Below are 72,089 nucleotides of genomic sequence, written 5' to 3' on the forward strand. Positions count from 1 at the left end.
GACATATTCTCAAGAAGACTCCATATGAACTATGGAGAGGTAAAAGACCCAACATCAGTTATTTTCATCCTTTTGGCTACAAATGCTCCATTCACAACAATGGAAAAGGCAATCTTGGTAAGTTTGATCCTAAAAGCGATGAAACCCTCTGGTAGAGAATATGGAGTTTTTAATAAGCGTACCTTTCTATTGAAGAATCTATACATGTTGTTTTTATGGATACTAACCCTCGCTTAAGGAAAGAAAAACTTCCTGAAGATGAGAAAATTTCCATAGTTCCAAAGTCTATCAATACAGGTGAAAACTCTCATGATGAGGTGTCTGATCAGCAAGATAAGTCGACTAATAGTCCTACAGACAATCAGGAACCTTCTACAATTGATCAGTTAAATCCTGTTAAAAAGGAGCCAGTATCAGTTGTTCCAAATGAATGGAAAAATGAGTTGGATATCCACATAAGTACATATTGGAGATCCTCAGGAAGGAATGAAAACTAGAAGATCATTAAAGTATACATCAAATATTGCTCTCATATCCCAGTTCGAACCAAAAAATGTGGATGAGGCCATTGGGGGACAAAAGTTGGATAACTGCAATGAAAGAAGAGCTTGATTAATTTAAAAAAAAAAGGTATGGGAACTCATTCCTAAACTACCAAATGCATCCATTGTTGGAATAAAATGGGTGTACAGAAATAAGTTAAATGAATCAAGACAAGTAGTACGAAATAAAGCTAAACTAGTCGTTTAAGATTATTCACAACAAGAAGGAATTGATTACAAAGAGACCTTCGTCCCGGTTGCCAGTTTAGAATCTATTCGCATTCTATTAGCCTATGCTGCTCACAAATGTTTCAAACTATTTCATATGGATGTGAAAAGTGCTTTCTTAAATGGGTTCATCTCTGAGGAAGTATTTGTTAAACAACCTCCAGGATTTGTAAATGAATCATTTCCAAATCATGTGCACAAACTGTCCAAAGCACTGTACGATCTAAAGCAAGCTCCTAGAGCTTGGTATGAAAGACTGAGCTCATTCCTAGTCAAACATGAGTTTGACAGAGGTAATATTGACACTACTCTTTTTCTCAAATGATCGTCTGAAGGTAATTTAATTGTACAAATCTGCATAGATGATATTATTTTTGGCAGCACTAATCCTGTTTTATGTAAGGACTTTTCAAATATTATGAAAGGAAAATTTAAAATGAGTATGATGGGAGAATTAACCTTCTTCCTTGGGATTCAAATCAAGCAAGTACAGAAAAGTATTTTTATTAGTCAAACAAAGAACACAAGGGAGCTCATAAAAGAAATGGCATGCCTAATGCAAAGACCATAGAGACGTTTATGAGTCCGTCAACTACCTTGGATGAAGATAAAGATGGTAAAAGTGTTGATGAAATAATGTATCCAGGAATGATTGGTTCTCTACTTTATCTTATAGCTAGTCGACCAGATATTATATTCAGTGTTTGCAAATGTGCAAGATGTCAGTCAGCTCCTAAAGAGTCCCACTTGACTGCTGTTAAATGTATTATCAGATATTTGATAGGGACGGTCGACTATGGATTATGGTATGAAGGTTTAGATATCTTTGATCTCAAAGATTTTTCAGATGCAGATTTTGCAGGAGATAAAATTGACAGGAAAAGTACGAGTGAAACGTGCCAAATACTTGAAAAATCTCTTATATCTTGGCACAACAAGAAACAAAGTTGTATAGCCCTATCTACTACTGAAGTAGAATATTTGGTTGTAGGCAACTGCTGCACACAAGTCCTATGGATTATGCATCTACTATTAGATTATGATTTGCGCCTTAACTGCGTTCCTATTATGTGTGATAACACGTTGCTATTTGTCTATCAAAAAATTTGTGCATCATTCTAGGGCTAAGCATATTGAGATTAAGCATCATTTTATACGTGATCATGTTGCTTAAGGTGATATTGTATTAGAATTTGTCAATACTGAAAATCCGTTAGCGGATATTTTTACAAAATCATTACTTAAAAAAAGATTATATTTTCATCGTAACAAAATTGGTATTTGTACAATTCCCGTATAACTGTGCAAAGTGTTTTCTATAAATTGTCTAAGTTTATAATTGTTTCCCCATAAATATTCTTTGTAATTTTTGCTCAAAAATAGTTTTAGTACTTGATTAGTCTGTACATGCTTTAATTGTGAACTGACAGCGGGCTTGCAGAAGGAAACTTTTCAGTTGCTCTTCACATGTCTCTCGGAGAATCGAGGTGTCCATTCAAACCCTTTTTAACCCCATCTCCCTCGATCATATCTCTCATTCTCTCAAAGAAACTCGGTCTCTATCTCTTTGTTTTCTTTTACTCATGGACAAAACCAAACCCTCTCCTTCCTCCTCCATGCCCAGAAGAAGCCATCGCTTTAAGAAAAACTATCAAACTATTGATCTTGTTGATGTAGAATCCTCAGAAAGCACAGACCATCTATTGACCGAGGATGATTCCAGTGATTCTCAAGAAGATATTATCATCTCCCAAAAGAAGGCAGGAAAATGTCCAATGGAGTCCATCCCCAAACAATCTTCTCAAAAAAAAAAGGAAAAGCTAAAAGTATAGAGTTTGGCCCTGAAGACAAGATGAATTTCTATGGCCCCGAAGAGAAGGCTAGGTTTGTTGCTTTCAAAGGAAAGTCAATTACTTTTGGTCGCACTGTAAGTTTGAAATCTATGCAAAAATCTCAATGTGATGTTATTTCTGTGTTTGAAACTCAGAAGCTTGTCTCTCTATTTGCTTTGGTGACACTGTCTATGAAGAGCCTGTGTATATGTTTTATGCAAATCTGTTTGTGAATGATAAAGATGATCTAGAATCCATGGTTTTAGGAACTTGCATTATTCTTGACGGTATCAGTTTGAGAAAATATTTGCAACAACGTTTGTTGGGTATAGTATGTTTGTGCAACATTTTGGCCTAATAACTTTGAAATGTCATTTAAGGAAGCCAAAAGTATGTTGTCTGAAAATCCCCCTCATATTGGTCCAAAAAGTTTGAAATTTGAACACCGTGTACTAGCCCACATTATTGCTACCCTGTACTGGTTCACTTATTACTCTGTCTCTCAGAGATGTATTTGTTTTGTACTATTTGGTAATGGGAAGGGCATAAATTGATTTTCCTGGGTACGTTAGTACAAGCTTGAAAGCATTAGGGATGTTTCATCTTCTGTGAACAGTTTGCCCTATGGTTTACTGATCTCTCACATCTTGAAAGTTATGAAAGTGGATCTGTCTTTCTATGCTCCTAAAATCATCTCAAGCACATATGACAAGACTGCCTTTGCCATGACGGGATATACCCTGATTGAGGAAACTTAGCTTAAGAAAGACAAAAGCACCTGAATTCATCCCTCATCAAAGAACTGGAGGGATTAAATCTGAAGCCATCAAATCCTCTTCCTTAGATCAGTTGCTGCTCATGCAGCAAAATATTACAGGTATCAAGGAATTGCTAACCTCTATGCAGGAACATGCGGACAAGATCAAGGAAGTAACCAAAGAGACTAGAGTAGATGTGGCTAGGCTAAGGATCACTCTCCAAACCACAAAGAGGCAAGGAATCATGGCTATGCAGGATGTAACTGAGAAGCTGACTAAAGTCACCAAACATGCTGATGCCTCTTATGACATTTTCTGCACCAAAGTGATCAACGCCCCAAAGTATTTCCTTGGAAAGAATTAAGTGTCTGGGATGTTTAGACAATCTTTTTATATTGTTTTATGTGGTGGATGTTAAAACAGTTTCTTTTGGTTGTGTCTGGATGGGCATGACAGTCGACTATGTGCAGTATAACTGCTAGCTGTATATATTTTTTGCCTACTTAACTAGTACTATTATTGGCAATTGTTCGTTTTGCTCGTTTTTATTGATGTCAAAAGGGGAGAAGAAAAAAAGAGTACAAAAATAGAGGGAGCAACAAACAAGGAAGATCTCCAAGACAGGGGGAGAACAAAGTACACTCACAAAAGGGAAGTATCCCCTAAATTAGTCGAACTCTTTTTAGATTATTGTCATCATCAAAAAGGGGGAGATTGTTAAGTTTAGAATTTTAATAATGTTAAATAATCTAAAGAATCCTTGACTAATGACATCTCATTGTATGCAAATTTGGAGAGTAATGACGATGATGAAAGGGAAGAAGATCATACTCAACGACTATGTATTTTGACCTTTACCTTGCATGGAAAAAGAATCAATCAATCAAAGAGCAAACAAGGAAAGTCAATCAGTCAGCCTTATCAAAGATCTTCAAGCACGCAAGAACGAAAAGAGATCTAATCAAGACTAGAGACCACATCTAGAACAATCTGCGGAAGCTCTAATCAAGGAGAAATGGAGGAAGCAATTCGTCAAAAAAGGTTGAATCTAGCTACCATTTCAAGCTATATTCATGAGGCTACCGTTGGGTCTCACTCTTAGATGCCTATGCCTCACAAGGAAAGATATCCAATAATTACAACCATACAATCCGAGAAGACAAGGAAATAGAAGACTCATCGAGCTATAAAAGAAGAAGTAGAACGACATCCAAAGGCACGCAACTACATCATATGTTTCTATGCCTTTCTAGTTCTTAGTACAAACACTGTATTCTTAAGTCTACAAGTGTCACAAAAGATAGGAAGAGTTAGAAAATAAAATGACAGTTGTGTCAACATTAGAAAGAAACATTTTTGTTGTATATCGTTGGTGGTGAACGTACTAAAACCATCACTGTTGTAAACTCTTATTAAAGATCTAAACTAACCCTTAAGGCTCAAGGAAATTGGACATAGGTACCACACCGGTACTGAACCAGTATAAAAACTACTATGCCTTCTTTACTTTTTTGTCTGCTCAGTTTATTTCTGTTGCGATCAAATACTGTGTAAAGTCTATTTGACTAATTTCCTACATAGACAACTAAGGTCTTTAAATTGGTTACAATTCATCCTCCCCCGATACTTTTATGCTGGGGATCCATCATAATATGCTGGAAGTTTATCTACAAGAACTCCATAATCCCGTATATTATGCCGGAACTTTGCATGTGCTAGAGTTCTATTACAATATGATGGAAATTTTTACACAGCTCTATAATCCAGTATATTATTATAATACCTTATAATTTAATAAGGATAATAAAGTCTTTAGCCCAAAAAAACAAAAGAGAAGTAATAAAGAATAGGAGTATTTATGGGCTAAAGCCCATTGGAAAGAAATAACGAAAGAGCAAGGCCGATGTGCACAAACAGCCACTAACAACACCTGTCTTTATTTTAAAGCCAGTGTTTTAAATGTCTTTAGTCTTTAGCCACTGGTTTAATAAACTTATACCTGACTGGACGAAAATACCCTTTTGCTATAACTTATACTTATGCTTTTATTAACGATCAGCAGCAGCAACATCGCTAAATTACTTCACTGTGATCATCGAAATTGCAGAAGATTCTCTTCCGATTTCAAACTATAGAATTCAACATTCTCATCCAAAAATCGACATAGATTTATAGTACGTTATACTTTTATGTGTTTCTATTGATTTTTATTTCGACATAGTTATACTTTTTCCGATTTCTATTGATTTTTATACAGTAAGAAGAAATTTGATTTTTTTTGAATTTCTGGATTGATAAAGTTAAGGACATCGCGTCTTGTGATAATTCTATAAAAATTGAGCACATAATATTTAAGGACATAATGTCCTGATTTTACAAATTGAATTGAAAAAGCTAAGGACACAACGTCCTTAACTTTGTTGATGTTCTTCTGTATATTAAGCACATATTGTCATAGTTTTGCAAATTATTTTGAAAAAGTTAAGGACACTTGGTCCTGAACTTTGACTTACATGTTCAATATTTAAGGACAGTTGGTCCATAACTTATAGTTATTAGTTAAAAAGTTAAGGATAGGTAGTCCTTAACTTCAACTTTCAAGTTCAAAAGTTAAGGACAAGAGTCCTTAAGTTTGACTTGCAGGTTCAAAAGTTAAGGACATGAAGTCCTTAAGTTTGAATTACAAGTTAATTCTATAAAAATTGAGCACATAATATTAAGGACTACCTGTCCTTAACTTTGAAAATTGAAACTCAAACTTGGTCCTGAACTTTGACTTACATGTTCAATATTTAAGGAGAGTTGGTCCTTAACTTACAGTTATAAGTTAAAAAGTTAAGGAGAGGTAGTCCTTAACTTTGGGTTTCAAGTTCAAAAGTTAAGGACAGGAGTCCTTAGGTTTGACTTGCAGGTTCAAAAGTTAAGGACATGCAGTCCTTGAGTTTGAATTACAAGTTCAAAAGTTAAGGACATGCAGTCCTTAAGTTTGAATTCCAAGTTCAAATGTTAAGGACACTTGGTCCTTAACTTGGTCTTGAACTTACAGTACTTGTTCTTAATTATACAAGGATTGCATTATAAAATATGTCCTGAGTTTCCCATTCTCTTAACTTGCAGGATGGAAACTATATGCATTATAGTTGCTTTAATGGTAGATGGACTGAAGAGTATAAATATCTTGATCATCAAACAAAGCTTGTTCTAGTAACTGAGGCAATTCGGTTTGAAGATTTCATTAAACAGATCTTTGAAGTTATTGAATTGGATAGATACAAGTTTGAAGCAGTGATATGGTTTGATATCAACCTTGGAACAAGTAAGGGAATGCTTGTATCCAAAGATTTAGATCTTCACACATGTATAGAGTTACTAAAAACTCATTCACTCTTCAAGGGCTGTCATTTCATTGTTGATATTTCGGAAAGAATTTTTGGATCAACAAGCAACAAACATGCAAACATAGAAACTCAACATGACAATCAAAACAAATGCCAACAAATAATGGAAATAGATATGGTTGAAGCTCAAGCAATAACTGAAGAGGTGCTTCAAACACATGTCAACAGAGAAACTCAACATGACAATCAAAACAAATGCCAACACATAATGGAAATAGATATGGTTAAAGCTCAACCAATAACTGAAGAGGTGCTTCAAACATTTAATTCTATTCAAGTAGAAGGACAAAGCATTATAGAGATTGACAATGAACAAGTTTTGGGTATTCAAGTCTTAGAGAGTGCACTGGTAATCAAAGAAGTTACTGAAAAAACCTCTACTCAACTAACTAGATGAAGATCAAATTTGAAACAAAAAGAATCCCCGACTATGATATTAAGAGAAAATGCTTCGTTGGATGAAATAAAAGTGGGATCAGTACTTGACAAAAAAAAGAGTATAATTAAATATTTCGAATATAGCAATTAAAGAAAATTTTGAATTCAAGGTTGTTAGATCAAACTCAACAAGATATTCGTTGAAATGTAATGATGATAGGTGTAGTTGGTGTGTGCGTGCTTTTAGAATTAAAGATTCAACACTTTTCAAGATAGTAAAGATTGAGAAAAAGCATGACTGCTCTGTTAACACTATGAAAGCTGATCAAAGGCATGCAACTTCAAAGTTGATTAGTGGTTACATTATCGACAATCTTCGAGACCCAAGGTTTACAGTTATACCAGCTTTTGTCATGGCAGAGATGCAAAAATTGCATGGATTAGATATTGGGTATCACAAGGTGTGGCGTGCTATTCAACTTGCTTCCGCTTTAATAAGAGGAACTCCTGAAGAGAATTATGAATTATTGTCTTCATACTTGTATATGATGGCAAGTAAAAACCCGGGAACTTATACTAACATAGAGATAGACGACAACAACAGGTAAACAATCAAAAAAAAGTTTATTAGTCGTTTTATAAAATTTGGGACATGCTATCTTTAACCAGTTAACTTTTGAGTTGTAACCACAAGTTTAGGATTGGTTGTCCTTAACTTTTGAACTTGTAATTCAAACTTAAGGACTGCATGTCCTTAAGTTTTGAACTTTGAACTCAAAGCTAAGGACTGCATGTCCTTAACTTTATAACTTGAAACTCTAAGTTAAGGACTGACTGTCCTTAACTTTTAACCTTGTAATCTGAAGTTCAGGACTACCTGTCCTTAACTTCTGTTAACCTTGTTTTATATTGTATTTTCAAGTTTCTTTATATGTTTTATGCATATGGATCATCAATATCTAGTTGGAATTATTATAGACCAGTGATTGTTGTTGATTCAACTTTTTTGAAGTCAAAATTTCGTGGTGTTATAATGATTTCAGTTTCAACTAATGCAAATAATCAAATTTTCCCACTAGCCTTTGGAATAGCAGAATCTGAAAATAACAATTCCTATAAGTGGTACTTTAGTTAGCTTCGCAATGCAATTGGGAGACGTGAGAATTTAATATTTTTATCAGACAAGCATCAAGCTATTGCATATGGCATTGCAAAGGTATATCCTGAAAGCCATTATGGGATTTGCATCTATCATTTGGGGCAGAACCTAAAGCGAAGGAAGGTGAAAAGTGAGGTCATAAAACTTTTCCAAAGTGCTGCAAGAGTATACAGATGCAAAGAATTTGATCTAACAAAAGTAGATAAGAAAACTTATGACTATTTGATGGAAGAACCGCCGGAAAGGTGGGCACGTTCTTGTAGTCCACGACGAAGATATGACATGCTCACAACAAACATAGTTGAGTCAATGAATTCTGTCCTATTAGAAGCAAGGGAGCTGCCTATATTAATAATGATGGATTTCATTCAAGTGAAGCTACAACGTTGGTTTTATGAAAGAAGAAATGAAGCAGAAGGAACTTTTTATGATGTTTCTTGTTGGGTAGAGGAGGAATTGAAGAAAAATAGATTTAGCATTTACTTTGAATGTAAGTATTATGTTCTATGTTTAGCTTATGATTTTAATATAATTTAACATAATGTACTAACTTATAATTTTTCAACATTGAAGGTCTTCCCTATTGATTCATGGCGTTCTAGAGTTGAAGAAGAAGGAATAACTTTCTTGGTGGACTTAAACAAAAGAACATGTGATTGTTTTCAGTTTCAATTTGATGAATTACCATTCATACATGCAATTGCAGCTATCGAGAAGAGAAACATCAAGAAGTCCAACTTTTGTTCGCACTGGTACTTAAAGGAATCTTGGCTGAAAACATATGAAAGACAAATACATCCTGTAGGACATACTGATTCTTGGATTGTAATAAAGAGTGTTAAGTCACAAATTGTTAAACCTCCAGATTTCAAAGTACCACCAGGTAGAAGGCAGAATAAAAGGCATATTCCAGCTACCGGGTCATCAAAAATAACATTCAAATGTGGTCGTTGCAGAAGAATTGGTCATAATAAAACAACTTATATATATTCTCCGGCAGTCCATCCATTTTCAAGAAAGCATAGAGAATAGTAGATATATCTACTTATGTTTATCTATTCTTTTAAGTTTTTCCTATAAATTGGATTCATTTAGATTATTCTTATTTGAGCAGATGTCTGAATTTTCAAATTTCTTTCTGCTTACCTTCTTTTTGTTTCTTTTGAGTTCAAAGCTTAAAAGTTAAGGATAAGAGTCCTTAACTTTGAGTTTCAAGTTCAAAAGTTAAGGACAATCAGTCCTTAACTTTGAGTTACAGGTTCAAAAGTTAAGGACAAACAGTCCTTAACTTATAGTTCAAAGTACAAAACTTAAGGACTGTTTGTCCTTAACTTTGAGTTTCAAGTTCAAAAGTTAAGGACATCAAGTCCTTAACTTATAGTTCAAAGCTCAAAACTTAAGGACTGTCTACCCTTAACTTTGAGTTTCAAGTTCACAGTCCTTAAGTTTGAATTACACGTTTAAAAGTTAAGGACATGCAGTCCTTAACTTTGAGTTCAAACTTCAAAGGTTAAGGACTGTTTGTCCTTAACTTTATAAAAGTTAAAGACAAGAGTCCTTAAGTTTGACATGCAGGTTCAAAAGTTAAGGACAGACAGTCCTTAAGTTTGAATTACATGTTCAAAAGTTCAGGAGAGGCAGCCCTTAACTTTGTGTTCAAATTCAAAAGTTAAGGACACTTGGTCCTAAATTTAGACTTACAATCATAGAAGTTTAGGACACTTAACTTTAGCAATTTCAATATCAATACTGAAATACATTAAGGGACTTACTCTTTTTTGTGACCTCTCCTTTTCACATTTCCCAACCACACAATGAATTTCTTCAATAATTTTGCATCATCTGTGGCATAATGAAAAATACACCTACGAGTATATGCTGATTTTATCCAGCCTGAACTCTTGGGAGTATTTTGATTGTCTGCCATCGATGTTCCTGTTTTTCTTTCCTGATCAAAAGGAGATTTCAACTGCCAACTAAGCTTCTTGTTCCTTTTACCTCAACCAAGCTTTCTTCAACATTTCCTTCAACCTCTATAGACAAACCCCCATCAATACTCATTTGTGTACATGGAGGAGTAGGAGTAAGAATAGAAAATGACGGACCATCATAACCAATACTATCTCTCTTTCTTTTCCTCGTATATTGGTTAAGAGCTTCATCATTGTTTTCCTCTGTAGGCAACACTATATATATATATATATATATATATATATATATATATATTAGTTTGCTGCAAGTCGTCAAATAAAGAGACAAAATTTCAATTATGAATATAATATTTAGGACACAATCAATACCTGTCTTCTTCACACTGCCTTCTTGTGTTTTTTCAACAGACAATTCAGCTAACATATTGCTTGCATCATTTTCTTTATCTTCCAACTGCACATTTTCTTTATCTTGCAATTGTTCTCCATGTTCTTCAGTTGCAAGTTCACAAGATTCTGCAAAATATTTACAAGAGCTAACATAATTAGTACTTATTACTAATCTTTGATTAAAACAAACATGTATAAAATCATTATCTTCACTAGCATTTTCTTGAGTTTCAATATTGTCGGTAAGAGCGGGAGGTGTAGAGAGATCACATGTTCCATCTATGCATTTGGAAACAATCTCACTTCTGCTTGTTCCTTCGGTATTTTCTACGTCTTGAGATTGTACTCCACTTTTATCTTGATACTCACTCCAGCTTCTTTCCTTGTAGCTTCAAAAGATTCTGTAACATTTGCAATTAATACCCATTCTAATAATTCACTAAAACTAACATTCAATATATAATGAAAATTTTATCTAACCTTGATTGGCACAAGTTTGAACTCCAAATTTCTCTTTATATGACAGAGGTGTAGACAGATCATATGTTCTTTCTAAGCATTTTCATACAATCTCACTGACCCTTGTTCCCAATGGACTTTCTAAATCCTCCTGAGATTGCAATCCATATTTACAAATTTTTTCTGTTACTCCTGTCTCTTTTGGATTTTTCTGGTCTTGACATTCTACTACATCTTCAACTTCCACTCCATCAATATATTCTGCAAATATTTGTAATCAGAAAAAGTTTATATGTATTGTGCTATTGAATATAAATTTCAATGAAAAAAATTCAAAATCTATATCTAACCTTTACCAATATCAATGACGTTCTCAGTTTCATCATCTAGATGTGCATCTCTAAAATCGCTTTCATACTGAACTTATGCATGCACATCCATATCATCACCACCTGCATCTTTGTTGATTGTAATAGTAGGCTCTGTACCACGACAATGATCATCAACTCCATCTTTAGTAATTGGAACACTAGATTCTCTCTCTATGTTCCTTTCATCAGGTTTCACATAAATCTTCAACAAAGTATCAAGCTTTGATCCTAGACTTTACTTTAAATCCTGAGAAAGAAACTAAGTTAAAAAGTTAAGGACAGGTAGTCCTAAACTTCAAGTTACAAGTAAAGAAGTTAAGGACGGGCAGTCCTTAACTTAGAGTAACAATTTCAAAAGTTAAGGACATGCAGTCCTTAACATTGAATTCCAAGTTCAAAAGTAAAGGACACTTGGTCCTGAACTTCTACTTTCAAATTGAAAAGTTAAGTATACTTGGTCCTGCATTTCAAGTTTCAAGTTCAAAAGTTCAGGACACTTGGTCCTAAACTTCAAGTTGTAAGTTCAAAAGTTAAGGACACTTGGTCCTAAACTTCAATTTTTATGTTCAAAAGTTAAGGACAGACAGTCCTTAACTTATAGTTTTAAGTTCAAAAGTTAAGGACACTTGGTCCTAAACTTCAAGTATTAAGTTCAAAAGTTAAGGACATGCAGTCCTTAACTTATAGTTTTAAGTTAAAAAGTTAAGGACACAAAGTCCTGAACTTAGACTAACTGAAATTAATGATATTACCATAATTTCATTCTCAATCTAATTTTCTGATACAACTATTTTCTGATTTATTCTAGCAACTTCAGCTTGCAGATCCTTCTTAAAACTCTCTGATAATCTCTGAATCAGAAAACATAAAAACAAAAAAGTCTCGTAAGCAAAAAATAATCAAATAAAAAACTAATGTTATTCAAAGGCAGAAAACTTACTTTAACAATTTCCTTGAGCATGGCTTCATCAAATTGTGTGAAAGAAGGCATTGAGCTTTGATCTTGAGAAATTGGCTCTTCCACACTAATAGGATCTGTATCTTCTTCAACAAGAATAAATGGTGACACCTCGATCAACTTATACAACTATAATATAACAAAAAATAAACATAAGTTTTCAGAACTAAAACAAATAAACAAAATAATAGCTAGTAATTAGATTAACTTACATTTTCATTATGGAAGTATTTTTTTACACACAGAATCATACTGTGGATATTTCATTTCCGAATAATATAACATCTGAGGATAACCAGATTCTTGGAAGTTCACAAATTGTTTTTCCTGGAAAATAGGAATTACTTCCATAATCCAAACACAAAAGGCAAAAGGAAAGCCAAGTATAGTGTAGCTATCCTTGTGTTTATCTTTGTATTTCTCTTTCTCATTCTCATTCTTATTCGGCTTCAAACAACTCTTCAATGATTTTAATAAAGTTTCATAAGAAAGAGAGCCGCAGTTGAAAGAAGAGCAGAGTTCATCATCGTTTACAATTTTCATTATTTGCTCGAACACATTCCTATTCTTCCGCTTGCCCATCAAAATAGATTCAACAAAATAAATTGTTGCCAACTTCACAGCATCATCATCGCTGCCCACAAATGATGCAACTGTATATGTGAGTGACTAGTAATAAAATTAAACAAATCACCCAACTCAACTCTATCCTTTCCGGTAAAATAAACTTTCGAAAGCTTATTCTCTTTTTCATGTAAACCTTTGACGTTCGGTGAGGAATAACACTTCAAACCAGTAATTATATGAAATGCATCACGTGTAAACTTAATTTCACGGTCAAAAACCTTGAATGTCATCGAATCAGGGTCATTATTTACAATTTCTGAAAGCAATACACAATGAATAAGTTTACCACACAACTTCACACTTTGTAATCGGAAAAGGTTTCTGAAAATACCATCCCTCAACTTCTTCCACTGCCTGCTTGACAAAAAACTTTTGATTGATTCCTTATACTGTAAATCTCCTTTCTAATAGCTCATAAAATTACGCCAAACATCAAAATCGAACACACGATCTCCTTCCATTATCACACTACAAAGAAGGAAAAAGAAAATAAAGATTAGGACTTACAGTTAATTGGAGGGACTTGGTCCTTAACTTCATGTTTCAAGTAAAAACGTTAAGGACAATAGGTCCTGAACTTCAAATTTTGAGTTCAAAAGTTAAGGACACTTGGTCCTTAACTTCAAGTTTCATGTTGAAAAGTTAAGGACAGGCAGTCCTTAACTTATAGTTTCATGTTGAAAAGTTAAGGACACTTGGTCCTGAACTTCAAGATTCAAGTTCAAAACTAAATGACACATGGTCCTTAACTTTGAATTCCAAGTTCAAAAGTTAAGGACACTTAGTCTTGAACTTTGAATTACAAGTTCAAAAGTTAAGGACACTTGGTCCTTAACTTAGAGTTACAAGTTAAAGAGATAAGAATAGGCAGTCCTTAACTTATAGTTTCAAATTTAAAAGTTAAGGACACTTGGTCCTTAACTTAGAGTTACAAGTTAAAAAGGTAAGAACAGGCAGTCCTTAACTTATAGTTTCAAGTTGAAAAGTTAGGGACACTTGGTCCTGAACTTCAACTTTCAAGTTCCAAAGTTAAGGACACTTGGTCCTTAACTTCAAGTTTCAAGTTAAAAAGTTAAGGATACTTGGTCCTGAACTTTAACTTTAAAGTTCCAAAGTTAAGGACACTTGGTCCTTAACTTCAAGTTTCAAGTTAAAAATTTAAGGACACTCAATCCTTAACTTTGAGTTCCAAGTTCAAAAGTTAATGTCGTTTGGTCCTTATCTTTTATGAACACAGTTAACTAAAAATTCATATACACAGTTAGCTTATGAATTCCTATGACTATTTTTATGAAATGTCCTTACATAATCAAATATATTGATTGAACCACAAACACATTTCACATTTCAATACCAAAAGTTCTGAATAACAGCATCACAAAAATACGCTACTTCTCCGTGTGACGACCCAAAGGGCCATCACCTGTTTTTAATTGAATTCTGTGCCTCCGAGGCCCTGGAAACCTCATTCAGAGTAGCCTCGATTTGCGTGGATAGTCCGGGCGCGTAGCCAAAAGATTAAATATGAAATTCTGTGAAAAATGTTAAGTCTTGACTTTAAGATGAGTTAATTTGACTTCGGTCACCATTTTGGGTAAACGAACCCGGATCCGTGATTCGACGGTCCCGAAGGGTCCGTAAGAAAATATGGGACTTGGGCGTATGCCCGGAATCGAATTCTGAGGTCCCAAGCTCGAAAAATGAATTTTTTAAGTGAAATTATTTTTTTTTGAAATTGTTTAAGGAAATTTGAAATGAAAACTAATTAGAAAGCAATGGTATCGGGCCCGTATTTTGGTTCTGGTGCACGATACAGGTCTTATATATGACTTGAGTCATTCCTATGAAATTTGGTTTAAAACGGACGTTGTTTGACGTGATCCGGACTTTAATTGAGAAATTTGATGTTTAAAAGAGTTTTGAGAAATTTTATTGATATCGAGGTTTAATTCCATGCTTGCGATGTTATTTTGGTAATTTGATTACACGAATATGTCTGTAGGAAGTTTTTGAGGTTGTGTGTATACTCAGGTGAGTTTCGAGTGGGTTTTGGGATGCCTTAGGCTTAGAAAGTAAGATGTTGTGGGTTCAGGAAGTTGCAGACTCTGAACCCTCTAGTGCGGTCCACGAGAAATCACGTGCGACCGCGGAGGGGCCAGCGCGGGCGCGGGCGCCTTTGTGCGGCCGCAGTCGCCTTTGTGCGGTCTGCACAGGGTGCTGAACTGCAGGTCTTCAGAGAGGCCTGTGCGGCCGGGGTCCATTTGATGCGGTGCGCACAGGGGGTCTGAGAAGGGTATAAATAAACGGGAATTTCAGTTATTTTTCACTTTTCAAAATCCCAAAAACATAAGAGGCGATTTTTCAAATAACCTTTCTTCTCCAAAAACGTTGGTAAGTGATTTCTAACTCATTTTCTTTACTCCTTAACATCTTTTAACATGATTAAACTTCAAATCAAAGATTTTCATGGGGGAAATTGGGTGTTTTGAGTAGAACCTAAGTTTTTTCTAAAATTGGGGATTTGGACCTCAATTTGAGGTCCGATTTCAAAATAAATTATATATTTAGATTCGTGGGGGAATGAGTAATCAAGTTTTGGTCTGAACCTCGAGTTTCAACCATGTGGGCCCGGAGGTGATTTTTGACTTTTGGGTAAAACTTTGCAAAACTCATTTTCATGCATTGGTGTTGATTCATTTAGCACTTACTAATGTAATTAAGTAACTTGTGACTAGATTCGAGCGGATTGGTGGTAGAATCAAGGGGTAAAGCTATAGTTGAAACTTGAGTGGTGATCAAGGCATCGAGGTAAGTGTTTGGTCTAACCCTAACTTGAGGGATTAGGAGTTGAGTCATATTTGCTACTTGCTTCTTGTTGAGCACGACATATAGGCATGGTGACGAGTATCTATACGTTGGTGTCAAGCATGATCGTGAGTCTTAAGTTGAAAGTTGGTGTGTTCTTAAATGACAATTGTGTGCTTTACTTAATGACCTTCTATGATTGAGCATTTTCAATAATTGAACTGAGTACAAGCTATGTTGAGATTGGTTATAGCTGATTCTCCCTTGCCGGAATGACTATTTCAATATTGTTGTTCCCTTGCCGGGAAAATTATTACATTGTTGTGTTCCCTTGCCGGGAAGTTATTATATTGATTATTTTCCCTTGCTGGGATTCCTTGAAATTATGAGATATTATGAAATGGGAGCGGGTGGTACACTTACCACAAGATATTATGAAATGGGAGCGGGTGGTTCGCCTACCACAAGATATTATGAAATGGGAGCGGGTGGTATGCCTTCCACAAGATATTATGAAATAGGAGTGGGTGGTACGCCTACCACAAGATATTATGAAATGGGAGCGGGTGGTACGCCTACCACAAGATATTATGAAATGGGAGTGAGTGGTACGCCTACCACAAGATATGAGAAATGGGATCGGGTTGCACGCCTGCAACAAGATGGAAATTGAAAGTGAAAGTTGGCTTTACTTTTCCTTATCTGTGTTAGAAGTGATATTGTCAGCTTCCTTATTTATTCCTTACTATTTTGCTTATCAGCTATCCCCGAGGCATGTTCCCCTTCCCCAGCTTTAATTGCTTATTATCTGTTTACTTTTCCGCTATATATTATAGAACTGCACAGGTTTATCTGGTGTCTAGTCCTAGCCTCGTCACTACCTCACCGGGGTTAGGCTAGGCACTTATCAGCACATGGGGTTGGTTGTGTTGATACTACACTTTGCACTGTGTACAAATCCCGGAGCAGCTTTCATACAGTAGTTGGAGGGCTTCCTTCAGTCCACTCGGAGACCCAAGGTAGACCTGTAGGCGTTCGCAGGTCCTGGCGTCTCCCTCTATCTCTATTTCCTGTTTCATTTCCTTTGTTCAGAAATAGTGTATCGCATTTCTTCAGACCTTGTATGTAGAAACTCTTAGACAGTTTGTGACATTGTGACACCAGGTTTTAGGGTATTTGAGGTTTTAAAAGTTATAATAGACGTAGCCTTCAGACATTTCATGGTTATCTTCCGCTTAATTATTTAATGTTCTACTGGTTTTATGTTATTGCTCGTAATTGTTAAAAGGAAGTAATTTGGTAAGGAATTAGATAGTTAAGGGTTGGCTTGCCTAGCTCTCATTAGTAGGCGTCATTACGACTCCCGAGGGTGGGAAATCCGGGTCGTGACAAGTTGGTATCAGAGCACTAGGTTACATGGGTCTCACAGTTCACAGACAAACTTAGTAGAGTCTGAAGGATCGGTACAGAGACGTCTATATTTATCTCTCAGAGGCTACAGAGTTAGGAAAACTTCATATTTGTTCTTTTTTGTCGTGCGGTTCTGTTTCCCAATACTGATTGAATTTCTACTCCGTTCTTTCGCAGATGGTGAGAACACGCGCTTCCTCATCTACCGCTCAACATCTCGAGCCCCCAGCAGCAGCTTCCACTAGGGGCAGAGGGCGAGGCCGTGCTTGAGGCCGAGGTAGGGGCAGAGTTCAGCCCCGAGCAGCAGCACCAGTGGTGGAACCTCAGGTTGATTTTGAGGAGGAGGTTCCGGCCCTAGTAGTTCTAGTGGGCCCAGCTCAGGTCCTAGAGGGGTTTATTGCTACCCCAGTTCTTCAGGACGCTCTAGTCCGATTGGTGGGCCTCATGGAGAGTGTCACCCGAGCAGGTTTGCTTCCTATAGCACTAGCCACTTCTCACGTTGGAGGAGGGGCTCAGACTCTCTTACACGCACTCTGGAGCAGGTAGCTCCCCAGATTCAAACTCCAGCGGTTCAGCCAGTTGGAGCAGTTCAGCCGGGTGCCATAGCTCAGACCGGCGATGGAGCGGCTATGTCCGCCGATGCTTTGTGGAGGCTGGATAGGTTCACCAAGCTCTTCACTACTACTTTTAGTGGTGCTTCTTCTGAGGATCCCCAGGATTTCCTATATAGCTATCATGAGGTTCTCAGGAACATGGGCATTGTTGAGACCAATAGGGTCGATTTTGCTACATTTCGCTTGTCTGGATCCGCCAAGACTTGGTGGAGGGATTATTGCTTAGCTAGGCCAGTAGGGTCGCCATCTTTGACTTGGGAGCAATTTATAGTGTTGTTTTTGGAGAAGTTCCTCCCCATGACTTAGAGAGAGGCCTATCGGAGGCAGTTTGAGTGCCTCCAGCAGGGTTCCATGACGGTCACCCAGTATGAGACCAGGTTCATCGACTTAGCTCGCCATGCTCTTGTCATACTTCCTACCGAGAGAGAGAGAGGGTGATGAGGTTTATCGACGGTCTTATTCAGCTGATTTGTCTTCAGATGGCCAAGGAGGCCGGGAGTGAGATCACTTTTCAGGAGGCGGAATATGTGGCCCGCAGAGTTGAGATGGTTTTGTCACATGGAGGTGGTCATGGGTCGGATAAGAAGCCCCGTCATTTAGGCAGATTCAATGGTACCTCGTTTGGAGGTAGAGATTCATATGGTAGAGGTCATCCTCCTAGGCCCTTTCAGTCAGCTCTTCAGGTTTCTCACGATGCTTCCGGTAGCCGTGATCCTCCGATACAGTATTCTGACCAGCAGTCGTTCAATGCACCAGCAGTACCTATCAGTGCACCACTGCTTCAGAGTTTTCAGGGTCGTCAGCCCCAGCAGCTGAGAGCTTATTTTACTTGTGGTGACCCGAGGCACATTGCTAGGTATTGCCCTCGAGCTTCGAGTAGTTCTCCGCATCAGGGTTCTCGTGCTATGGTTCAGGCACCAGATGTTCCACAGACTGTCTAGCCAGCAAGAGGTGGGGGTAAAGGTGCTAAAGGTGGAGATATAGGTCCTAGAGGTGGAGGCTAGCCAGCAATAGGCCGTCCCAGAGAGGTAGTTTAGGGTGGTGGGGCCCAGCCTCGATGTTATGCCCATCCAGCCAGGCCCGAGGCTGAGTCTTCAGATGTAGTGATCGCAGGTATGGTTCTGGTTTGTGATAGAGATGCTTCAGTGTTATTTGATCCAGAGTTTACATACTCGTATGTGTCATCTTATTTTGCACCGTATCTAGTCATGTCTAGTGATTCTTTGAGTATTCCTGTTTATGTGTTTACACCGGTGGGTGATTCTATTGTGGTAGATTGAGTCCATCACTCTTGTGTAGTTGTGATTAGGGGTCTTGAAACTCATGTGGATTTGTTGATTCTAGACATGGTCCACTTCGATGTTATATTGGGGATGGACTGGTTATCACCTTACCATGTTATCTTGGACTGTCATGCCAAGACTTTGACCTTAGCTTTGCCGGGTATGCCTCGTTTAGAGTGGAGAGGAACTCCTGGTCATTCTACCCGTAGTGTTATCTCTTATGTTAAGGCTCGGTGTATGGTCGAGAAGGGGTGTTTGGTCTATTTGGCTTACGTTCGTGATTCCAGTGTTGAGATTCCTTCTATTGATTCTGTTCCCATGGTTCGTGAGTTTCCTGAGGTATTCCCTTCAAACCTAACGGGTATGCTGCCCGATAGGGATATTGACTTTTGCATTGATTTGGCTCCGGGAACTCAGCCCATTTCTATTCCGCCGTATCGCATGGCCCTGCCAGAGTTGAAAGAGTTGAAGGAGCAGTTGCAGGACTTACTTGAGAAGGGTTTCATTAGAGTGCGTCGGTTTTGTTTGCTAAGAAAAAGGATGGTTCGATGAGAATGTGCATTGATTATCGGCAGTTGAATAAGGTCACCATCAAGAATAAGTATCCACTGTTGAGGATTGACGATTTATTCAATCAGCTTCAAGGTGCTAAGGTATTTTCAAAGATCTACTTGAGATCTGGCTACCATTAGTTGAGGATTAGAGCATCCGATGTCCCTAAGATAGCTTTCCGCACTCGGTACGTGCATTATGAGTTCTTGGTTATGTCATTTGGGTTGACAAATGCCCCAGCAACTTTTATGGATTTGATGAACCGAGTGTTCAGGCCTTCTTTGGACTCGTTCGTGATAGTCTTCATTGATGATATTTTGATATATTCCCGCAGCCAGGAGGAGCACGAGCAACATCTCAGAGTGGTTCTTCAGACTCTGAAGGATAGTCAGTTATATGCTTAGTTCTCGAAGTGTGAGTTCTGGTTGATTTCAGTTGCATTTCTGGGTCATGTTGTATCAACAGAGGGTATTCAGGTTGATCCGAAGAAGATTGAGGCAGTCAAGAACTGGGCTAGACCAGCATCAGCTACAGAGATTCGGAGTTTCTTGGGATTGGTAGGCTACTATTGTCGGTTTGTAGAGGGGTTCTCATCTATTGCAGCCCCGATGACCAGGTTGACCCAGAAGGGTGCCCAGTTCAGATGGTCGGACGAGTATGAGGCGAGCTTTCAGAAGCTTAAGACAACTCTGACTACCGCACCGGTGTTGGTTTTGCTCACAGGTTCAGGGCCTTACACAGTTTATTGCGATGCTTCCCGTATTAGGCTTGTTGCAGTGTTGATGCAGGATGCCAAGGTCATTGCCTAAGCTTCGAGGTAGTTGAAGATTCATGAGAAGAACTATCCGGTCCATGATTTAGAGTTGGCAGCCATTGTTAACTCATTGATGTTTTGGAGGCATTATCTGTATGGCATGACATGTGAGGTGTTCACTGATCACAAGAGTCTTCAGTATTTGTTCAAGCAAAAGGAGTTGAATTTGAGGCAGAGGAGATGGTTGGAGTTGTTGAAGGATTATGATATCACTATCTTATATCACATTGGAAAGGCCAATGTAGTGGTCGATACTCTGAGTAGAAAGTCATCGAGCATGGACAGTCTTGCTTATATTCCAGTCGGTGAGAGGCCGCTTGTGTTGGATGTTCAGGCTTTGGCCAATCGATTTGTGAGATTGGATATCTCTGAGCCTAGCCAAGTATTAGCTTGCATGGTCGCTCGATCTTCATTATTGGAGCGTATCCATGATCAACAGTTTGATGATCCCCATCTATGTGTCCTTAGAGACACGGTGCAGCGTGGAGGTGTCAAACATGTTACCTTAGGTGATGATGGAGTTTTGAGATTGCAGGGGCGAGTTTGTGTGCCTAATGTAGATGAGCTTCGAGAGTTGATTTTAGAGGAGGCCCATAGTTCCCTGTACTCTATTCATCCAGGCACCGCGAAGATGTATCAGGATTTGCGGCAACATTATTGGTGGCATAGAATGAAGAAGGATATTGTTGCATATGTGGCTCGATGTTTGAATTGTCAGCAGGTTAAGTATGAGCATCAGAGGCCTGGTGGATAGTTTCAGAGGATTGAGCTTCCCAAGTGGAAGTGGGAGCGGATCACTATGGACTTCGTTACTGGACTTCCGCTGACTCGGAAGAAGTTCGACGCAGTTTGGGTCATTGTTGATAGGCTGACCAAGTCAGTGCATTTCATTCCTGTGGTAGTCTCCTATTCATCCGAGAGGTTAGCTGAGATCTATATCCGAGAGATTGTCCGTCTTCATGGCGTTCCTGTAACTATCATTTCGGACCGAGGTACACAATTTACCTTGCGTTTCTGGAGAGCAGTTCAGCAAGAGTTGGGCACTCAGATTGAGTTGAGTACAACATTTCATCCTCAGACGGACGGGCAGTCCAAGCAGACTATTTAGATTTTGGAAGATATGCTTCGAGCCTGTGTCATTGACTTTGGAGGCTTGTGGGATCAGTTTTTGCCTTTAGTAGAGTTTTCCTACAACAACAGCTACCAGTCCAGTATCCAGATGGCTTCTTATGAGGCTTTGTATTGTAGGCGATGTCGATCTCCGGTTGGATGGTTTGAGCAGGGGGAGGCTCGGTTGTTGGGTACGGATCTGGTTCAGGAGGCCTTGGACAAGGTCAAGATCATTCATGAGAGGCTTCGTACGGCTCAGTCCAGGCAAAAGAGTTATGCAGACCGCAAAGTTCGAGATGTGGCTTTTATGGTTGGTGAGCGGGTATTGCTCTGATTGTCGCCTATGAAGGGCGTGATGAGATTCGGGAAGAAGGGCAAGCTTAGCCCTAGGTTCATTAGTCTATTTGAGATTCTTGATCGAGTGGGAGAGGTGGCTTATAGACTTGCATTGCCGCCTAGCTTATCAGCCGTGCATCCAGTATTTTATGTGTCCATGCTTCGGAAGTATCATGACGATCCATCCCACGTGTTAGATTTCAATACTGTCTAGTTGGGCAAGGACTTGTCTTATGAGGAGGAGCCGATAACTATTCTAGATCGGTAGGTCCGTCAGTTGAGATCAAAGAGTTTTCCTTCGGTTCGTGTTAAGTAGAGAGGTCAGCCTTTTGAGGCGTCGATCTGGGAGTCCGAGTCCGACATGCGTAGCCGTTATCCTCATCTTTCCCCCGACTCACGTACTTCTTTCTTCTATCCGTTCGAGGATGAACGGTTGTATTAGAGGTGGAGAATGTGACGACCCAAAGGGCCATCACCTGGTTTTAATTGAATTATGTGCCTCCGAGGCCTTGTAAACCTCATTCAAAGTAGCCTCGATTTGCGTGCGCAGTTCGGGCGCGTAGCTGGAAAGCATAAATATAAACTTCTGTGAAAAATGTTAAGTCTTGACTTTAAAATGAGTTAATTTGACTTCGGTCAACCTTTTGGGTAAACGGACCCGGATCCGTGATAGGAAAATATGGGATTTGGGCGTATGACCGGAATCGAAGCCCGAGGTCCCAAGCCCGAGAAATAAATTTTTTAAGTGAAATTATTATTTTTGAAATTGTTTAAGGAAATTTGAAATGAAAACTGATTAGAAAGCAATGGTATCGGGCCCGTATTTTGGTTCCGACGCCCGGTATAGGTCTTATATATGACTTGAGTCATTCCTGTGAAATTTGGTTAAAACGGACGTCGTTTGACGTGATCCGGACTTTAATTGAGAAATTTGATGTTTAAAAGAGTTTTGAGAAATTTTATTGACCTCGAGGTTTAATTCGATGATCGTGATGTTATTTTGGTAATTTGATTAAATAAATATGTCCGTAGGATGTTTTTGAGGTTGTGTGTTTACTCGGGTGAGTTTCGAGTGGGTTCTGGGATGCCTTAGGCTTAGAAAGTCAGATGTTGCATGTTCAGGAAGTTGCAGTCTCTGAACCCTGTAATGCGGTCCGCGAGAAATCGCGTGCGACTGTGGAGGGGCCAGCGCGGGCGCGGTCGCCTTTGTGCGGTCCGCGGTGGAGGCTGTGCGTCCGCAGTCGCCTGTGTGCGGTCCGCACAGGGTGCTGAACTGTAGGTCTTCAGGGAGGCCTGTGTGGCCGCGGTCCATTTGATGTGGTCCGCACAAAGGGTCTGAAAGGGGTATAAATAAACTGGAATTTCAGTTATTTTTTACTTTTCAAAACCCCAAAAACATAAGAGGTGATTTTTCAAACAACCTTTCTTCTCCAAAAACATTGGTAAATGATTTCTAACTCATTTTCTTCACTCTTTAACATCTTTTAACATAATTTCAACTTCAAATCAAAGATTTTCATTGGGGAAATTGGGTGTTTTGGGTAGAACCTAGGTTTTGTTTTTTAAAATTGGGGATTTGGATCTCAATTTAAGGTCCGATTTCAAAACAAATTATATATTTGGACTCGTAGGAGAATGGATAATCGGGTTTGGGTCCGAACCTCGGGTTTCGACCACGTGGGCCCGGGGGTGATTTTTGACTTTTGGGTAAAACTTTGGAAAACTCATTTTCATGCATTGGAGTTGATTCATTTAACACTTATTGATGTAATTAAGTAACTTGTGACTAGATTCGAGCGGATTGGTGGTGGAATCAAGGGGTAAAGTTATAGTTGAGACTTGAGTGGTGATCAAGGCATCGAGGTAAGTGTTTGGTCTAACCCTAGCTTGAGGGATTAGGAGTTGAGTCATATTTGCTATTTGCTTTTTGTTGAGTACGACGTATAGGCATGGTGACGAGTATCTATACGTTAGTGTCAAGCATGACCGTGAGTTTTAAATTGAAAGTTGGTGTGTTCTTAAATGACAATTAGGTTCTTTACTTAATGACCTTCTATGATTGAGCATTTTCAATAATTGAACTGAGTACAAGCTAAGTTGAGATTGGTTATAGCTGATTCTCCCTTGCCGGAATGACTATTTCAATATTGGTGTGCCCTTGCCGGGAAAATTATTACATTGTTGGGTTCCGTTGCCGGGAAGTTATTATATTGATTATTTTTCCTTGCCAGGATTCCTTGAAATTGTGAGATATTATGAAATGGGAGTGGGTGGTACGCCTACCACAAGATATTATGAAATGGGAGCGGGTGGTATGCCTACCACAAGATATTATGAAATGGGAGCGGGTGGTAAGCCTACCACAAGATATTATAAAATGGGAGCGCGTGGTATGCTTACCACAAGATATGAGAAATGGGATCGGATTGCACGCCTGCAACAAGATGGAAATTGAAAGTGAAAGTTGTCTTTACTTTTCCTTATCTGTGTTAGAAGTTATATTGTCAGCTTCCTTATTTATTCCTTGCTATTTTGCTTATCAGCTATCCCCGAGGCATGTTCCCCTTCCCCAGCTTTAATTGTTTATTATCTGTTTACTTTTCCGCCATATATTATAGAACTGCACAGGTTTATCTGGAGTCTAGTCCTAGCCTCGTCACTACCTCGCCGGGGTTAGGCCAGACACTTACCAGCACATGGGGTCGGTTGTGCTGATACTACACTCTGCACTGTATGCAAATCTCGGAGCAGCTTTCGGACAGTAGTTGGAGGTCTTCCTTCAGTCCACTCGGAGACCCAAGGTAGACTTGTAGGCGTCCGCAGGCCCTGACGTCTCCCTCTATCTCTATTTCCTGTTTCATTTGCTTTGTTCAGAAATAGTGTATTGCATTTCTTCAGACCTTATATGTAGAAACTCTTAGATAGTTTGTGATACTGTGACACAGGTTTTGGGGTATTTGAGGTTTTAAAAGTTGTAATAGACGTAGACTTCAGACATTTCATGGTTATCTTCCGCTTAATTATTTAAAGTTCTGATGTTTTTATGTTATTGCTCGTAATTGTTAAAAGGAAGTAATTTCGTAAGGAATTAGATAGTTAAGGGTTGTCTTGAGTCGCTCTCATTAGTAGGCGCCATCACGACTCCCGAGAGTGGAAAATTCGGGTTGTGACACTCCGACACTGAATCAACTTATAATGATCATTTTTGAAATTTCACACATACTTGACATAGCATTGATCGCGATTACACATATACAAAAACAAAAATGCATAAAAGAAAAAAAATGACCAGTTCGATCGTTTGATGCAGAGAAGATGACAGAGAAGATGAAGAAGGAGAAAGATTAACTGCAGCTCGTTTGCATGCGAGGATGATACAGATGCTGAGAACACACGAAACTTGCCCTGAAATATTCGTTCTCAAATTTTCCCTTTTCTGAATGAATAAAACAAGGGTTTGGGAATATAAGAATTGAAGAAAGGGTAAAACTATCTTTTTTCTATTAGTAGTGGCTATTTTTGCTGAGCATTATAATTAGTGATAAGAATTAAAGATCCCCTTAATTAGTGGCTACTACACGCCATTTTTACAAAAAGGGCAAAAAGGGGTTTAAGGGGAGGGGTACAAAACAATAAAGTTTAGGCAGAATAAAAATTTAAACAATCATAAGGGTTTTTCAAAGTTTGTTAACACAATAACAAAGAATAGACTTTGGAAGAAGCCCTGTAGCAATTTTGTCTAACATTAGCATCATAAAGATTTGCAAGAAGGAAAACAATTGGGAAAAACAGTGAAGCAGAAAGGAATATTTGAGGGGGAAAAAAGCTATATTCGGAAGATTTTGAAAGGACAAAGAGTTAAAACGAAAAAGGCCTAAAAATGCCACTCAACTTTCAAAAATGGTATATCCATGCCATCCGTTAAAAAAATGCTTATTTTATGCCACTGTCGTTATACATTTGGCTCATCCATGCCATTATTGACTAACGACTCAATTTTTATTTGACCCATCTATGCCACTGCCATTAGTCAATAATGACATGGATGGGCCAAATGTGTAATAACAGTGACATGAAATGAGCATTTTTTTAACGGATGACATGGATAGACCATTTCTAAAAGGAATTTTTACATTCCTATATTCTATATAAAACTATATTACCCTTCCTACTCAAGTTTTACTATAATTACATTTTATATACCCAATTACCATTTATGTATATTTTAAGGGAATTAATGATAAAAATTAGTGTCCTAAAATCACTCTAATGTATCTTCCACCCCCACCCCCCACCCACATTTCTCTCTCCACATCCCACCTCCCTTCCCCACGTATCTATTCAATTTTCATTCAACAGAATTGGTTTCATATAATGCAACAAGTTGTGGGATCCTATTTTAGTCTTTTGCTGATTATTATCACGAACAGTTTGAACGAACAACCGTTAGATGTTCTGGGCAGGCTTTTTTACTGTTTGATTTTTGGCGTATTTCATTTTCATATAGTGTCTTGGTCTATTCGTTTTTGCTATTAAATTTTAACTTCAATATTTGTTGCCAAGTACTAGTATCTATTTTGACCCATAAATACATGCAATCCATCTTAAGAGTTTTGTGGTGTTACGCTATTCATCTTTTCAATTGTGTGTTTTGGCCTTCTGTTTTGGGGACTAAATCAAGCTTGAGTCGTCTTTTGTAGTTTACAAGTGTTAATATTGACCTATCAATGTATAATTGAAAAAAGTATTTGAAGTTAAGACCAATGAGCAATGAGCAATTGAAAAAAATATTATACCAAGTTTCTCTCTCCACATCCCAATCCCTAATTTCAGTAATGTAAAGTGAAGGAAAAGAGAGCAGCAATTCCATCATTGACAGCTATTAAAAAAGCTTTGAATTCGAATTTGGGTTTTCAAAAACTATTATTTGTTTGGATTGGGTGTTGTTGCAAACAATTGGGAATATGGTTTGGAGTTTATATCTCAATTTTGAGGGTGTTTTGGTGAAGATTAGACTTGATTTTGGCTGAATTTCATATTGAAACTCGAAGAAGAAGAAGAAGAAGAAGGAAGAAGAAGAAGAAGAAGAAGAAGAAGAAGAAGAAGAAGACATGATATATATTATATTTACGAAATTGTAGTAAAATTATATTATGTTGTTATATATATATATATATATATATATATTTCTTATTTAACTATTGTATGAAAGTTGAACGATATTATATAAAAATTATATTTAAGTTGTATGATATTGTAGTTATCTATAACTTAGTAAATGTAAGAAAATTGTAGATAAATTGTATAATATATAATTAGTTGTATGAAATTTATTTTTACCATGTATAACTCATATACAAAATATACAAAAGACATATTGTATAAAATTTATATTTAAGTTGTACGATATTGTAGTTGTATATAACTGAGTAGAAATAATGTATGAAAATTGTAGATAAGTTATAGATAAGTTATATAATATATAAGTAGTTGTATGAAATTTATTTTTATTGTGTATAAATCAAATACAAAATATACAACTTATGGGAACAATAAAATTACAGGTAGTTTTGGTTCTGTAATCACCTTTCTATCCACTCCAGCCATCAATTTTGCCCAAGCCATAGGGATGTGGGGTTGTCTCGACACATTGCGTTTTGAAAAATAATGCAACTAAACATCAGTCAAAAGAAATGTTTGTTTGAAGTGTTTTCTGTAACTCAAAAAAGAAGAAGATGAAGCATACTTTTTGTGATAATTTCCAAATAATTAGGGGGGTGCTAATTTTTCATCCAAAAATGCAGTTAATTTTGAAGGACAACATGATATATAGAACTTCAAACAACAAGCTGATGGTTTTGTTTTCTTAGTACTGCCTAATATCCACTAAGCTGGATTCATGATTTGACCAGTTTAATTACCAGACAACATAAAAACTCAATTTTGGTATTTATAGTGTAAAACACAAGCGAATTAAAGGTCCTCTGTAACAATAAATTTGTTCAATTCTGCTGTCTCATGGCCTTATACAGTGGAAAAGAAGAGTTGAAAAGAAGAAATATAGTACGATTTCATAGACGCAAAAATAGGTTATTTATTGAAAAGAATACGAAACAGCTTCTAAAAACAAAGTATTCCAATGACGTAGAGAAAAGATCAAATAGGGAGGACATAGACCTATAAAAACCAATATCCAATTTTATCAACTTACATCTCAAGCAAAATGAATCAGCAGCTATTAATTCTACGACAAATAGTTAGTTCTTTTTTATTTGGTAAGATATATTATTGAAGACTTTTTAATTAGTAAACGGTGCAAACTTTCTCACGTTGCTCATTGAATAGAGCTACGTCCCATGATTGAAGGCACAAATAATGAATTGGGAGCCTTTTAAGGTGGAGTGTATATATTTTGTAAACAAAACTTGTTTATGCGTGGTAATTAATTAAACATGGACATTAAGGGTAATAAAGTTTCAAATAGTATATAAGAATGAAAAAATCCCTTTCTAAAAGTTGAGTGGCATTTTTAGGCCTTTTCCGGAGTTAAAATTAAAGGCAACTTCAAAGAATTAGCCTTATTAGCATTACAATGGCGTAAAATAGAGAAGTAAATGAAGCTTTAAAGTTTTAGCGAGTCTCTTTTGGCTCGAGCAATGTAAGTTTTTCTCTATAGTTTTACTTTCCCTTGTTCCTCTGGTTTATAAAATTTCATTGCGTTAACAAAATTAAATATCAATAAGAAATATTATGGGCAACAATGATATTTTAAGTTACAGTTGATTCGGTTTTTTTTTTTTTTTAAACATTATAGCAAATAAACTATATGAAGACTTTTCAAAGAGATACTGGAGTAGTTTATGTTGTTTGAGAATTAAGCAAGATATTCTGAGAGTTGGGGATACTAGTTCATTCGAAAAAAAATAAGAATATCCCGTGGAATGAAGACAGGGAAAGAATTAAGTTCAAAAATTTTTAACCGGCTATACTGGTGCTTGTGATGTTGATACATAGATTGGTTTTGTAACGATATAGGTAGTTGAAGAAGTCGATCGAATTACTCGCAGCGACAAGTTCGATATTTCAGCATGAGTACTGTGAGTAGTAATTTCAGCGACAAGTTCCAAGTGAATATTTACTATTTAAAAAAAAGTATAAATGGGAGGAGACTTTGAAGGATCCCGTAGCTAACAGCGGGTTCATTAGATCTGGTGCACCTTGTATTTACAGATTACCGATTATAGTTATAGCCCTCGCTAGTGGGAAGGTAGAACTAGCATACAGTTACAGTTTTCCATCGAGTAGGGACCTACAGTTATATTTGACTTCTTTTACAAATGGATCCACATAGTGATACAGATTACATGATCTTTGTTGGAAACCTCCCAAACATAAAGAATTGATATGATACAGTGCTTACTGAGTTTATTACCGAATTGTTAAATTGATTTTTGTTACAGGAAATACATGATGAGACTGATTATTCTTATCGTTTTGAAAAAGTATTTTATTTTTATGATACTTTCTGAATTTTATTATACAAGCATGTATTTCTGACTTGTCCCCAATAAAAAACGATTGTGGTTAAGTGTTATTACTCACTGAGCTAGCGACTCACTCCCTGCTATTTTTTTTATATATAAAGAGAAAGCAGTTGACGTGAGCGATGATTTCGTTAATTAGAGTACACGAGTTGATAGCTCCTTGTGAGCCCCGCACTTGTTCGCGAGGGCGAAGAGTTTATTTATTGTGACAGTCTTTTCTTTTAAACTCTTAGAGTCGCTCCATAGTCATTTTTATTAGTGTCAGGAGTATTCATTTGTTAAATTGGACTAGTTACTAGTATTGCACTTTCTTTCCGTATTTTTGAGATGAACTTAGTATTATCTTATTTATAAGGTAGGTAGTGTTGGTGAAAACTCGTTTGTTAGTTCATGAAGATTGTGGTTGATTTAGGTAAATATTGGTTGGTTATTAATTGTTTATGAGACATGAAAACTTTTGGATAGTCCTAAAATAGGGGAAACTCTATCCGATTTTCTGTAAATTATCGTTAAGGCTTACTTGGGAGAACTTGCTCCTAAGTGCCGGTCATGAATTAGATCGTGACAATTATGTTGGAACTTTACGTGTTTCAGCAAAACAATAACTATTTTTTAATGATTTTGCAAACGCTGACTATTTTTCGATTACCAATTCAAAAACTGGCTAACCCGTGCTATTGTTAAATTCGAGGTTCATTAGTCCTTACGAGATCATTGAACGGGTCAAAACAGTGGACCAATGGCTCATCAACAAAAAAAAAAACCTTTGGTTAACACAAATTCTTTAACTATATTTCATTATAAATAAAAAATTAAAAACTTATGATTCATACACAAAGAAAATCCAAGAGAAAGATGGAGCACCTTAGCAGCTTAACAATACAAACAGAACACTTAGATCATTAACGTGAGAAAAAATTTGACGGGAATGCTTTGGTCACGATCCTAAAACTGACCCGGTCGTGATGACGCCTATCGTGAAATTAGGTCAGCCGACATAACTCCCGAATTTAATCCTTTAATCAATAAAAATCATTTTTAAGCCTTTAATTGATCAGATATTTTGTAATGTAAGTCTAAATGAACAGTGCGGAATAAATATACAAGCCCGACATCGGGATGTCACAAGTGACAAGCATCTACTAAGGTCTTAATACAACAAGGAGTCTAAATATGTACTAAATACAATCTAAGAAAGACAAGAGAGAGAAAAGCAGTGTTGCGAACGTAAAACAGTAGTAAAAACCCCTAAGGGTCCAAACAATCGGCACAACGCCCAGACACGACATTTAACCCCAAACAAAATAATATTTTCTAAAATATAGCAATATCAAATAGCTTTCAAGTAAAATACGCAACTTACTAGTCGTACGGGATGGACCAAGTCACAATCCCCAACGGTGCACGACCACACGCTTGTCATCTAGTGTGTGCGTCACCTCAAAGTAGCACAACGATGTGAAATCCGGGGTTTCATACCCTCAAAACAGTATTTACAATCATTACTTACCTCAATTGGGTCCAAACTCTAGCCCGCGATGCCCTAGCCTCTCGAATCGGTCTCCAAATGCTCCAAATCTAACCAAATACAGATTTATACCATTAAAATATGCTAAGGGAACAAAGCCCACTCGAAAATATCCAATTTATATTAAAAATTCCAAAATTGGTCTAACCCAGACCCCGGGCCCACATCTCGGAATCCGATAAAAATTACACCAATAGAATCCCTACACTCTCACGAGTTCGTACATACCAAGAACATCAAAATCGGACCTCAAATGGCCTCTCAAATCCTCAATTTACACTCTCCAAATTCAAGCCATAATTCCCCAATTTTAGGCTTTCAATTTCACATATTTTATGTTTAAATAAGTAAGAATCAACATAGGATCGAGTATTGAGTTCAAAAATCTTACCTCCAAGTGTTCCTCTTTGATTCCCTCTTCAATCCTTCTCAAAAAGCTCCAAAATCGCTAAAAAATGGTGAAAGATAGACCAAAAATCGCGAACATGACAATTTAAACATTCTGCCTAGGCCAAAAATTCCTTCTTCGCGAACGCAGTCAAAGCCCCGCGTTCGCGAAGACAAATTCACAGCTCAAATTTCCTCTTATGTGAACGCGAACACTACCCTCGCGAACTCGATGCCTTACTCAGCATAGCCTACGTGAACGCGTTTCCTCAGTCGCGAACGCGATGCTTTAGGGCCTGATGCCCAAGTCTGCTTCACCCTTCTACATGAGCGCGAACAATGCCACGCGTTCGCGATGCACAATCAGACTCAACCTTCCCGAACATGGGACAAATTGCGAACGCGAAGACAAATAATTCACAGCTCAAATTTCCTCTTATGCGAACGCGAACACTACGCTCGCGAACGCGATGCCTTACTCAGCATAGCCTACGTGAACGCGTTTTCTCAGTCGCGAACGCGATGCTTTAGGGCCTGATGCCCAAGTCTGCTTCACCCTTCTACACGAGCGCGAACAATGCCACACGTTCGCGATGCACAATCAGACTCAACCTTCCCGAACGCGGGACAAATCGCGAACGCGAAGACAAATAATTCACAGCTCAAATTTCCTCTTATGCGAACGCGAACACTACCCTCGCGAACGCGATACCTTACTCAGCATAGCCTACGCGAACGTGTTTCCTCAGTCGCGAACGCGATGCTTTAGGGCCTGATGCCCAAGTCTGCTTCACCCTTCTACACGAGCGCGAACAATGCCATGCGTTCGCGATGCACAATCAGACTCAACCTTCCCGAACGCGGGACAAATCGTGAACGCGAAGACAAATAATTCACAGCTCAAATTTCCTCTTATGTGAATGCGAACACTACCCTCGCGAACGCGATGCCTTACTCAACTTAGCCTATGCGAACGCGTTTCCTCAGTCGCGAACGCGATGCTTTAGGGCCTAATCCCCAAGTCTGCCTCACCCTTCTACACGAGCGCGAACAATGCCACGCGTTCGCGATGCACAATCAGACTCAACCTTCCCGAACGCGGGACAAATCGCGAACGCGAAGCGTAACTGGCCTGCCTCACTAAACATCTCTTCGCGAACGCGAAGGCCCTCTCACGAACGCGATGAGCAAAACTCTGCAACGCTGAACTGAAGAAATCTGCAACTTTCAAAACAAGAATTTGATCTGTTTAACCACCGAAACTCAACTGAGGCCCTCAGGACCTCAACCAAACATGCCAACATATCCCATATCATCATTCAAACTTGTTCCAACATTCGGAACGCTCAAAACAATAACAAAACACCAAGATCACATCGGATTCAAGCCTAAGAATTCCAAAAACTTCCAAATTCCGCTTCCGATCAAAAAGTCTATCAAACCTCGTCCGAATGACCTTAAATTTTGCACGCACGTCACACATGACACAACGAACCTATTCCAATTTCCGGAATTTCATTCTAACCCCTATACCAAAATCTCACCTATCAACCGGAAAACGCCAAAATTCTAATTTCGCCAATTCAAGCCTAAATCTACCACTGACCTCCAAATTACATTTCGATCACGCTCCTAAATCCCAAATCACCTAACCGAGCTAACCAAATCATAAAAAATCCAAATCCGAGATTAAATACTAAAAAGTCAAGAGTCAGTCAAACCTTTCAAATTCAAAGCTTCAAGCTGAGATCATCCTTCCATATCTATTCCAATTAACCTGAAAATCAAAACCGACGATTTACATAAGTCACACTACATAATACGGGGCTCGTCATGCCTGAGAACTGACGAGCGAAGTGCAAAAGCTCAAAACGACCAATCGAATCGTTACATCTTTACCATATATAAATAGGAGAACACATTAGAAGATGTTCTTTAAAAAAGAAAATTCAAACTTTAACATCTAACCTCTGTTAAAGCAGTACCCTAAGGACGAGAAGCTGATGCTTTCAGAATACAGAGAACTTTGGTCAAGTATATTGAAAGAGCAGAATAAAGCAGAGAGGAATCCTATATGATTTAGTATTTGTTTTGGAGGTAGGAATAGCCAGCTTAGTTAGAGTTCTAATTGACGTCTGATTGTAATCTAGTTAGAGTAGAAAGATTAAAAAGGTAAGAATCGAATCCTATTCAAACAGAGACTCTTAATGATTATGAACCCGAAAATTCATAATCAGATTTAGGATTTATGAATTCATACGTAGCTTCTGGAATCTCCATAATATTATATCTCATCCATTCAACCATTTCTTTGGGATATATATCAGAATTACAACAACAATTAAGCTAAAAGATAACAAGATTAGCTAACTAAAAAAGTATTCTACAAAATGATAAAATAGCTATCATTCCTTTGCTTCAAGAGGAATGTTTTGGTTTTCTGTTTTAGCAGTAGAGCTTTCTCAAAGCTCGTCATGATCATGTCTAGCAGACATACTTCCTTTCATCTTCTCAGCTGTTCTGTGCACTGTCTGCTCCACCACCTTCGCGGCCGATTTGGCGGTTTCCTCAACGGTTTCTTTGCTCTTCCCAAAGCTTTTCTGGGCAGCCTCTTTCACCCTCTCCTTGGCACCACCATCAGCATTAGCAACCTCCTTGCTCCTAAAGCTGATGTTAGCCCCCAAACTCACTTTATTACAAATGAGAAAAAATATTGTGTTCTAATGCAAGGTTGTTGAAGATATAGTAAGTAATTATTAAGTATAAAAAATTATGGTCACCTTTAAAGCGTAAATGTTTTTATGATATGTTCCGGTACAAAATTGAACATGATAATAGAGAAATAGCAGTATAACTACCAAGTACAACAATCTCTACATCATCATTCTCAAAAATATTTATGGCTATATTCCTTTGACACGGTTAGCAAATCCCAACCATGCCTTTACCATGACTTACATCTCGTTCAATCTATAAACACGTACAACTCCAAAGTGCGGAACTGAGTATCTTCAGCTCGCTAAGATAAAGTGGGCAATCAATTAAACCCCTATGGTTGATCGTCTGTCGTCCTAAAATAGTCCCACAAAACTTTTCTGGAAAAAAATAAAAGAGGTGGTCTTGTGTGTTGGCATAGCGCTTTTGGTCCAACTGTCCAAGCCGCTAAACCAAATTAAGAAGAACTGAGCCTGCAAGGGCCTTGAACAGTAAACCCCCATGGGCGATTGTGCGTCATCCTAAAGTAGTCCTCACTAAACTTTCGCGAAAAATAAAGAGTAGTCTTGTGTATAGGCATAGCATTTTTTGTCAAACCTGCTCAACTCAATTAGAACCACCAAACCTGCAAGAACCATGTTCCTCAAACCCTTATGAGCGATTGTCCGTCATCCTAAAGTAGTCCCCCATCAAACTTTCAAGAAAGAAAAAGCAGTATTGTGTATAAGCATAGGATTTTTGGTCAAACCCATTAACACAATTAAGAACCAAACCTGACAAACACATCTTTTTCCTACTAGATGCCATCCGAGATTGACCGGGAAAAAGAGTTAAAACCACCTATATATATATATATATATATAGGACATGTTAACGATGTCATAAGTAATTAATCCGTTCTTATTTCAAATGATTACATGTTTACATGGGGTGGTTCACAATTTAATTGAACAGAACTGTATGCCTCTTCACCGTGTTCTATGGAACCTCTATTGATTCAACATAATTCGATAATAGGGAGACGTAGAACCATTACTATACCCATACCACATAGGGAACATAGGGAAAATGAAACTGCATAGTAGCTCTCAAAATAATCGCCGAAAAATGTATATTTTTTGTATATATATATATAAAATGCAAATTTTATATATTTTTTCGCCTACCAAAGGTAAATAGTTTCCGTAGCGACTAAAAATGATAATACGCAAAAACAAATTGTGCATGTGGATTTCTAAAACAACGGTGCGAAGAACCTGAACAACCAAAGTCTCAATTAATCTGTCGTGTCGATTTCTGAATTGTCCTTGTACCATGACAGTTCCAAAATCCCCCACATTCGATATCTACGTACGAAACTAAAATATCACCGCACCAAATACTTACACCAAATCAATGGATCGATGTATTACATATTCTATCATATAATTCAACTCCGTCATCTAACCATGGTTGATTAAGATCCATTCTCTGTATTTAATCACTTAACCATAATAAGTTACTAATATATTTTGGTCTAAACACCTTGTTTAGTATAGTATTTGCCGATATCATGAAACGATGAAACACAGAGAAGAGCAAAGTCAAGAACAACAGAGAAATGAAAAAGGGGAAAAGCGAGTTCAATGGGGGAATAGAGAGCTTACTCTAAATCAGGAGGAGAAAACTTAAGTTGGACTTTATTGAGAAATGACTTGACCTTATCCCAAGATTGCAATGAAGAAGTTACAAGACCAGTATAGGCTTCTTGTAGTATCATTGAAGGATTTGAATCTTCTTGCTTCTCTTTGACATTCTTTTGTGCAGCATCCCCGTATATATGAATAGTTGCAAAGGAAAATGTGATAAGCCAAAAGATAAAAACTACACTTAATTTTCTAAATCTTTCCATGTTTTTCGATGTTGAAAGCGAAAATAAAATAGTTGTGTTTATGAGGATATTTTTGAGGAGAAAACTACATCACAATACCTTTGGGGGCCGAGTAACTGAATTCTGCTTTTGCTATTCTTTCTAGAAAACTAGAAATAGCAACTATTTGACAAATGTTCAAAAGTGGATACTCTTCCATGCATGAACCCCACGTTTCCCTTTGTTGCAGAATCTCCATCCATTACTTCCTAACCCCTTTGACAAGAGGGGTTGCTCTAATGGTAAGCAACCTCCACTTTCAACTAAGAGGTTGTGAGTTCGAGTCTTCCCAAGAACAAGGAGTTCTTGGAGGAAAGGATACCGGGGGTCTATTTGGAAACAGCCTCTCAACTTCAAGGTAGGGGTAAGGTCTGCGTACACACTACCCTCCCCAGACCCCACTAAGTGAGATTATACTGGGTTATTGTTGTTGTTGTTGTATGTATTAAATTTAAGTAAACTTTTTTTTTCCTTCTTCCTTTCCTTTTGTATCTATTTAATTTAGTTACTCTCTCCACGTTAACTATATTAAAAATACTTTTTCATTTCTATTTGTGTATTTTAGCAAATTAAGGGAGATAACTTTTTTCTTATTTTACCTTTATTAGTAATTATTCATTTCCCAAATTATTTTCCAAGACTTCTTGAAATACAATCGTTATTATGAGTATTATAAAATATATAATTTATTTATTATTTCTTAATGAGAGTGCAAGGTTCATTGCGTGAACAAGTAAAAGTGAACGGATAGAGTATAATTGACTTTGGAATACATTGGGCGACACACCTGCTATAATGGCCGGAACAAAAGGGTTGTGATCCTAGGAGGATAGAGCTAACCCTAAATACTGGTACTCCTCGGCTGCAACTCACTGATATAAAGCTAAAATCTAGTAATTACCTATCTGTCGAATATAAATAATAACTACAATAACTTTTTATAATAGAAAATTACTAGTAAATTTTAGCACATACAAAAATTTTAGTACATATCGGCGCATATAACTTAAATTTTAGTATTTAAATAAAAATGTACTATAATTACTCTGAAATTAACCTGATAATATAAATAAACTTTACACCACACTAGCGTTAATGCATACTCCCCACAATTTAAATTAAACTCAAAAAGAAAACGTGTCAAAGACTTAGACAGCTAACGTTGAGCTTTGCATAGTTCGAGCCAGTGCAGCATGAAAAATTAAAGGGGACCAAAAGGCCAAAGTGCAATACGTAAAGACCTTTTGTTTTCAAATTTAAAATTCAATAGCAATTTTCTTTTTAGACGAAACCAAAGGCCCTACTTATTCTCTTTCATTTCTTTTAATTTAAAAATAATAACGACAAAAGGATATGGTACAATGGATAGGTCCTTCTCTTCTTAACTAGAGGTTTTGAGTTCGAGCTTTGGGTATAGAAAATTTTTTGGTAGGGAGCACTTGCCCAAGGGTATGAAAATCTTTTTGATAGTAAGCGCTTCCCCCCCGAATGAGGTATTGAGGCTCCGAAATTTTTTTGGTAGGGAGCACTTGCCCAAGGGTATGAAAATCTTTTTGATAGTAAGCGCTTCCCCCGAATGAGGTAGTGAAGCTCCAATGCGGGTACCTGACACCGGTGGGAAACCAAAAAAGACTATAATAATAATACGATCTTTCTTCTTGATAACGAACTATCCAATATACAACACATCAATCAGGAAAGTCACTTCCCCTGTTTCTGTCAACTTCCCTACACCACACCATTAACTGCTTTATTAGCTCTTTCTCTTTTCATATTGGTAACTTCAGATTACTTTTTCCAAACTCTGGTTTGCAATGGAAGATAACAAAGAGGTAACAAAGAAATCTATCTTTATATATGCTTTTGCTTATTTTTCTTGCTGCTTCATTTTTTTGAATATGGTGGAAATTTCTAGTTAGAACTGTCTCCTGTGTTTTGCTGAAGTACCTTTCTTGATTTTTCAGTACGTGTATGTTATCTGTACATTCAACTTGAGCAAGAATATCCATATAAATTTGTAGCCGCTTTTGTTCTGCTAATTATTAGGTCTATATGTCGGAGAAATCTCCAAGCTCAGTGGCTTATGGTTTCAAATTAGGCGAATAATAGGGCCGTCCCTTTACTCTTTGTCACTTAAATACTAGATTTTTGCCTGTGAGAAAATTCGATTTAACTCTAATTATGCATCATTTGCATGACACTTGATAGAAAAGTATGGAGATCTAGGATTAGAGTAAAAAGTTAGTAGGTAATCGAGCGTATTTCTATTCTGTACCGATGATTTTAGGGTTAGTCTAGTAGTTTTTCTTGTCTTAGATTGCTAGTAGTTTTCTTTCACCTCGGTTCCTTAGTACTCCTTCCATTTCAAATTAGACGAGGTATTTTCATTTTTAGTCTGTTCCAAAATAAATAACACATTTCTAAATTTGGAAATAATTCAACTTTAAATTTTTCATTTTACCCATTTTACCCTCAATGAGAAGTTTTTATAACCACACAAATGTCATGGCCCCACAATCATTTTACTCCTTAAACTTTTAAGACAACAAGTTTCAAAAATCTTTTTTTTCTTAAACTCCGTGCTGAGTCAAACTAGCTCATCTAATTTAAAACGGAGGGAGTATTATGTTATTGTTACATCTTGTTGTTACTGTTCCCTTTTTTTGTTAGCTTCCTGGCTCTATTTCTTGATATTGCTTGTTTCTACTGCTGTTTTTTCCCATTTCTCTTGAGCCGAGGATCTATCGAAAACAGTCTCTTTACCTTTCTACAATTGGGAGTTCTGCGTACACACGACCCTTCCCAGACCCCACTTGTAGAATTTCACTAGTTTGTTTTTTTTTTTTGTTCAACTTTACCAATTTTATTCAAGAATGTCATTAATATGGTCAACTTTATGTGTGACGAAGTTATGTTGGATAATTAATAGAGGTAATTAGTCAAAGTTTCTTTTCCATCTTGCATATTCTTCTTCTGGGTTGTCTGAGGAGTTATGGGTGTCATTCGGGAATTTCCTATTTTATTTTCTTCCGTTTAAATCTAAGTTTTTGTATTTTTAAAGTTTTTGTGGTAGAATATTGGCTCAGTGTTAGTCAAAGTTAGACTTTGAATTGTCAGCTAATCGCACAAATAGTTTGAATATGCAAAGTTCAATGGAAGGAAAAATATGTACTCCCACTTAGCTGTTTTTGCCTTCCAGCTGGACCAGCCTATGGATATATATTTTAGTTAATATTTCATTTAAAAAAATTATGATTTCTTAATACACGAGTCTACTTTTATATTCCTAAAGAAAAAAATTTAGGTAATGAAATTCAGTGTTTTGATAAGCTCTGTATTAACTTTGGTGTGATGAATTTGAATACTAAACTGGACTTGGACCTTCTAAAGAATATGAAATAACTTGCCTTTAAGTAAGAATACTATATAGGGGTATCTGAATAAATACTGCACACCTTATTTAAGTGGCAGAAGGAGAGCTTTGAAGCAATACTAAAATTGTCTTCGTGTAACCTATAGTTTATGGGTTTAAGTCGTAGAATCAGCCACTAATGCTTGCATCAGACTAGGCTGCCTATATAATACCTTCTTGGGGTATAGTCCGTCCCCGAACCTTGCGTGAACACGGGATATTTTGTGCACCGGGCTACCCTACCCTATGTTAAAGTGTTAAATTAAGAATTTAAACGTTGTGAGCTCTAAGACTGAATTTTGAAACACATATTTAACTCAATCCACCCTTATTTTTTGCACGTGTATAAGCACCGGGTTCTACAAAACCCGCGAACCCATGGTTGGATCCGCCACTACGACTCATTTACGTAAATCTTTTTTTATTTCACAGAAAACTGCACCATGGTTATCTGTACCGCAGTTTGGTGACTGGGATCAAAAAGGTGCATTGCCAGACTACTCACTGGATTTCTCAAAAATAAGAGAAAATAGGAAACAAAACAAAAGGGATTTGTCAAGAGTTAGTCTTGGAAATGAGGAAGAGCTCGTTTCGTCAACTACAAGTAATGCAAATACAGGCCGCTCAGCCCACAACAATGATCAAAATTACCATAAAAACCAATCTCCTACCGTAAGATTTTGTGACATTATTTCATTAATCTTGTTTTGCTACGACTCTTGCTGCGTATTTTTTATATAATTATTGATATAATTTTAGTAGTGGTTTTTTGTTAGCTTAGCCGGATTCACTATGGTATTAAATACATATATGAGACAAGTCAGGGGCGGATCTAGTAGCCTATGTATGAGTTCATTTGAACTAATAATTTTTAGCTTAGATCTGGTTTATATGTGTAAAACCCGTTAAAAATTGCTGAAAATGTTAGAATTGTGAACCCATAACTCAAATAAGGTAATGAGTTTGGTGGTTAAAACCCGAGCTTTAAACCTATAGAATTAAAATTTTAGATCGACCTATAAGACAAGTAGTTGTCAACTATTTATGAAGAGTGGCGAGAAGTATATTGAGGGATACATTTGCTGGGGCCAATGATGGCTATGTTGCGGACTCTCCAAAACAGCTGGTGTATCCGTATCGGATCCTCTAAAAATATACTACTATGGAGAACATGTATCCATCGACATCTTCAGAGAGTTAGAGCAACATAGAGTGGCGGAGCCACATATTATGAAGAGGATTTAATTCGTCCTGAAATTATATTATGCAAATAGGGTAATTAATTTTTGTATAGATATCCATTTTTAAATTCCCTTTGAGATAAGAAAACCTTTTAGTTTAATGGCAAAGATAGTTCAAAAACTACTTTAGATAGCAGGTTTTAGGTGTAAGTTGATGTCAGGGCAACCTTTAGTTAGGTCATAGATAGTTGGTATTAAATGATATTTATGTTTGTCATGCATAATTGGAAACCACTTGAATATTTTATCATACGCAATAGGGAAAGAAGCAAAGTTATTGGATTCATGGGTCCATGTATAAATGGTTTTAATTGGGCACAAATGTTGTTCTCATGTGGATTTCCTCTCATTGATGTTGACAGTGCGGAATTTTCCCAAAAGTATTTAAATTTGAAAGAAGTGGAAAAAAATTCCCGACAAAGGGTGTTCAATATGTGTTATATACTTCTAAAACGTAATATTTTACTTATATACACAGTGCAATTTTTCAAAAAGGGTTTTCAGTTGACCACCCTTGTGACCATGTGACTTCGCTTCGCCGTTGGATGTTGATGGAATGTGGTGATTGGATAAGTACAATATCACATGAAATCTGTATATACAAGTTGCAAGAAAGTGATGTTTTCCTTATTGGGTAAGCAATTTCTCTAACATAGAAAAATAGTTTGAGCAGATTGTTCTAATTTTAGCAAAGCACATGCAACTGCTGTTGTATGTCATGAGGTAGTGTCTAACTTGTGGCCAATCTACGGCTGTTTGCAGATACAATCTCTTCTACTTGTGTGAATGACATAACATTAAAAGGACATAGTATTTCTTTTTTTATTTGAATATTTATCTAACAACAAGAAACCTTTAATGTTGGATTTGATTTGGACTCAGGATCCATCGTTGAAAAGGGTCATGCACACACTCATTAGGTGTTCGTTATACTGAAAAAAAGGAAAAGAAACAGACATTTTGAGGCCGTCTAAAAATCGTGTGTTACATTTTTCGGTTTAACCATCCAGTATTCGAAACATACTAGTCCGATAATCTAGATTCGTTCTGGGCAGGCAACTAAGTAGAGTAAAACGTTCCCTTTCAGAAGGTTCTCCATTCCCAGGCTCGCAACCGAGACCTTTGGTTAAAGGTGAAGAGTTCGGTTCCACCGCGCCGCTCGGTCCTAACCATCTATATTTCCAAAAATTGTATTCGTCTTTTGTCATGTGTCATTGCCTTTATAAGGCTATGATGTCATAACCATACAAAACCAAATATAGAACCTGACGATATAAAACTTCAAAATGGAAAGAAGACCCATATTTTGCTTAATCTTCACATATTATCAATTAAAGAAGATAACAATATTAGGATGGAAGACTACTGAATGCTATATATGTTTCACTTAATTGAGCTGAGATATTTTGATTGATAGCTGCTGCTGCTTAACAGTTCTTTTTCTTTTGCCATAAATCCATAGTTTTCAATTGTAATCGATTAGGCGTATTGCGCCTGTTCTTTTGAGTAATATATCTGGAAATACCTCTTGATACCTTATCAACACTGTTTCGGACACAACTAGTACATTCCAAAATCACCGCAAAATTTCATACTTAATTTGTTGTGACATTCATTACTTTTAATTTCTTTTGACAGACAAGGAGAAGCATTTTCAGTTATTTCAACTGCTGTGTGAAAGCTTGAGGATTCATGGGACTGATTTTTGTGTTTTTATGTAATGATAATGTACCAAGGTGATCTATATTCCCCGGGTTTCGAAGTTGTTAGAAGTAGGAAATATTCTTGGTTTTTCAGATTTTAATGATCAACAACTGTTTGTCAAGAACAGTAATTAAGTGTTAATTAATGATGATGGCTTATTGTTGTCCCCTGTTTTAATTAGATTCTCTGGCTTGAGACAAGATTGTTCACTTAGAATTTAAGTGATTATATTTTAGCAACTCTTGTGGTAACGATGTTGAGATGGCCGAGTTGGTCTAAGGCGCCAGATTAAGGTTCTGGTCCGAAAGGGCGTGGGTTCAAATCCCACTCTCAACAGTTTAATATAATTTTCAATCATCTTTTACTTTTTAAAATATATCCGAAGTTTTAGAATCACTCACCCACCGATTTTAGGAGACTTAATTTTTTTTTGAAATTGGTCGTATATGAAATCAAAATCTTAACAGTATGAGGCTACTTTAAAGGCGGTGTGGTTCACGTTTAGATGCTTTTTGCTTTGTTCTTTGTAGAAATGACATTAGGTGGCCGCTGTAAAATATGTTGTTTAAAATGTATTTAAAAATTAGTCAATTCATCCAAATTTCAGGACACGACGTTCTAAAGTTTGAACTTAGCGAAAATTGTGTCAAGAAGTTTGAATCTTATATCCTGAAATTTAAATTAGTAATTTAGAAATTCAGGATACTTTGTCATGAATTTTTAAATTCAGAATACTTAGTCCTGAAGGTTGGGTAAATTATCTAATTTTTAAATATATTGTAAATTATGAATATATTTTAAATAGCTGTGCTTAAAAGTGCTTATTGCTACACTTCCGCCCTTGTTCTGGTGGTTCCATCACCCAATGAAATTGAGTAATAACTAGTAAATAATGAATATTTAATTAAATTTTAATTAAAATAAAAGATCAAATCATAACACGATAATCTATGGTCATTCAACTTAAAAGTAAGTATATATTCGACCTTGTTATAAATATATTATATTATGGATGTTCATTTAGTAATCCGTTGTAAATAATCTTCCTGAAGAAGCTTATCCATATGGGACTCCACCGTAAATATGTTTATCTATTTAGTACTCTATTGGAAATAAGCTTCCTGAAGAAGCTTATCACTTCGGTACCCGGTTATGGATAAACATTACCCTAGGTAGAAGATTATCCATATCGGGTATAATAAGCTTATCCATTCAGTACTCCGTTATGGATAAATATTGCTCTCAGTAGAAGATTATCCATATCTGGTATAGTAACAACTTGCAGTAGCAGCTTACACAACACCTTGCAGTAGCAGCTTGCGTAGCAGCTTACACAGCAGCTTGTAATAGCAGCTTACATAGCAGCTTGTAGTAGCAGCTTACATAGTAGCTTGCGTAGTAGCTTACACATCAGCTTCCTTTCTTCTATAAATAGAAGAGATTTCAGTTGATTATGTACATCAGCTTCTAAGATATCACACGATTTGGTGTGATTAAAGCACGTTCAAATAATTATGTTCTGTTCCCTGAAGGATGAGAACTTTTGATAAAAATTAGCTCATTCCTGAAGTAAATGTGACAATATTAATAAAGGGCGTAAATAGGAACACATTTTTGATGTGAATATATTACAATTCTCCTCCAGAAGAGTTAATATGATTGAAGAAATATATACTCAATATTTCGTATTTTAAATTTGCTCCTGAAGAAGTAACACAATTGAAATTTTCTCCTAAAGCAGGAAAATATTATGAAACGGTGTCTTTTTGTGATTAAACAAAATAATAAGCTATTCAAAGTTATTTTTGAAGCACATTTTCATTCCCTGGAGTGGATGAAGAAATACCACAACTCACCTCCTGAAGAGGTAGAATAACAAAGGATATAAATTTTGTTTTTGTGGCATAAAGATCATTACCGCACGTACCCGTTGTACGTAAAATATCTTGAATAATTTTATTAAATATCATTCTAAGGCAAAAAGCATTCTTGTAGAATGCTTTGTACTACAACCACATTAATATTTTATGGTTAGTTATCGAGTCCCCGAAGGAAATAACAACTCATGTATCTTTCCCTGAAGGATGTAATGATTATGTGGTTGCCGCTTTGATATAAAATATTCAGATGTTAATGGCGTTTCTCCCTGAAGGAGATATTTGTCACAAAGTTGGTGGTAAAAATACTGAAAATTTTAATTTCTTACATTTATAAATTTATAATGTCTTTATATTAAGAATTTCTCTCATGATACCAGAAGTGTCTGAGCAATATTTGATAGTACAAAATATATCAACAACTCCTGAAGAGCTAACTGTTTGTCTAGAAGACATATGACACCAGTAGTGTCTGATAAATATTAAATTGTGGATAATAAATGAAGGCTCTCGAAGAGTTTATATACAAATATGTCATTCATATTATATGATTATGGTCAAAACATATGTTGTAGTAAACCTGAAGTTTACTAATACAAATGACTATCATATTGAGACTACAAATGATTGGAAGATTAAAAATCTTCATGTTTCCACAATCATAGGGGGTAAAATAATATGTATGTGAGAAGTTACCGCCTTATTCTTCAATTTTGTACTATATTATGTATCAGAGTAAAGCAGAAGTTTACTAATGCAAAAACAGTCATAGTAAACCAGAAGTTTACTAAAGCAAAAGTTTATGCCATAGTAAACCAGAAGTTTACTAAGAGATAGCACATGACATGATAAACTTGAAGTTTTCATTTGCCATTTTTAAATGAGCTATTTGAGAATTCAGATAAGCATATACTAAAGAACTAGAAGATTCTTCAGGAATTCTCATGTGTTGCTTGTTCTCATAATGAATTGATTATACCAGCTAAAGTTGGGACTAAGACCCCTGATTCTGAAATATATAAAAGGTGAATATGGGCCCGTTCACCTATCATGTGAACCACTTATAGGTGCATATATGAGATGGTTACATGTGTAATTATTGTCAACCTGCAGTTTGGCATTTGGAATTGCTTTTCTCGATTAAGAGCATAATTTTCAGATTATGAAATCAAGACAGTTCATCTTGATAATGCTGGTTTATATCCAAGCTGGTTTAGCATTGAATACCTCCTATTAATGGCTAAACCATTGCTTATGAGAACAAAGTTTCATGTGTTGGTCTAAGATTTTCTAAATTGCATATAGCAGCACTTGTATGCATCAGATCAACAATATATGATAAGTCCTCCCTTCACAATTGGTTTAGGATCAGAAACCAAATATTTTTACTATCTTTTGTTGTGTGGTATATGATTAATTTCTCTACCATAATACACAAAGATATGTTTCCCAAAGATGATTGGGGATATATGTTAGTTTTTCTAACATTTGGGGGATGGAATAAACAGTTGAAAAATATGCTATATGAATCGAATTATCATGATCCTCACTTAGAAGATAATTCAAGTCGAATGCCAGAAGCATTTGCTGATCCAAAATTAAATATCATATTTCAGCTGCAAATGCTCCTATTAAAATTAAAGTCCCTGAAGGATAGAGTTTACTGTACGCATGAAGCGTGGTAGACCAATCGGTTCCAAAGGTAACAATCCTTGAAAAATAGTAGGAGCTAATGATCAAAATGAGGAGGAAATAAGCTCTAGAAGAGCCCACGACATAACATTTCATGAAACTCCCGAAAAAGTTCAGGTACCTGAAAATAAAGAAAGTGATGAGATCTCCACAAGTTATGTCGCTTCGGAACTGACACAAAATGATCGTCGACGATATATTTAATACAATATAGTGCACAATATTGTAAAAGATTGTGAGGATCGGACTAGCAGTCCAGACACTTGAAGATGTCATACCATTTAGATACAAGTCTTAACCTATATGACTTATTTGGCTAAATCTATATGAAGATCCTTGAAGGATTGAAAATGCCCGAAGCATATAATTCAAAGTCTTGAGAAATGTACTCGATCAAATTATAAAGATCTTTGTACGGTTTAAAGCAATCTGTGCGCGTGTGGTATAATCGCCTCAGTAAATATTTGCTGAAAGAAAGTTACATAAATTATGTTATTTGTCCATGTATTTTTATAAAGAAAATGTCATCAAAATTTGTTACACTTGTTGTTTATGTTGGTGACATAAATCTTATTGGAACTCCGGAAGAGCTCCAAGAGGGTCTTAAAAATACTTTTACATGGACAAAGTGTACCCATTAAGTACACCAATGAATATTCAATCACTTGAAGTGAATAAGGATCCGTTCCAACCTCTAGAAGAGGATGAGGAGCTCCTTGGTCCTGAAATACTCTATCTCGGTGTAGATGGTGCACTTATTTATCTTGCTAATGCTAACAAAAGTGGTGCAGATCGTATTGGTAATGCAGATGCAGGTTATTTATCCGATACCCATAAAGCTCGATTTCAAACCGGCAAGCAGGGAGTGCATATGATTGAGATCAGTGATTCATTCGAGAAAAATGTGGTTTGGAATGTGAGAAAAGACCCACAATTTTATACGAAGACAATGCTGCATGCATAGCCCAATTGAAGGGAGGATTTATAAAAGGAGATAGAACGAAGCACATTTCACCAAAATTATTCTACACACACGATCTTCAGAAAAGTGGTGACATTGATGTGCAACAAATCCGTTCAAGTGATAATCCAGCAGATTTATTCACTAAATCTTTGCCAACTTCAACTTTTGAGAAGATGGTATACAAGATTGGAATGCGGAGACTCAAATATTTGAAACAAGGTTTTCATCAGGGGGAGTAAAATACGCGATGCACTCTTTTTCCCTTACTAAGGTTTTTTCCCATGGGGTTTTCCTTATAAGGTTTTTAATGAGGCACCTAGCAATGCGTATTACTAAATATGTGTACTCTTTTTCCTTCACTAGGATTTTTCCCACGTGGTTTTTCCTAGTAAGGTTTTAATGAGACACATTATCTTTTAATGAACATCCAAGGGGGAGTGTTATAAATATATTATATTATGGATGTTCATTTAGTACTCTGTTGTAAATAATCTTCCTGAAGAAGCTTATCCATATGGGACTCCACCGTAAATATGTTTATCTATTTAGTACTCTCTTGGAAATAAGCTTCCTGAAGAAGCTTATCACTTCGGTACCCGGTTATGGATAAATATTACCCTAGGTAGAAGATTATCCATACCGGGTATAATAAGCTTATTCATTCAGTACTCCGTTATGGATAAACATTGTTCTCAGTAGAAGATTATCCATATCTGGTATAGTAGCAGCTTACACAGCAGCTTGCAGTAGCAGCTTACACAGCAGCTTGCGTAGCAGCTTACACAGCAGCTTGTAATAGCAGCTTACACAGCAGCTTGTAGTAGCAGCTTACACAGCAGCTTGCGTAACAGCTTACACATCAGCTTCCTTTCTTCTATAAATAGAAGAGATTTCAGTTCATTATGTACAACAGTTTGAATTCAAATAATATATCAGTTTCTCTCTATACTTGTCTTTACTTTACAGTCTTTATTTTATAACAGACCCCCATTATTAATTATGGCGAATCGAGACCATTTCTATAGTATAAGGGTAAATTTGGACTTTTCCTCTTAAAATTATTATTATTTTTTCTAGCAACCTTGGAATTGTACTCCTATTCCAATGTAAATCCCGGAATCCTAAAATTTATATGATGATGAATATGGCTTTTTAATGCCCAGCTGTATCATCACACTCGTATCCGAGCAGGCAAAACCAATTACAATAAATGTATGTTGTATTTCTTCATAGGGATGGTAAGCGGGGTGGTGCGGGACGAGTTTTTTCTTAATCTGCAAAATATCAACCCACCTCGCCCCACCCCGCCCCGCTCCGCCCTGCATAACTATTTTTTCTTCTTCTTTATTTTGTTAGTTTTAAGTGTTCTCTTTTTAATGAACCGCTTTGCACAAAGATGCCACTGGTTGTAGCTTTGGACCACACACTGACAGTAAGATCAAATCATGATCTTAACATATCAAAATCTTGTGTTTTGATTTATCTTAGAAAATTTAGTGAAAAATAATGTAAAACGACAAGTACAACGGATATATTAACTCGTTTAAATATATTTTACAATTGTTCAAAATACTTATCGTTTAAACAATCATGTATTAGACATATTACTTTGATCAATAAAATAGATTATAATTAATTAATCATTATGTATTAGATATTACATTATCAGAACTTGTCATAAAAGAATACGAACTTGACGCGCAAGCATTGGGTTCAAAGTTCAAACAATATCAAGCTTTATTTTGCTTTAAAATATTACGTGTAATCAATTTTATCCTTAGAAAGTCAAAAAATTGAGTTTCCGTTTTGATGAAAATTTTAAACCCGCACCCGCAAAGATTTAAATTATTTTTATTATGACCCGCCCCACCCCACACTCACATATGTTTAAACCCGCACCGCCCCGCATGTGTCTAAACCCTCACCCGCAACGTCCCATTGTCATCCCTATTTCTTCAAGGAACAAAAATAAAAAGAATATAAAAATTGAACATGAGAAGAAAATTAAAATAGGGCACAAGATTAATAGAACTAATTAATTTTTGCTTTAGATTAATGTCACGACCCAAGCTCTCCCTCCGTGAACTGTTGTGACGGCAACTAGTCTCTACGACTAGGTAAGTCTAATCAATTTGCGGAAAAATGAATTAAGGGTACAAAACTAGCCAATAACAGGTAAATACGATAAAAAAGTTTAAAATGCCGCTCGACATATACAATAATAATACTCTCCACTAAACATAGCACTCCCAAAATCCGAAATCTCATGAATCACAAGCTAAAAAATACATAGTGTTCTAACTTCAGAAGTCTAAACAAAGGAAAAATACAAGAAGTCTATGACTGAAGGGATAATAGAAAGGGACTTCTAGGTCTGCGGACGCGGCAGGTATACCTCGAAGTCTCTGGATCGCCTTGCCTCATGGATAGTATGGCTGAGCAGAAGAACCTGGATCTGCACACGAAAAACATGTGCAGGAAAGGGCATGAGTACACCACAGTGGTACCCAGTAAGTGCCAAGCCTAACCTCGGTCGAGTAGTAACGAGGTCAGGTCAGAGCCCTACTGGATATATATAAAGATAAAAACAATATGAAATATGGCAGAGAAGATAATTTCTAACAGCCTATAAAATGAAATCACATGAAGAATAACTCAGAATACAGAATTAGCAACAGGGGATCTCCCAAGATACTGTCCCATAGTCCCGAACATAAATACGCAGGGGGATCTCCCGGAATATCGCTCCGTAGTCCCGAAGTAAATATCCAGTACAGGGGGATCTTCCGTATACCGTCCCGTAGTCCCAAATATAAATGTACAGGGGAATCTCCCGAAATACCGTTCCATAGTCCCAAAGTAAACAAGTAGGGGGATCTCCCGGAATACCGTTCTGTAGTCCCAAAGTAAATACACATCAGTCTCAGCAAGAAGATCTACAATTCTATTCAAGTTTGTATTAAAAAGCAGGTAATTCCTACTCTTAACATGCTACATAGAATCCAAGTAAGTACTTAAAGAAGATAAGACAGCTAAGTCACATAAGCATGCTTTCCTAAACTAAACAATGGACTTCACACACTAGTATTTACTTAATTTAAAGAAAACATAGATATTTATTTAATGAAAATGGGATTTTTCAACAATTAGCACGTGTACGCACTCGTCACCTCACGTACACGACATTCATATAATAGCAGTACCAAAATTCTAAGGGGAGTTCCCCCACACAAGGTTAAGCAAGTCACTTACCTCAAACCAAGCTCAAATCAATCCGATATCACGCTCTTGCCACGAGTGTCCAACTCCGAGTGGCCCAAATCTAATTAAATCAATTACATAACATAAATAAAATTACAAGCAACTAGTTTAGCTAATGAATTTAAAGCTAAGACGAGAAAATAGGAAAATGCCCAAAAATTCTTCCCGGGCTCACGTTTCGGAATCGGGTAAAAGTCACAAATTATGAACACCCATTCACCCACGAGTCTAACCATACCAAATTCACTCAAATCCGATACCAAAAATCTCGATCAAAACCCCAAAATTAGGCCTAAGAACTTTTCTCAATTTTTCCTAATATTTCACCCCAAATCCGAAATTAATGATGAATTCATGTTTAGATTAATGAGATATAATTAAAAAAAAGTTAGGAATCATTACCCACAAACTTCCTCTGAAAATCTCTCCAAATTTCATCTTCTACCGAGCTCTCCATCAAAATTTTGAGTTATGAACTCAAACCCTCGTTTTTGAACTTTAAATTCGGCCCAGATGCGTTCTTCTTTGCGAACGCGAAACTACCATCGCGAACGCGATGAACATAATTTCACTGGCCAAATTCCTCCTTCGCGAAAGCGGGGTTCCACTCGTGAATGCGTAGCTTACACTGGCGAACCCTTCGCGAATGCGAGGACCATGTCGCGAATGCGTAGGCTTAAGGTCCACACCTTCGCGAATGCGGGAGCATCATCGCGAACACGAAGTACAACTTAGCTGCCTCTCCCAGATGCTCTACGCATACGCGAGACCCCTCTCGCGAATGCGATGAAGGATTCTTCTGCAACAAAACACCAGAAAAATCTGCCACTTCTCTGTCCAAAAATGACCTGTTGAGCATCCGAAACACACTCGAGATCCCCGGGACCTCAACCAAACATACCAACCAATCCTAAAACATCATACTAACTTAGTCGAGCCCCCAAATCACATCAAACAACGCTAAAATCATGAATCACCCTCCAATCCAAACTTAATGAACTTGAAATTTCAAAATTCTACAACCGATGCCGAAACCAACCAAACCACGTCCGATTGATTCCAAATTTTGCACACAAGTCATATTCAACACTACGGACCTATTCTAACTTCCGAAATCGGATTCCGACCCTGATATCAAAAATTTCACAACCGGCCCGAAATTCCAAAAATTCAACTTTCGCCATTTCAAGCCTAAATAAGTTGCGGACCTCCAAAACACAATCTGGACAAGCCCCTAAGCCTGAAATCACCTAACGGAGCTAACTGAATTGACGGAATTCCATTCCAGAGCCGTCTTCACACTGCTTCGACTACGGTCCAAATTTTAAGGCTTAAGCTCTCATTTAGGGACTAGGTGTCCCAAAACACTGCGAAACTCAAGATGAACCATCGCGGCAAACCACAATAGCAGGAAAAGACACGGGGAAAACAGTTAATAGGGGATCTGGGCGTTAATTCTCAAAACGACCGGGCGGGTCGTTACAATTAAAAGGGTATTTTTTTTTCTAAAGAACAAGCCAGCTACCAAGAGATAGCAGATTGAGACAAGTCGCCAGTATAAGATTTGGGGAATATATCGAGGAAGAGATCAAATAATCTTGAACAGTTAGACATGAGTAACATATATTTTGTGTTTTTGGGGAGTAAAGCAGCTGATATTTATACCAAATCTTGATATTCGATTTAAATTATCGAATAGCTTATATTGTTTCTATTTCCAATCTAAAAACAGTAACAACAAATTAAGTTTGACACCATCAAGAAATATGGTACAAGAGGAGAAAGGTTTCATTCGAACTTAAACCCTCGTTGGAAAATTACACTGTATATACAAGGTCTGAATTACTTCATATATATAATAGATATTGAATTATCTTGACGTAACCCAAAAGCTCTTTGCATGGTTCTTTGTATTTCGAATTCTTTTGGTGAAAATTCTCACTTTGCCATTGTATATATTAGATCCCTCTACCCGAGATCTTGGATATATAAGGCCTTGAAAACGAAAAAATTTCTGAAGTAATTTTCTTCTTTAGGCTGAATATATATGGAAATACCTAAATTTGGCACAATATTTTATTTAGACACTTCAAGTAGAACTTGTTTCGATTGAACATCTATGGTAAGTCCAAAGTGTGCCTATCAAACGATGGCATGGTTGATAGCGTGAGTTGCACCTATGGAATGATTGTCCTCTATTGATGTCCTAGGTTTGGGCGGAGCTAGCCCTTCGTAATACGGGCTCGGCTGAACCCAGTAACTTTATCCAAATCATGTATTTGTCTTAAAAAATTATTGAATTATGCATAAATTATTAATTTAAAACCCAATAACTTAAAAGAATTAGAATACTGAACTCATAAGTTTCACATTCTGGCTCCTCGTCTGGTCCTAAGAGTATTTTCGATGCATAATTATATGTTCATACACCCTTCCATCTCTTAATTACTCTGTTTTCACTTAGAAAATATACTAGTTGTAGTTTATTTTTGGGCAAACTACGACCAGAAACATCAAAGCCAAAGAGCATTCTGCATGGTACAGCTCACGCTATCAATCATGTAAGCAAAATGTGTCAGATTGATACACTTTGGACCTACTATATGTATTCAATTGGAATAAGGCTTACTTACAACAACAACAACAACAACACAATACCATATACTAGTGTATTCCCACATTGTGGGATCTAGTGAGAATAGTATATACTCAAACCTTACTCCTGCATTGTGGAGGTACACAGGCTGTTTCCGAAAGAACTTTAGCTCAAGAAAAGCATTTCAACGTTTTAAAAAAAAAGTAGTGAACAAGCCATGTTAAGGCTACTGAAAACAGGAACAATAACATTAGCATAATAACAAAAAATAAGACAACAGAAGCAAGGGTAACAACAATGAATAACAGATATCGAAGAACAAAATAAATCGAGAATGGAATGATGTGCAGATATGGTTTCCCAAACTCGACTCTTACTAAAATTCTATCTTAATCCTTAACCTCCAGATTCTTCAATCTAGGTCTATGTTCTCGGTAATCTGAAAATATGTCATGTCTTGTACTCTAATTACTTGTCCCCGGTACTTTTTCGGCCTTCCCCTACCTCTCCTTAGACCCATAATCGCCAAACTCTCACACATCCTCATTGAAGCATTTGTGCATCTCCTTTTAACATGGCCAAACCATCTTAGCCTTACTTTCCTCATCTTGTCAACCACGGGAGCCACTCCCACCTTATCCGGCTAATTTCATTCCTAATCATGCATATCTCTCCTAGTATATTTGAAGTGTATGCTTTAAGTGTCTCCATATGTATTCACGTACACACCGCAAATCCGAATTTGTTGAATCATATTTACCAAATTCAGGATAATTAATTAAGCAAAAATAAATGAAGGTCCACTCATCTTGAAGCTGCCAGCCTTGGGCATAAAGACAAATTTGCTGGCGAACTTATTAATTGGTTCGCATATACGAGGTTTTTTGGTCCTTTTTTTTTTTTTTTTTTTTTTTTTTTTTGGTTTTTTGTGTTGGTTCTTTTCTCTTTTGCAAGAGAGTGTGGGGCAGAGAATTTTAGGAAGCATAAATAAATGCTTCAGACGCTAGAAATCGATCTCGTTTTGAGTACTATAAAATGTGAATGAGGAAGATGCCTCTTATCAAGAAGCATCAGATTATACTAGAAAAAGACTGATATTTTTGAATCATATCGCGATGCCGAGTAAGTCAAGTCAGAGTCGAATTTAACCAAGTTTCATTAAGATTTTTGCAGTATTTGATCATGTTTTTAAAAATAATTGTAATATTTTAAATTTTTAACTATCGAGACTTATATTACTTTTATGTATATTCTAATTCTGTATATTTATTTCAAAAGTTTATAGTATCTATGTATGAATTCTCATAAAAATTAGTCAACTTGACCTTGGTATTCTGAAAAAGTTCAATAAATTGAAATGAAGGATGTATTACTTAGCCGAGCTTGAGCCAAGCATGCATATCCGCTCTACTTGTATTGATTTCATACACTGCATTTTGTTGATATCCTAAATTCAAGAATTATTAAACTATAATAGATTTATATTTAATTTTGGCTCTGTTGATGCTAGTGATTAACAACTTGTTTGGATGGTTGTTACCCGTTGTATTGTATCGTATTGTTATTATAAATACGATGTTTGTTTTGATTGTTACTTAAATTTTATTGTATCGTATCGTTAAATCCATCGTTACATAACGACGAAATATGCCACTTTATGTAACGACCGATTTGGTGTAGTCGTGTGTTACCTTGTCTTTTTCTCTCAATCTCACCCTTCATTATTATTAAATAATTTTATTTTATCATTTACCCTACCTTTTTATATAATAATTTTACCCTGTATCATAATTTTTCTTTATCATATTGCAAGTTTATTCTTTGTATTGGTGGTGCATGCTATCATAAAACGATGACAAATAATACAATCTATCCAAACATTATATTTATCAAATGATACAATACGATACGATACGTTATGAAACGATACAAACAAGCTGTAAACAAACTATTTTTTAAAAAAAAGGAGTTATTAGAGTATTAATTAAGTTAATGAATGAGTATTTGTATAGTTCAATCGAATTAACTGATTCTATAATCTTATATCTTCTCTATAGAAGTAAAAGATTGAGATGTTATATGGCCTTTCGCAGTAGCAAACCGACCATTTTTCTTCTTGCTTGAGCTCTTAGGCCATTTTCTCTTTTTGAGAATCACTTGATGATAAGGAGATCAGACAGTAGAATCATGTGATTTACTATTTGGAATATTTGAAAAGAATTTATTCCAATCTCATTAAAGTTAGCAAAGTCAATTTGTAAACGAAAATGTGAGAGTTATCCAGATTTCTCTTTAGTACATACTTCTTTTCTTGGCACGGAAAATATTGTGTACTTCAAGCAACAGCAATTTTTAAACTTAAATGAAGATGCCAATATGTTTTCACTACTAAAATCCGAAAAAAAAACATTACAAGTCACAAAGCGACCAAAAAGCGTCCAAACTAGTTTGGTCACTATTTTGTTGGTCGCTTTACCTTTAGAGACCAAATATTTCTGGTAAACAATATACCGACCACTTTTGTCGCTTTAATATTTTAATAATATAATTTAGCGACCAAAGTTGGTCTCTATATTTAAAGTACATTTTTTTTAATTTATTATTATTCAAACTATAGCGACCAACTTTGGTCTGTAAACCAAATATTATATTTTAAAATCTGGAAAATAGCAACCAAAGTTGGTCACTTTTTTTTAAACATAAGCGACCAATCGTTAATTTCAAAAATTTAATTTTTTTAAACATAAGCGACCAAAATTGGTCGCTAATTTCCAAATTTTTAAAAAAATAGAATAGCGACCAAAGTTGGTCGCTTTTTAGGAAATCTGGGTTAATTAGCGACCAACCTTGGTCACTATTGCCCAAAAAATATTTTTTTAAAATAGAAAAGCGACCAACTTGTTTGGCAGCTACACCACCTGCCAACATACCAAATTTCCTAAATAACAATATAATTCAATTCATAAACTACAATTTCAAAACCAAAATCTCAACAACAACACAACAACAACAACAACAACAACAACAACAACAACACAATTCAAAAAACACATTAAAACCAATAAATTAAAGTTCAATAGAACTAACAAATTAAACTAAGTTAACACTTATTACACCTAGTTCAAAACCGGTTCTATTTGTTTAGTTCAAAGTATATATTTGTACAACATCATTATCATCACCGTCTGATGAACTTTCATCACCAAGACGGTATACAGAAGGGTCTACTTGTCGAGGACAGGAAGAACGATCACGGGGAGGACGGAAGGAACGCTCACGTCCAAGTCGAGCCTCTGGCGATGACTCACGAGACCGGGGAATCGGAAAACCTCCAGAAGCTAGGAGAGATTTGAGCTGCTCTTGCATGCCCTGGTACTGAGCTTGCATGCTAATGTACTGAGTGTGAACACCTAATTTTTGATAACATTTAATTTTTTATCACTTCTTTTATGTAAATATTTTAGGGGGTTTTAACCTACTATTATTTTAGCTTTATTACACTTTTTATTATAGGATAAAAATACCAAAAAAAAAAATTTAAAGCTGAATTATCACTATTAAATTATTATTTTTTATCATTTTTTGTTTTTTATATAAAAAACAAATCCGAAAATATTTATTTATTTTAAAACAAAAATAATAATTTCGGGAATGATTTAAAAAATAATAAAAAGGGAAGTATTGAATAAAAACAAAATATAAAAGTAAAAATAGGTGGAATTCTCTTTTTAAAAAAAGTAAAAGAATGTAGAAAATTTAAAAAAATAAAAAGTTTTGTGGAAATTTTTAAAAAATTAAAAAGTAAAAGAAGGTTGGAATTAAAAAATAAATATAAATGTATCTGAAAATTTAAAAAATTTAAAGTAATTGAAAGTAGCATTTTAATAAGAAAAAGAAAAGATAGTGGTTTGTTTTTTTAAAGAAAAGTTAAATAAAGTGAGATTCTCTTTTAGAAAAATAAAAAGTGAGATTTTAAATAAGATAAAAGTAATTAAAGTTGGAATTTTAAAAATAAAAGTAAATAAAGGTGGGATTTCTTTTTCTAAAAAAATAAAAGCAATTTGTAAGTGGGATTTCATTTAATTAAAAAATAAAAAAATAATAAAACAAAAAATCTGAAAATTTCTAAAATTTTGCTATAAATAGAAGAGAAAATTTAGGAAGAAGGGGGTTGAAAAAAGAGGAAAAACTAGATAGAGAGAAGAAAAAAAGAGGGGGCGGAGAGAGAAGTATACACATAATATACACTCTGGATACACAGAATATACAGGGACAGAATTCATTTTGGAGAGAGTAAAAAAGATAGAACCAAATTTTCTGAAATATTGTGAGCGGAAGAACACCATAGAGAGTTCAAATCTAGAAAGAAAAAACAAATAGAGATTTCCGCACTATTTTTTTTCTCCATTTTTACTAGTTTTCTCCGTGTTGCTAGGATTTCTGGACTGAGGTGTTGAAACTACTGTGTTGGGCTTTCTGCTGCTGTATGTTGCTGTGTTACATACTACTTTGCTGACCTTCTTCTTCTTGTATTGACAATACCAGGTACACAAACGATACACTGGTTCATCTTGTAAGCTACTCGAAACATGAATGCAAAAATGAGAAAGATTTGAAGTTGTAGTTTAATGTAGTCTTTTCTTTCTTTTACTGTCTGTATGTAGAACATTCTATGCGCTGCCCATGTAAACTCTTTAAACGACTCACTTTCGAAACTTAACTATAATAACTCGAAAGTATGTAAATAAAGTAGGACATTTTCTTCATTTATTTTAGAGAAAAACGAAAAATAAAAAATGTAGTCATTCTAAGATTATCCTTTTTTAAAAAAAAATAATGAGACGAGCCTCGCCAAATAAAAATGCAAATTGCGGGGCCCTCAATAATTGGTCATAATAAATACTTAGAATTTGGGATGGACTGTTTAGTGAATTTCACTACCTTCCCCAAAGATAATAATGCGTTAGACTCTTTAGACGCGATTTAATTAAATTACATTCTTAAACTCGGGTGCACATTTATGTGACCCAAATCCAAATCTCAACGGAGTCGAAATGTGTCTCTAATCACGGGTACATTGATTGTGACGTGGTCCGAGATGCATGTCCATGACGTTGCAAATTCCTTTAAAAAATAAGAATGAGATGAGCCTCACCGAATAAAAATACAAAATTGTGGGGCCCTCGGTAAATATTTGCTTTAAAATTGCTTAGACTTCGGGATGGACCGTTTAGCAAAATTTCACGGCCCTACCCAAAGTAAATGATACGCTAGTCGCTTTAGGCACGCCTTTTAATAATTTAATTTTCTTAAAACTCGGGTGCACATTTATGTGACCCAAATCCAAATCTCAACAGAGTTGAAATGTGCCAACAACCACGGGTGCATTGATGTGACGTGGTTGGAGATGTATTTCCATGATGTTGCAATTCTTGAAAAAATATATAAATAATGACGAAAGCGGTTAAAAGTTAAAACTTGCACATTAGCTCATAATTGTATAAAATCAGATAAACAAGCCGAATATGACAGTTGAGCGACCGTGCTAGAACCACGGAACTCGGGAATGCCTAACACCTTCTCCCGGGTTAACAGAATTCCTTATCCGGATTTCTGGTTCGCGGACTGTAATACAGAGTCATTCTTTTCCTCGATTCGGGATTAAAATGGTGACTTGGGACACCCTAAATCTCCCAAGTGGCGACTCTGAAATAAACAAACAAATCCCGTTTCGATTGCCCTTTAATTGGAAAAACTCCTTCCCCCCTCGCGGGGGCGGAAAAAGGAGGTGTGACAGCTCTTGCGACTCTGCTGGGGAACTAAACCCCGAACCACTGGTTCAGGGTTAGAAATTCGAGCTTAGATTAATTCTTATATTTGGTTTTATCTGATTTTGTTACATGTTTGGGTTCAACGTGCTAAATGATGCTTTTGTTACAAACAAATATTATTTGAACTGTATATAAACTGTGCCGAAACCCTTCTCTTCTTACCTCCGGGGAGAAGCTCGCTGGTCGAGACTCCCTATTCTGTTAGTGTCAATACCTGAAATAAGAAAGAGGTCGGACAAGTTACAAAACCAGACGATCCCGCGGGTCCCCGGTACGTAGCCCCCTCCTCGACTCGAGTTGTCCGCTCGGGTACACAGTCTAGAACAAATACCTAGGTTATGAACCTAGAATAACTCAGCTTCATGTCGGATCCCTAGTAGGAACGTTTGTTTGCATCACGTGCATTTGACTTTGGAGGCTCAACACAAGGGTTGGGTCTGTCTAGGACAGGTGTACCAAAAAATGGAAATGACCATCTGATGCATCTTACTTGCTGCTACTTGTGCATTTATTTGATTCGGACTTGTGTGTTGACCGACTTTTGAATATCAGGAATATTGTGAAATTGAAAGAAAAAAAAAAAGAAAAAAAAAAGAAAAAAAAAAAGAAATAGCGGTTAGGGAATTAATTGTTTATTTTTGAAAAAAACCCAATGCCCAAATACTGTCAAAACTCTGCCGAAATTTTGAGAAAATGAGAAAAAAAATGTCTTATTAGTTTGTTTATTAAAAGCAAAGGAAAATAAAAAAAAAAGGGTCGTTGTCCTGTCTTGTTTTTCAAAAAAAAAAATAAATATAGAAAATGAAAATAGTTTGCCTTGCCATGAAAAATGAAAATGAAAAAGAGTCTTGTTTTTTAAAATGTTTTATTTATTTATTTATTTATGAAAATGCCAAAAATGAAAATAAAAAGAGTCGTGTGTTGAACGTGGTTTTGTTATTTGTTGCAATATATATATACATATATATATATATATAAATCCAAAAAGTATTTTTTTTATTTCCTTTCTAAAAAAGTTTTTTTTAGACCCCCAATTTTCAAAAAAAAAAAATCAAAAAATATTTTCCACTATTGATTTCTTTAGAAAGTCTTTTTAATTGTTTTTTTTTAAAAATAAAATAAAAATAAAAATAAGAATATTTTCTTTTAATTTCTTCCAAAAAATCCAAAAGTATTTTCATTCTTCTTTCAAAATTGGAAAGAAAATTCAAAATTCAAAAATATTTTTTAGAAGCATTTTCATAAATTTAAAGTAAAATTCCAAAAATACTTTCTTTCTTCTTTAGAAGTTTTTTTCGAAATTCAAAAAAAAAAATTAAAAATCTTTTTTCTTTAGAAATCCTTCTTTGCAAAAATGCTCCATTTCTTCTTTATAAGTCTTTCCTTCAAAAAATAAAATAATAATAATAAAAAAAAAGTTAGTTTATTTACTTTAATCGTGATCTCCCGAACTACGCGGGTTTGATTCTCACCGGATGCGAGATACGTAGGCAACCCTCATCGGGTCCAACTTTTCTTTTTGCTAAAATAGCCAAAAACAAATAAAAAACATGTCAAAATTTTAATTTTGTCATAAATAAGTCGGGTGATGTCCAACCTCCCCTTTTGCAAAAAAAAAATAAAATAATAATAATAATAATAAAAAAATATATATGTCAAATTTCAATTTCATCATAAAGATGTCGGTTGACGCTGTTTTGTTAAAACACAGCCGAATGTTCCCGAAAGGGACGCCGAAAGGCTGACTTTGCACAAACAGCCACTTTGGGGGTCATTTTTTAGATTTTGACCGATTCACCCTCACAGCCTTAAACATTTACGTCCCCGAGGCTTTGAAAGGCCGTGTGTGCAATATCGAGTCTTCTATTTTGAAAAAAATAAAAAGAGACATAAATAATTCGGGTGATGCTGTTTTTGTCAAAAATAACCGAATGTTCCCGAAAGGGACGCCGGAAGGCTGACTTTGTATAAACAGCCACCTTGGGTCATTTTTTAGGATTTTGGCCGGTTAGCTAACGCAGCCTTAAAATCTTTGTCCCCGAGACGCTGAAAGGCTGTGTTTGCAACACCAGACCTTTTATTTTATTTTATTTTATTTTATTAATAAAAAAAAACAAAGAGTTAGCGGCCAGGTGAATACCGTTTGGATTTTTAGTCAAAATAACCCGAGCCAGCTTCGGCAGTGTCTTAAACCGTTCTTGCCGAAATAGCCTTAGAGTATCTTTCAGTTGTCGAAAGGCTATTTTCGTAAAAGAACGGACAAGTTTGTAAAGTGTCATAAAATAATCCTCCCTGACCTCAAAATTCATGTGAAATTTGAAAGGGGCCACATTTGCAAAAATAACCGTTTGGTTGCATTTGTCAAACGGAGAAAGGAAGCTGGCCGTTTGTTTTGGAGTTTGTAAATCTTTTGATTAGAATATGTGGGTTGTTTGATTTTCGAGTTTGTAGGTCATCTTTAAACCTTTGAAACCCAGTTTGTTTTAATAAGAAAATTGAAAATTCCATAAAAACAAGAAAAAATGTTTATTATTATTTATCTTTTATTGTGTCCGAACTACGAAAGATCTGATTCATGCGGGGTCATGATACGTAGGCAATATCCATAAGATTCGACCACAACACAAAAAAAAAGAAAAAAGAATGGAAAAAAATTCGAAAAAAGAAAGAAAAAATAAAAAAAATAAAAAGGAAAAAAGATGTTGTTAATAATGAGGACCGACTGAGTCCATTCCAACATGTTTTGTTTTGAATCACAAAGAAAGTTAAGATGGTTGGTTTGTGGTAAGCCGGAAACACAAGATCCAGGAAAACCTGATTGTAATCCAAGACAATGACACCTAGAATATCACACAGAATCCTTTACCTGCACGTCGTGATGCACACTTTGCGGAGATGAGGCCTGATGACAGAAGCACTCGAATCCTATTGGGAACTTGTTGACTAAGGTTGATGATATTGAAGTTGGTAATGGTCTGGGCAATACTGATGCAAAGCTCAGTGGCTAAGAGGCCAGGTTTGATAAAGTGGGATGACGCTCCGTTCCTTGGTTAGCAAGAGAGAAGCTTTTGGTGGCTTATTTTGTTATCATTTTTGTTGTCCGGATTATTCTTAGGGTTGTAATCCGGATATTGTCTTGTGTTAAACTTTCTTATCTTTCCATTTTGTCATAGCAGTTTGTTTAAGTTTTGTCCAAGTTTGTTTTAGGATTTTTATTCTGGTTTGTTTTTGTTTGTTTTGTTATTCAAACCATTTCACCGTTAGTCTAATGCAAAATCCGGTCTTTTATTATTTCCAGTCATCTTTTGTTTAGTTCTTTTATCATTTTGTTCAGCGCCGATTCTAGTGACATGACATGCGCGCACAGTTTGAGCCTAATCTTAAAAGTTAATCATAAAACCATTAAGAGGTGATCGAAACATTTAAAGGAAATAAGGACTGTTTGAGATTATTCGGAGCTCGAGTCATGTGGAACTGGGGCAAGTAAAACATAAAGAAAACCGTTAAAGGCAAGATTCGCCAAATTGACATGAGGGTCGTTCATGATAATGAGAGTGAGAGTGTTGCCAAACGGTGCTTTAGAGAGGACAAATGAAAAGGCAAATGTGTGAATATAATTGCCAGGCTACAAATCTTTGTTTAATTGTGTTGTTTCCACTTGGCATGTTTTGAAGACTGGAATGACGAAGACATTTTGTTCTGCTACCTAAACACTTTATCCTTCGTTACCCCTTTTGAGCCTTATTTATTTTATTTCCTGCCCCTCATTCGGAATCAGTAGCCAAGGTTAGAAACACAAACGTGGAAGAAAAAAAAGAAAAAGAAAAGAAAAAGGAAAATAAAGCAACAAAAAAAAACAACAAAAGAGAGAAAAAAATGAAAAAAAATGAAAAAATGATAACAAAAACAATAGAAAGTCAGAAGAAAACAAAGGAATTGTGAATTACGTTTGACCTGATTCCTCAAAGAGGATACGTAGGCGCCTCACGGCTCGGTCATAATGGCCATAGTGGTCATAGTGTGCATAGTGTAACATAGTATAACAAAAATAAAAATCCCCAAGCAAGAAACTGGGGCAAGAGTTGCGCTTGTTATAAGCAAATATGGTTCCGAAGGTTGTAATTTTGAACCCCAAACTTGTTTGTTTTTGAGCCTTTAATACCCTTTCTTTCTAGCTTATCCAAAATCCCACATTACGGTCCAAAGAAAGACCTTTTGACCAGTCTTAGAAAGATGCCAAGTCATATAAACGAAAGTCGGGGATAACACCCTGATTCCCAACAGAGAAAAGGATCATGGATTGGAAATAAATTGATAGCCGAAAAAATCCCCAGCAGAAAGAGTCATATCGGCAACACTCCAAATCCCCAGCTGGAAAGTGATACAAATAAGAGAGTCTTATCGGTGAAAATCTTCACAGATACCATAAGGCGATGAAAACCGAGAAAAAGCCAAAATGAGAGAGGCTTGATAGTGAAAACCCTTCGGGCACTACAGGTCGAATAAAATTAAGAATCAGATGGGGAATCGCCAAATGAAGTCTTGAAAGACGATTGAAGGCAGAGGCCACATGTGCATGTCATGATTATTAGAGTCGGTATCTGCGTTTGATAGACTTTTATTTATAGTTTCTCTTGTTAAAGAGTCATCTTTTTCCTTTGTCTTTTTATTCTGTTCCTTTTTATCTTTCTCCTTTCATAGAAAAATTCCCAGTAGAGTCTGTTTGGTCAGAACAAGTGAGAAATGACTTCAAAATATGCCATCAGCTATCCAATTATGCAAGATGAGATCTGACTAGTACATCCAAATGGTATAGAACAAGCGCGAGGCCAGTGTCAAGAAAGATATCCCCAGCAAAAGGGAATTGACAAAAGGATTGACGAGTGTCAAGAGGGATATCCTTGCCGAAATCAAAGGTTATAAACCTCAAGGCCAAGGCCCGTGGACAAATCAAGGAGAGCAATGAACATGATTTGGGAAATTCATACTAGACTAAAAGTCGGGGAAATGCCAGTTTCCGAGCTATACCACAAAAGAAGAGGGATATCCCCAGTAGAAAGGGATCATCCCCAGTAAATAATATCATCCCCAGCAAGTTTTTGGAACGCAGAGCAGGGAAGGAGAAAGGGAAAAACCATCCCAGTAGGAGTATCGCAACCAACCACCGCGTTTTAAACTACCAAATTTTGTTTATTTGAAACAGGTAAAGGAAATGGCAATGAGGACGAAAATGCATGCCACAAGAGAGATTATCAGACTGGGGCAGAAAATTTTCCTTTCATTTAGAAAATTTTCTGGAAGTCAGGTACCCATTTGGGGAAGAATAAAGATAGTACCAGTCTCAAGGGAAGTGGTCTTTGAACCAGTGTTACCCCCAGCATAATAAGTTTTAATGAAGGAAGTTGTTCCCCAGCGGACGGAACAAAAGGATGAAACTTGTGCTCGAAAAAAGCAAAAGGCCAGTGTCAATCCCAGCAGCCTTCCGAAGAGTGAAGCACTAGTTTTGAAGGAATCAAAATCCCCCAGTAGTGTTATCCTCGACAGCGTTATCCCCAGCTGATAACATTTTATCCCATAACAGGTAAGTAAATAATTCCCCAACAATGTTATCCCCAGCAGTTTCGAGGGAAGACAACACAAGTTTTTAAGGAAAGCAGTTCTGTAAGAAGGTAATTCAGGAAGAAGGAAATGGTTCACGCATAAGAGACGCACTTCCTAAGTTTATTTTTACCCATAGGAGACGCACTTCCTAAGTTTATTTTTACCCATAGGAGATGCACTTCCTAAGTTTATTTTTACCCCTAGGAAAAGCACTTCCTAAGTTTAATTTCATGCATAGGAGACGCACTTCCTAAGTTTAATTTCATGCATAGGAGACACACTACCTAAGTTTATTTTACCCCTAGGAGACGCACTTCCTAAGTTTAATTTCATGCATAGGAGACGCACTTCCTAAATTAAGTTTTCATTAATAGGAGACGCACTTCCTAAGTTTATTTTACCCCTAGGAGACGCACTTCCTAAGTTTATTTTTACCCCTAGGAGACGCAGACGCACTTCCTAAGTTTATTTTACCCCTAGGAGACGCACTTCCTAAGTTTATTTTTACCCCTAGGAGATGCACTTCCTAAGTTTAATTTCATGCATAGGAGACGCACTTCCTAAATTAAGTTTTCATTAATAGGAGACGCACTTCCTAGTTTAAAATCATTAAAGTTTTACCCATAGGAGACGCACTTCCTAAGTTTATTTTTTCCCCTAGGAGACGCACTTCCTAAGTTTAATATCATGCATAGGAGACACACTTCCTAAATTAAGATTTCATGCATAGGAGACGCACTTCCTAGTTTAAAATTATTAAAGTTTTACCCATAGGAGACGCACTTCCTAAGTTTATTTTTACCCCTAGGAGACGCACTTCCTAAGTTTATTTTCAGGCATAGGAGACACACTTCCTGATTTTGGTTCATACAAGTTTTACTCGTAGGAGACGCACTTCCTAGTTGGGTTCATTCACCCTCGAATAGGATATTTTGGGTTCGTCCGCCATCGAATAGGATATTTTGGGTTCATCCGCCCTCGAATAGGATATTTTTGGGTTCATCCGCCCTCGAATAGGATATTTTGGGTTCATCCGCCCTCGAATAGGATATTTTGGGTTCATCCGCCCTCGAATAGGATATTTTTGGGTTCATCCGCCCTCGAATAGGATATTTTGGGTTCATCCGCCCTCGAATAGGATATTTTGGGTTCATCCGCCCTCGAATAGGATATTTTTGGGTTCATCCGCCCTCGAATAGGATATTTTGGGTTCATCCGCCCTCGAATAGGATATTTTGGGTTCATCCGCCCTCGAATAGGATATTTTTGGGTTCATCCGCCCTCGAATAGGATATTTTGGGTTCATCCGCCCTCGAATAGGATATTTTGGGTTCATCCGCCCTCGAATAGGATATTTTGGGTTCATCCGCCCTCGAATAGGATATTTTTGGGTTCATCCTCCCTCGAATAGGATATTTTGGGTTCATCCGCCCTCGAATAGGATATTTTGGGTTCATCCGCCCTCGAATAGGATATTTTGGGTTCATCCGCCCTCGAATAGGATATTTTGGGTTCATCCGCCCTCGAATAGGATATTTTGGGTTCATCCGCCCTCGAATAGGATATTTTTGGGTTCATCCGCCCTCGAATAGGATATTTTGGGTTCATCCGCCCTCGAATAGGATATTTTGGGTTCATCCGCCCTCGAATAGGATATTTTGGGTTCATCCGCCCTCGAATAGGATATTTTGGGTTCATCCGCCCTCGAATAGGATATTTTTGGGTTCATCCGCCCTCGAATAGGATATTTTGGGTTCATCCGCCCTCGAATAGGATATTTTGGGTTCATCCGCCCTCGAATAGGATATTTTGGGTTCATCCGCTTTCGAATAGGATATTTTTGGGTTCATCCGCCCTGGAATAGGATATTTTTGGGTTCGTCTGCCCTCGAATAGGATATTTTGGGTTCGTCCGCCCTCGAAAAGGATATGATGGGTCTATCCGCCCTCGAAAAGGATATGATGGGTCTGTCCGCCCTCGAACAGGATATGATGGGTCTGTCCGCCCTCGAACAGGATATGATGGGTCTGTCCGCCCTCGAACAGGATATGATGGGTCTGTCCGCCCTCGAACAGGATATGATGGGTCTGTCCGCCCTCGAACAGGATATGATGGGTCTGTCCGCCCTCGAACAGGATATGATGGGTCTGTCCGCTCTCGAACAGGATATTGAATTTAATCCTTACTCAAAAGGACATTTAATTTATTTCGACCCGAGTGGTCCTGCTTGTATAAACATTGCCAAAATATATATTTTCATAAATCATTGCCAAATGCATTTTATTTTCAAAGTTGCTGATGAAAGTCAGGAGCCCGCCTGGAGAATTGAGAGAGTTAAATTCTAAGATTGTTGAAGAAGTCAGGAGCCCGCCTGGAGAAGTCAGGAGCCCACTTGTAGAATAGGGGAATACATTGAAGTTTGAAGTCAGTAAAGCAGAGGGTTACAACAAAAATCCCCAGCAGAAATCAGAAGGAAGACCACAAGTCGAGCTAGAAGTAAAGAAATACCAGAGGAAACACAAAGCAACAAGGCAACAACAATCACATGACTAAGCTCGAGAATAAATCTTTGTAATTCATAGATCATAGCTTAGTATAACTTCTTGTTTTCTTTCTAGCAATGGTGTAATAAGGAGATCGAAAAGCAGTGGTAACAGCATGCAACAACAGTAACAGTAACATCACAATCCCATGGTAGTCCCAACTACCAAAACTTTCTGAACTACACGCGACCTGATTCCGTTATAACCAGGGATATGTAGGCTGTCCAAAATCAAGACTCGGTTGCGCCTTTCCTTTTTTATTTTCTTCCTCTTTTTGAATAACGATATGATAAAAAATTAGTCGCATTGTTCACTTTATCTTTTCCCGAAATCTCTTCGTGTTTTCGAGCAAAGAGGGGCAGCTGTGAACACCTAATTTTTGACAACATTTACTTTTTTATCACTTCTTTTATGTAAATATTTTAGGGGGTTTTAACCTACTATTATTTTAGCTTTATTACACTTTTTATTATAGGATAAAAATACCAAAAAAAAATTTAAAGTTGAATTATCACTATTAATTTTTTTTTATCATTTTTTGTTTTTTTATATAAAAAAAAAATCCGAAAATATTTATTTATTTATTTATTTTAAAACAAAAATAATAATTTCGGGAATGATTTAAAAAATAAGAAAAAGGGAAGTATTGAATAAAAACAAAATATAAAAGTAAAAATAGGTGGAATTCTCTTTTAAAAAAAGTAAAAGAATGTAGAAAATTTAAAAAAATAAAAAGTTTTGTGGAAATTTTTAAAAAATTAAAAAGTAAAAGAAGGCTGGAATTAAAAAATAAATATAAAGGTATCTGAAAATTTAAAAAATTTAAAATAATTGAAAGTAGCATTTTTAAAAGAAAAAGAAAAGATAGTGGTTTGTTTTTTAAAGAAAAGTTAAATAAAGTGAGATTCTCTTTTAAAAAATAAACAGTGGGATTTTAAATAAGATAAAAGTAATTAAAGTTGGAATTTTAAAAATAAAAGTAAATAAATGTGAGATTTCTTTTTCTAAAAAAATAAAAGCAATTTGTAAGTGGGATTTCTTTTAATTAAAAAATAAAAAAATAATAAAAATAAAATCTGAAAATTTCGAAAATTTTGATATAAATAGAAGAGAAAATGTAGGAAGAAAGGGGTTGAAAAAAGAGGAAAAAATAGATAGAGAGAAGAAAAAGAGAGGGGCTGGAGAGAGCAGTATACACTCAATATACACTCTGGATACACAGAATATACAGGGACAAAATTCATTTTGGAGAAAGTAAAAAAGATAGAACCAAATTTTCTGAAATATTGAGAGCGGAAAAACACCATAGAGAGTTCAAAGCTAGAAAGAAAAAATAAAGAGAGATTTCCGCACTATTTTTCTTCTCCATTTTTACTAGTTTTCTCCGTGTTGCTGGGATTTCTGGACTGAGGTGTTGAAGCTACTGTGTTGGGCTTTCTGCTGCTGTATGTTGCTGTGTTACATATTACTTTCCTTACCTTCTTCTTCTTGTATTGACAATACCAGGTACACAAACTGATACATTGGTTCATCTTGTAAGCTACTCGAAACATGAATGCAAAAATTAGAAAGATTTGAAGTTGTAGTTTAATGTAGTCTTTTCTTTCTTTTACTGTCTGTATGTAGAACATTCTATGCGCTGCCCATGTAAACTCTTTAAACGACTCACTTTCGAAACTTAACTATAATAACGCTAAAGTATGTAAATAAAGTAGGACCTTTTCTTCATTTATTTTACAGAAAAACGAAAAATAAAAAATGTAGTCATTCTAAGATTATCCTTTTTAAAAAAATAATAATGAGACGAGCCTCGCCAAATAAAAATGCAAATTGTGGGGCCCTCAATAATTGGTCATAATAAATACTCAGAATTCGGGATGGACTGTTTAGTGAATTTCACTGCCTGCCCCAAAGATAATAACGCGTTAGACTCTGTAGACGCGATTTAATTAAATTACATTCTAAAACTCGGGTGCACATTTATGTGACCCAAATTCAAATCTCAACGGAGTCGAAATGTGTCTCTCATCACGGGTACATTGATTGTGACGTGGTCCGAGATGCATGTCCATGACGTTGCAAATTTCTTTAAAAAATAAGAATGAGATGAGGCTCACCGAATAAAAATACAAAATTGCGGGGCCCTCGGTAAATATTTGATTTAAAATTGCTTAGACTTCGGGATGGACCGTTTAGTAAAATTTCACGGCCCTACCCAAAGTAAATGATACGCTAGTCGCTTTAGGCACACCTTTTAATAATTTAATTTTCTTAAAACTCGGGTGCACATTTATGTGACCAAAATCCAAATCTCAACAGAGTTGAAATGTGCCAACAACCACGGGTGCATTGATGTGACATGGTTGGAGATGTATTTCCATGATGTTGCAATTCTTGAAAAAATATATAATAATAATGACGAAAGCGGTTAAAGTTAAAACTTGCACATGAGCTCATAATTGTATAAAATCAGATAAACAAGCCGAATATGACAGTTGAACGACCGTGCTAGAACCACGGAACTCGGGAATGCCTAATACCTTCTCCCGAGTTAACAGAATTCCTTATCCGGATTTCTGGTTCGCGGACTGTAATACAGAGTCATTCTTTTCCTCGATTCGGGATTAAAATGGTGACTTGGGACACCCTAAATCTCCCAAGTGGCGACTCTGAAATAAACAAACAAATCCCGTTTTGATTGTCCTTTAATTGGAAAAACTCCTTCCCCCTCGTGAGGGCGGAAAAAAGAGGTGTGACACTGAGCATCTCTAAGCTTTTCTCTTTCCTTGGCCGCTTCTAGCTCGGATGTGAGCTTTGTCACAGTCTCCCGCATAACGAAGAGGCTCTCCCTATCAAGTTGCTCGCCTTGCGAGGAAGTCCCTATTCCTTGCATTCCACACTTAAAGCGATGAAATTTCTTAGTAGGAAGCCGTATACCTTCCCCCATTTTGGACCGCCAGCAGCCTCCATCCACATTCTTTCAGCATCCTCGTCCGAAGGTTGGATTGGCTCACCCGACTCATTAGGTGGCTGACTGCGTATGAATTCCTCCACGTCAGCTGTGAAGTGACCCTATAAAAAAAATTACATTGAATTAGTATTTCAAAATTTATATAAAAGTAAATCAAAATACTTAATGAAAAGTGAAAACTTACATGTACAGTCAAGGCTCGACCCTCGATCCACCTTTCTTGATCCGTCTCTTTCTTCTTCTTTACAATATGAGTCTCCTTGAATAGCTCATCTTGGTTCATTGGATGCCCCAACTTATTTTCCTGAAAACTCATAAGTTTTAGTTAATAAATAGAATAGATATACTTTGAAAATTAAAATAAATTAAGCAATTACGTACCAATCTTCTTTTTATTGTCCCTAGGTTGATTGCACCTCCAATGTGCAAGGATCCTCCCTTCTCAGATGCACGCGCTTTCTTTCCTTTTTTTTTCTCTTCTCTAAGAACTTTGCGGTAAGCCATTGCCTTTGCAAATCCTCCCATAAAATTCTGAAGCAACCAATTAGGCTTCTGGTTCAACTTTCTAGCTTTGGAGAAACTATGCGACAACCGCTTGCGAGCTTTGTGATGAAAATTTGCAGCCGCTTCCATGCTATAGCTATGTTCCCATACACTCTTGCTCTGTATTTTAAAAGTTAAATATTAAATAGAAATATCATAAATATAAATAATTATACTGCTTAAAAGAACATTTATACCTTAAATTGATTGAACATTTGCTCCTTCAGCAAGAATGGGAATTCACTCAAAGTGGCATGTCACGACCCCAAATATCGATCGTGATGGCGCCTATCACATTACTAGGCAAACCAACCAATCAACTAACCACGACCCATTTTCCTTTAACATTAAGCCATTTTCTAACACAAGTTTTAAATACTGAAGTCATTATAAGCGTTAATACAACAGAAATATGCGGAAGGTCAAAATAATAATAACTACACAGCCCCAACAATCTGGTGTCACGAGTCTAGAGCCTCTAATACAAGTCTGAATACTTAATACATAAATAGTCTATGAAATGCGGAAGAATAATAAGATAGGAGGGAGAGAACAAGGCTGCAGACGCCATGCAGCTACCTCGAAGTCTCCGTCAAATACTGAACAACTGAAAGCCCTTACTCGGCCGCTCGTGCACCTAGATCTGCACACAAAGTGCAGGGAGTAATGTGAGTACGTCAATTCAGTAAGTAACTAGAGTAAATAAGGACTGAAAGCAGTGACGAGCAGTTCAAAAATACATAACTAGATAATCAACAGAATATCAGGTTATCTTTACAGCTTAAATTTAGTTTACGTTATAAAATCACATTTCCAGTTTAAACATTCGGAATCAAATACTTAGCGGTATATCAAATAGAGGCTTATTTAAAAGAAGAGTGAAATCAGTGAAAACATCATAACAAGGTCTCTTGGGCAAGGAATCACTCAGAATATGGTCCCTCGGGCAGCCTCTCAGTCACTCGTGACTCGACTCTCGTCACACAGTACTCACTCTCAACACTCGGCTCATTAGCATCTCATAATAATAGAAATCACAGTAACTGCTGTGACATGCAACCCGATCCGTAATTTATAGTCGACTACGCTTACTGAGGGTGTACAGACTTCGGAGGGGCTCCTACATCCCAAGCGTCATACTTCTACGGCGTGCATCCTGATCCGATATATATATATCGCTACGACGTGCAGCCCGATCCGTATAAGTATTACTGTGGTGTGCAACCCGATCCATAACTCACATATATATAATCATCCTCACAATTGGGTTCTCAACCACTCTTGGTCTTTAACCTCACAGCCTCTCGGACACAACAATGGAAATTAGGGAACTCAGCCCAAATAGTCCTCACAATTGGGAGTAGAGTAACAAATCCAGTTTTTTTAAATATTTAAGCAGGTAGTATATGACTGAGGATTTGCTTCTAGCAAGTAAAGTAAGGAAAGGTTCTTTTAGGGATTGATAGACTTGTCAAGATCCTAATTAATATATATAATTTTTCATGAAATATACATGATTGTAATTCATTAACTTTGTTATAATACAAATAATAAATACAGTATCGTATACTATAACATGCTATATATGCAGTTAAAGAAACACGAAGTGTGCGTGTTATAGATATACACACACTAACATATACTATAACAAGTTATATATATGTTATAGTATTACAGTGAAGTGTCTGTGTGTGTGTGTGTCTGTGTGTGTGTGTATGTATATATATATATTAGGGATTTATACACTTGTAAATTGATTCATCGACTTATAACCTACTTAGATGCATTATTGAATATTAAAAACAAAACGTCTCG

General features: G+C 36.4%; 2 protein-coding genes and 1 non-coding gene across 4 annotated transcripts; 2 read left to right on the forward strand and 1 right to left on the reverse strand.

The window, feature by feature from the left end:
- Positions 1–33,717: 33,717 nt before the first annotated feature.
- LOC104214961 (uncharacterized) lies at positions 33,718–36,097 on the reverse strand. 2 transcript variants are annotated; one of them, XM_009764697.2, is made up of 2 exons: positions 35,776–36,097; positions 33,718–34,075 (listed from the first exon to the last, which is right to left on the reverse strand). In XM_009764697.2, the coding sequence occupies exons 1-2, from the start codon at positions 36,018–36,020 to the stop codon at positions 33,877–33,879; spliced, it is 444 nt and encodes a 147-aa protein (XP_009762999.1). In that variant the 5' UTR covers positions 36,021–36,097; the 3' UTR covers positions 33,718–33,876. The 2 variants fall into 2 exon arrangements, with proteins under 2 accessions (XP_009762999.1, XP_009762998.1); XM_009764696.2 differs by having other exon boundaries at positions 33,718–34,081.
- Positions 36,098–37,709: 1,612 nt separating this feature from the next.
- Positions 37,710–42,572, forward strand: LOC104214960 (uncharacterized). The gene is made up of 3 exons (XM_009764695.2): positions 37,710–37,870; positions 39,883–40,122; positions 42,330–42,572. Exons 1-3 carry the CDS (start codon positions 37,853–37,855, stop codon positions 42,375–42,377), a joined length of 306 nt encoding a protein of 101 aa, XP_009762997.1. The 5' UTR covers positions 37,710–37,852; the 3' UTR covers positions 42,378–42,572.
- A 78-nt stretch (positions 42,573–42,650) lies between these two features.
- TRNAL-AAG (transfer RNA leucine (anticodon AAG)) lies at positions 42,651–42,731 on the forward strand. The gene has a single exon. It is a non-coding gene; the product is annotated as a tRNA-Leu (tRNA).
- Positions 42,732–72,089: the final 29,358 nt, after the last annotated feature.

Source organism: Nicotiana sylvestris, chromosome 5 (genome assembly GCF_000393655.2).
Source record: "Nicotiana sylvestris chromosome 5, ASM39365v2, whole genome shotgun sequence".
NCBI classification, from domain to species: domain Eukaryota; kingdom Viridiplantae; phylum Streptophyta; class Magnoliopsida; order Solanales; family Solanaceae; genus Nicotiana; species Nicotiana sylvestris.

Coding starts and splice junctions, on each gene's coding strand:
- LOC104214960 (XM_009764695.2), top strand. Junction 40,123..42,329: donor ATAAAAACCAATCTCCTACC/GTAAGATTTTGT, acceptor TTCTTTTGACAG/ACAAGGAGAAGCATTTTCAG.
- LOC104214961 (XM_009764696.2), bottom strand. CDS start 36,020: ATGGAAAGATTTAGAAAATTAAGTGTAGTTTTTATCTTTTGGCTTATC. Junction 34,082..35,775: donor TTTTCTCCTCCTGATTTAGA/GTAAGCTCTCTA, acceptor GGCTAACATCAG/CTTTAGGAGCAAGGAGGTTG.